This window comes from Diospyros lotus, chromosome 9 (assembly GCF_014633365.1).
Source record: "Diospyros lotus cultivar Yz01 chromosome 9, ASM1463336v1, whole genome shotgun sequence".
In the NCBI taxonomy this organism is placed as follows: domain Eukaryota; kingdom Viridiplantae; phylum Streptophyta; class Magnoliopsida; order Ericales; family Ebenaceae; genus Diospyros; species Diospyros lotus.
Genome location: NC_068346.1, coordinates 30,667,350 through 30,739,438, shown reverse-complemented (window position 1 = coordinate 30,739,438; position 72,089 = coordinate 30,667,350). Strand labels below are relative to the sequence as shown.

The 72,089-nt window shown below is 36.5% G+C and overlaps 3 protein-coding genes and 1 pseudogene across 6 annotated transcripts; 3 read left to right on the top strand and 1 right to left on the bottom strand.

The window, feature by feature from the left end:
* Positions 1–30,094: 30,094 nt before the first annotated feature.
* LOC127809356 (uncharacterized) lies at positions 30,095–31,618 on the bottom strand. Its single transcript, XM_052348117.1, has 2 exons — positions 31,526–31,618; positions 30,095–31,063 (listed from the first exon to the last, which is right to left on the bottom strand). Exons 1-2 carry the CDS (start codon positions 31,616–31,618, stop codon positions 30,095–30,097), a joined length of 1,062 nt encoding a protein of 353 aa, XP_052204077.1.
* Positions 31,619–33,861: 2,243 nt separating this feature from the next.
* Positions 33,862–36,521, top strand: LOC127809353 (putative disease resistance protein At1g50180; annotated as a pseudogene).
* Positions 36,522–39,315: 2,794 nt separating this feature from the next.
* Positions 39,316–43,544, top strand: LOC127810397 (probable disease resistance protein At1g58602). Its single transcript, XM_052349863.1, has 3 exons — positions 39,316–39,743; positions 39,829–40,551; positions 41,007–43,544. Exons 1-3 carry the CDS (start codon positions 39,425–39,427, stop codon positions 42,830–42,832), a joined length of 2,868 nt encoding a protein of 955 aa, XP_052205823.1. The 5' UTR covers positions 39,316–39,424; the 3' UTR covers positions 42,833–43,544.
* A 6,967-nt stretch (positions 43,545–50,511) lies between these two features.
* LOC127809818 (probable adenylate kinase 6, chloroplastic) lies at positions 50,512–71,538 on the top strand. Of its 4 annotated transcripts, none has more exons than XM_052348945.1 (5): positions 50,512–50,919; positions 57,254–57,394; positions 58,788–59,060; positions 69,664–69,837; positions 70,628–71,538. In XM_052348945.1, the coding sequence occupies exons 1-4, from the start codon at positions 50,596–50,598 to the stop codon at positions 69,805–69,807; spliced, it is 882 nt and encodes a 293-aa protein (XP_052204905.1). In that variant the 5' UTR covers positions 50,512–50,595; the 3' UTR covers positions 69,808–69,837; positions 70,628–71,538. The 4 variants fall into 4 exon arrangements, with proteins under 4 accessions (XP_052204905.1, XP_052204903.1, XP_052204904.1 ...); XM_052348943.1 differs by lacking the exon at positions 70,628–71,538 and adding an exon at positions 70,269–70,537; XM_052348944.1 differs by lacking the exon at positions 70,628–71,538 and adding an exon at positions 70,266–70,537.
* Positions 71,539–72,089: the final 551 nt, after the last annotated feature.

The window sequence follows — 72,089 nt, the reverse complement described above, 5'->3', positions numbered from 1 at the left end:
TAGGCTTATCCAGGAAGCTCCAATTGAATGAACTTGAGGAAATTCAGAATGAAGCATTTGAAAATGCACGATTGGCCAAGGTTCGCATGAAAGAGTTACATGATCGGCACATCATTAAAAAAAGCTTTCAGGTAGGGCAACGGGTACTCTTGTATGATTCTCGATTGCATCTATTCCCAGGAAAATTGAAGTCTCGATGGGTCGGCCCTTTTGTAATCAAGTCCATCCCAGGATATGGGGCATTTGAGATAGAAAATCCGGAGTCAGGACAGCTTCTAACAGTCAATAGTCATAGGTTGAAACCATACCAGGGTAGTGTTGAGGAGAATGAAGGAGTTGTGGATTTGGATGATCCACCATCATCTGATGAATAAAGGTAGTTTATGTCGTCTAGGAATCTGACGTTAAAAGACCACATTTCTATTTAGGTTAAATGGATGTTTATAGATTTGAAAAAAAAAATAAAAAAAATAAAATAATAAAGAAGTATATATATAAGTTGTTCATTTTCTGCATTACTTAATTAACTTTGATTCAAATAGTGTTTCTCTGTGTACAGTCTAAATAAAATTTTTTGCATACGAGTTCATGCATTGAAGACCACCAGGTATGCCTATCTTCCATCCTTTTATTGCCGATTGAGGACAATGCGTAATTTAAGTTGGGGGGTAAGGTGAACTTGATTTATTGGTGTTTGAAATTGATCCATTGTGCAAATAATTTTGTTAGACTCGATAATATTGTCTTGTGTGGTGTGTATGATTTTATTGGGCCCCTAAAACAAAATATTTATTAAAAAAAAATCAAAAAAATAAAAAATAAAATAAATAAATAAAATAAAATAATAAGAATAAGAATAAAAAAAATTAAAAAACTAAACAAGAAAAAAATAATAATAATCATAAAAAAATAAAAATAAAAAAATAAAAAAAATTTGAATTAAGAGAGACAGAATTGACGTTGGTGGTAGCCATCTTTTCTTGGGCAGTGCAATCACACTGCCCTATAAAGGATAAGGCACACTGCCAAATGTTGAAAAATGAGGCACCAAGCGTTGAAAAAAAAAAAAAAGAGACGCCAAGCCTGATGGTGCAATTATGGCATGCCTCGAGTCGAGTGTAGAATAGTGATGCCCATTGCTCTATAAGAGACTCCATATCTGTATGAGGCAAGTCACCCCTCTTGAGCTCAATCTTCTCTCCTTTGTGTTATTCTCCGATCAGGTACTCTCATCCCTTTTGTAAAGTTTATAGTTCTTTACTTTCTTCTTAGTATAATTTTTTTTTTTTTAAAAAAAAAAAGGATCTTTATCTCTCAAAAATTCACAAGTACTATCCATCTCTCTCGCAGAATGATTTGAAAAAAATTTATGCTGCTAGGTGTGAAAGACTTTGGCTGTTGATGCGTAATAACATCCTTGAAGATATTCGTTGGCTAATCGAAGCAAAAGTTCGATTAGCTGGTGAAACTTCACCTAGTTTTAAGCATTTTCCAAGCTTAGGGAAGAGTAGTTTTGCGAAGAAAAGAAGAGCGAAAAGAGTGAATGGTTGTTACAAAGGTGCTCGATGGACCTGTAACACACGATGCAAATCTGTGGGGTTTACGTCCATAAATCGAGAAGATAAAATTAGTTTCATAAAGGATGGACTGAGTAAAGAGTCTTTGGATAATATCCGATTGACTCTTGAGACGCATCCATGTGGAATAGTGCAAAGAGAACCTCTTGCTTTATGGACCCAGTTCAGAAGTGACCACCAATGCTATAGTCTTGGGAATCTGACTAAAAACGACCCTGTTTGCCAATCTATAAGAAAATTGGATGGGAAGCTTATCCCCGCTTCATAGAAAGTGTTTAAGCCGTTTCTGGACGTAAAACCAGAGGAAGATGTGAGCCACAATCACAACTACTTATACATACGCATGATTTTTGTTTGTATTTATTTCTTGTTGAATTGTTGTATAGCTACTTTTGATCGCCAAACTTCTTTTCAGGACATACAAAAGGAACAAACATGGAAGGCCAGTTAGTTCGTCGAATCAATACCATATGTGTACTTTGTGGCTCTCAACTTGGGAGCAATATTTGTTATGCACTTGCAGCGAGCGAACTTGGTAAAAAATTAGGAGAGAAAAAAATTAATTTGGTATATGGAGGGGAAAGTCGTGGATTGAATGGTTATGTTTCACAAGTTGTACATCTTGGAAATTCATCCGTGGTAGGTGTAATGCCAATCCCTTTAGCTGAACCACATATTTCTGGGATTACACGCGGTCAACTTATAGAAACGACTTCTATGTCTGAGCGCATGGCTTGTAAGATTTATCAGTCAGATGCCTTCATTGCTTTACCAGGAGGTTTTGGAACACTTGAAGAAATCTTTTGTATAATCTCCTGGGCCAAGAGTAATCTCCATACCAAACCCATTGGACTTTTAAATGTTAACCATTTTTTTGATGGGTTACTCTCTTTTCTTGATCAGGCTGTGGACCAACAGTTCATTTCTCGTTCAGCAAGAAAGATTCTCATTTCTGCATCCACCATTGATAAGCTGCTAGAGAAATTACACGCTTATGTTCCACAGTACGATCCTCATGAGCCTCGGATAGACTGGTTTAAGGCAATTAGTAACAAGCGCCAAAGGGGTCCGATTAATTTAGATTTATCACTATGAGAAATGCTCTTTATTAAGATGGCTGAGTAAGGAGTACTTTTTGTACTCTTGAGACGCATCTAGTTATTGTACAACTTGCAGGATTTTTCTTGGTTGTGTTCTTAAAAAAAAAAAAAAAACTGTGGAATGTTGTTGGGCAAAGTCTTTGATAAGATGGCTGAGTAAGGAGTACTTTTTGTACTCTTGAGACGCATTTTGCTTATCTTATGACTTGCATGAAATTTTTATTTTGGTGTGAAAATATAAATATATATCTATATAGTATGCTCATTTGTTGTTTAAGTTTTAGCAGTTCACAGCAAAATGGACTTGTGGAGTTACAGGTATTCCTAACAATCCTAATTTATTACTACAATTCAAGTTGGGGGGTGTAAGGTCTAGTTATGAATTATCTGGTTCATATTTAACTGTGAGTTTGCTATTGCTAGTTTATAGTCTTGTGTGAATTGATTATCTTTATCTGCTCTTATTTAAAAAAAAAAATATGTGTTTTAAATAATGCTATTCCTAAAGCTTTGAAGTTATGCACTGATGGCCGGTTAAGTTTGCAATATGAAATATGAATGCATTGATTTCTTATTTGAAAACGTATATGCATTAGAATAAGTAATTTACATTCATCAGGGATTTAAAATTTAAAAATTGGTTATCGGTCATAAAGTCAAAGGTAACAGTAATTAGCTGATTAGTACACTGTATGATCCCTCAACAGAAGTGGAGACTATTACCCAAGTGAGTGTTTGAGCCTAATAACCGTTAATTCTAAGTGAAATAACACTTACTCTCAATATGCTTTATTGTTTATCTTATCTTTTCAATGGTTTCAAAACATCAATTTGCTTTGAATGTCTAGTATGATAGCGGATAAGTTTAATTGGTTTCAAACTCTGAATTAGATGACTGAGTAACATCGTTTTGTAGAAGTATGATAGAGGGATCAATTTCTTTCATTTTGGGCCTATTAACTTTTTTTTCTTTCTTTACATTAACCTCATTTGCTATCCCATTTGAGCCATTTGTAGTATAATTTCTTTCGTTACCCTCGTTTAACCTATAACCATATGAATTTTATCCAACCTGGTGTGATTTTGGGAATTAGTCTGTTTATCTATTTTCATATTTAAAGAGAAAAAGAAAAAAACAGAAAAAAAAGGAAGAAAAAAAAAAGAGTGAAAAAAAGGGGGGGCAAATTCTCTTAGCTATTCAGTATAATTGTTTCAAAATAAATGGTAAAAAAAAAAAAAAAATTCCCGACACACCCTTTGCACACTCTACCTTTTTTTTGACAACCCGTATTAACCTTATAGCCCCATTACAACCCAGTCTGGTCCCTTTTGATGCTATAAATCATGTGATCTCAGAATTCGAGTTTGGAGTAGGGAATCATGTTTAAATTCAGAAGTTACTCATCTAGAGCATTATTCCAATCATGAAGCTATGTCAATTTCCTTTTTTTTTTTTTCATGAAAATACGTTTCTTGTATTTGGGATGACACCGAGTTTTGAACTTGTTCTGCATTTACTCTTATAACGGTGCATCCCCTTGTGTGTACACTTGAGGAATCCTTTTTATTGGAGAGAAAATCCATAGTAAGATTTGAAGTCAAAACTTCGAGGGAGTTAGTCTGTGTGTTGGTTATCCTAATTTCCATTCCTGAGATTGTATGACCTTTAACCAAAAATCTGATTTAGAATGCTAAATTATTTATTTAATTTTATGCATTTCGATTTCGAATTTGAAATTTTTACATTCATACAGTTATTAAAGCTTGGCATGTGTATAGTCTGATTGCTAAGGGACTAGCAATGTTTAAGTTGGGGGGTATGATTAGTGGTTAATTTTGTAAAAATTTTGTTATAATTATACCCTTCTTTGGATCTTAAAAATGGCTTAAATTAGATATTAATATATATTTTATGGTTATATGCAACTTTAAATTGAAAGATGAATGAAATGAAGTTCTAAAGTAAATAATAATAATATATAAAATTATATATAATACATATACATCATTATATGCATGCATGTAATGTATATATATAATATAATATAATATAATATATATATGTGCCATGTGTAATACATATATATAATATATAATTTATTAATAACATTAAATTATTTTTTTAGGCATGAAGAATTCAAGCCCATGAAGACTTAAAGTCCATGAAGAATTCAAGTCCAGGAAGAAATCAAATCCAGGAAGAAATCAAACCCATGAAAAATTAAAGTCCATGAAGAATTCAAGCCCATGAAGAATTAAGGCCCAATTTGAGCAACCCATGGAAAATATTATTTGGAGAAAGCCCAAGGATTATTTTTAATCCTAATGAAGATTAAAAAATCAATTTATAGAAATCTATTTTTATTTTTTATGTGAGAGTTTTATTAGGTGTGTTTTTTAGCTAAAATTCATTTAACTATTAGGTGGATATTATAGCTAAAATCTATTTAACTTTATGAGTGCTTTATTAGGTATGTATTTTAGCTAAAATCCATTTAATATTAGGTGTGTATTATAGCTAAAATCTATTTAACTTTAAGTGTGTGAGTGCCCATTAGATATAATTATGTCTAATTGAATAATTGAAATTGTGTAGTTTGTATTGCATCTTGTGGCCTATAAATAGCTCACTTGATTGCATTTGTAAGTGTGATTATTATTCTTGAATCAAAGTTTAGTTATTTCCCTAGAATTCTCTCTTTGAGAATTGCTTTTGTTCTCTCTCATTTTCTTTAGTTTTTTTCTCTTGTGATCTTATTTCTTCATTTCTTCTTTTAAATTCTTATGTCATTTATTATTATTTTATTATTCACCGCCTAAATGGCCGATTAGTTTATGCCTTTAAATTTCTGTAATTTTAATTCTTGTCATTTAATTATCCACCGCCTAAATGGCCGGTTAGTTTATGCCTTTAAATTTCTGCAATTTTAATTCTTGTTTTTTAATTATCCACCGCCTAAATGGCCGGTTAGTTTCTGCTATTTTAATTCTTATCATTTAAATTCTGTTATTTAAATTACGTCGTTTAAATTCATGTCAATTAACTTTTAAATGGAAATGAATAGCTAAATCTAATCTTAGGTTAAGGCAAGAACAGTGTCCAACGCTAATGATTCCCAAAGAAAGTTGCGCTTTAAATAAGTAACATTAATTTAAATTTCAGTATGAATGTATCTTAATTATTGAGAAATTACTAGGTTTGGATTGGAGCGTAAGCCTAACTTAGAGTTTTCATGTCACGCATGAGAGTTACTAGAACTGGAAACGCTATCATACCCAAACCCGGATGATTAATTTAGTTGTCTTGTATATTAATTGTAATTGGATTTATGGTAGTTGCTTAAATTAGAATCTCACATATCATGTATGGGGATTGCTTAAACTAGAACTATCATAATCTCTAATTGCATTTAATAACAAACCCTCATATCTGAAATTAAATTAATGTTACTAACCTTATCTGTTAAAATTTGGGAATCAACGGGTTGGCACTGAAATTGTCTTAACTCAAGTACTATCCAATTTTATATTCTCACTTAAAGTATTTATTTCAATTACTGCCTTAATTTATTTTCTAGTATCTGTTGTTTAAAAAACCATAAAAAACCTTATTGCCAATTTGTCCAAATGCGTGTATGCTTGTGTGACATTCTTTTTATTTTGCCATAAATAAATCTCTCAGTGGACGACCTGGACTCATTCAGAAAATATAAATTTAAGTTTGGACTACAACTGCACTCGTACACTGACGAGTATAAACCTCTCACCTAAATAAAAAAAAAATATATAAAATTTTTATTGTGTTTTGTTTTGTGTTTTAATTACAGGGTGGGAGTGCAGCCAGTCGACTTAGGCTCAGTCTACTTATTTTCTCCTTAAGTTGACTTAGCGATTTCTGTTAGCACTGCGCATGCTTTTCTATTTTGGTCATAACTTTTAATGTAGAAGTCATAATTAAGATCTGTTTGAAGCGTTATAAACTAGACTTTGAGGGTTTCGATTTGATATATAATACATATATTTTGGATATGATTTGAGTTGGTTAAGGCTTTTCTTAATTTAAATTAAGTAAGATTGTTAAAGTAAATTGCTATCAAATGCTTCCTTCGATATCACTTGATCGTCTAAAATGAAAAGATGTGGTTAAAGATACCTATATGTACATACATGGGTTCATGTGATAATAGTGTAAGTGAGTTGAATGAGGAAGCATGATGATAATCATTTGGTAAGTTGTTAAGAAATGTTCTTGGTTGGTATGTCCATGGGATCTCATGTATGATTCATTGCTATCATCATATAAATAATTATCCTTAATTGATGTGGTGAAACCTATTTAAATGTGAATTTTGAAAGAGCCGAGAGCTTTAATGGGCAAAATTGAGGATATGTGAATGTCACTTGTCATAGCATTTGTAACGCCCCGCTTTCCCGGGCGCGTTATAACTTGGGACAATTCTAGGATAATAATTTTTTTTTTCTTTCAAACTAATTCTAAACCACATTAAATGTGAAAGCAAGGATCGAACCAGATACCTTAACATTAATCGAAATTCAGATCATCGTTCCTCAACATAACTCAATACATAGCTTAAGTTCTCAACTAACATTAACCCTAAATAAGATTATACATCATTGTTCCTTAAAACGTTCAAAATTCAAAGTAGCAGAACTTAAATACACGGGCTACATAACATACATTTCATTCCTCATGCACTCTGCTAAGTGCCATTTCATGTCTCATTCATCCTCGTATTTGTTACAATCTCCATCTGGAATGTTTGAATATTCCAGGGGCAAAGCCCAAGTTAGATGATAAATCATCTAAGTAAGGGTACAGAAAACATATTTCGTGCATGAATGCAATGTCTTACTCATCGTAAGGGTCAACTGCACCCTTCATGCTACTCACCATTTCTGCGACCACCTCTTTCAAAGCCAGAGTGTATGAGTGCACCGCCAGTTCGTACTCCCTACGGCCACAATGCACGTGATCAATGATATCAATCTATATTTATGCATTTCATTGTCTTGTCATATATGCAGTTTACGTGATGGATACATATCAGAGCATGCCAATATGATGAAAACATCCCTGAGGATCGGGTTTTGAAACATAAATCAGCAAGCATTTTTCATAAAACTAAATTCAGTTGGGAAGTACCACTTACTTTCTCAAGCTTATCAAGCTACCTCGATATTCGAGTCATGCCTCAAAATTCATACATCACCTCGATTTGCGTGCCAACCTCAAAATTTGCACAAGTTACTTCAATTTAAGCCTCAAAACATCATAATCACCACATTTATTTAAATAAGTATTAAAACCTATTTTTTTCATAATTTCTTGAATTTTCTTTATTTTTCTCTCTCTACTTCTGCCCATTTTTCCTCAATAAATCCAAACTAAATATTTCTCAAATATTTCACTATGACAATTCATAAAATAATATTTTTGAATTTTAAAAATTTTCTAAGAAATTTTACTTACCTTAACTTAGCCTCTCAGGCTTTCTCGGTATGCGTGCCACATCCTCAAAATGTGTGCCCGAGCCATTTTTCTCCCCAAAATCTCTGGAATATTACCAAAACATAATTTCCTATTTTTCAGAATTTTTCTGGAATTGTTTCCCTTTTTTTCTATTTTTTTCTTTTCCTTTCTTTTTCTTTTCTTTTCCTTTCTTCTTCCTCCCCTGCCTCCTGCTACGCGCACTGCCATGCGCGCACATGGCCCAACTCCCCTGGCCGCTTCGGTGGCCTACTGTGCTACCTCCGACTGTCCCCAACCTCCCGCCATCGCAGCCTGCTCCGTCGCTTCCGCTGCTCGCGGTCATGGCCGCACCTAGTTGTTGCAACAGAAGCTTCGCGACTGCCATGGTTGCGCCTCCGGCCTTCTTCGTCGCTTCCGAGCGCTTCGAGGACCTCAACCAAGCCCATCGATCACCGCCTTGGTAGCCACCGACCTTCCTCGCGCACTGCCCAGCTCCGTCGAGCTTGCTGCCGCGGCTGCCATGGTTGCCCAGCTTGCTCCCGCCTTGCTACTTGCGACTTCCTCCTCGGACCAGCCACTGATCGGCCTCCACCTCTCCCTCACAATCTCTCCACCTCTCTCTCTCTCTCATTGCTTCGATGCCTTTCAATCGGCCAAAGCCATTGCCAATTTATAGCCTCCTCTGCCTTGTCCACTACTCCATTCAATTACATATATATATATATATATATATGAATGGATAAATTATATATCACACGCAATCTCAATTTGACCATATTCTTACTGCCATTTTATTCAATCTTGCGCAAATCTCGGATGTAGAAGCATGGTTGAATCTTGCAGAAAATCCTTGGCCATGAAGCTTCACAGAATGGCCATCACACGTACACACATATATTTATATATAATTATATATATTACATTATGATGATAAGAAAATTACACATTTCAACTTCAATTTCATCTCTATTTCACTAGGGAAATTCCTTTATTGCAATTTGCAATTCAATATTGAAAACGCAAAATTAATAATCCAAGATTACTCGATAATGATGATTCCACCCTAGCATCCTCACGGGGCTATCGTTTCATCCCGAAACCACTGAAGGGTTACTTATTACGCAAAATCGGAGCCCCTTTAGGGTTCTGTTGATTTTTCGGGAGTCCCTACGACAATTCGATTTTGCAGCCTAAATGACAGTTGTATTTTAGCTATACCAAAAATCGTTTCCGATCTAATTTCTTTTGATACCATAAATCTTATCTCGGAATGCTCATCGAGACCATATCATTTTTCTTAGACAATTTCACTCCAAGACATTCCCTGCAGTCGATTTGGTACTTATAATTGCTATCAAACTAATTTTTCGGTATTCCAAACTCATCGAAATTACGTGGTAACCTTATACGAACATGGGGTATTATAGCATTGTTGTGGTTGGCATGGCATTGTATGCTATTTTATCTTGTATTATGATGATGGGTCATGGGTTGCATTCATTGGGGGGTCATACTTTGTATGTGATGGGAGGGTGAGCATTGGCATGACACAGTTGGCCTGTGAGTGCAAACTTGTGTATGTTAGGCGAGCATATGCATTAGAGAATTTGTGTGTGTGAATTCCTACGTGGGAGTAGCATGGCTTGATGTTTGGCTTATGGGGGCCTTGCTATCACGTTAATGTTGCAAGAGCCATTGCATTCCTTATATGTTGCATTGCATGGTGGTAATAGTGGTGGAAGTTGACTTGTGATTGTGATGCGTAAGACTATGGATGGAGACTCACAGTAGCTAGATCTTGTGATGCGTAAGACTATGGGTGGAGGCCCACAACAGCTTGTGACCTTGATGAGATTGTGGGTGTTGCGGTACATGATGACGCCAATGATGGATATGACATCAATGGATGTGGTACGGGAGTCTTGGGTTCATGTTGTTGATTTGGTAGCCGTCCTGGGTTGCTGACAGGTTTGTATTTAGGGTCTTGGGCGCCAGTGTTTTATGTGGGCCCCAATGATCATATGTATGCATCTATGTTATGGATGAATATTTATGTAACCAGATGGCATGGATTGTGTGTCATTTATGCATATAAGACTGGCATGTGTTTCATATGTGGCATGATATGAGTGATGTTCAGGGATAGTATGGTCAAATCCAGTTTTCGTTGTTTTTATACACTTGCCGAGCCTCATGGCTCACTTTGAAAAATGTGTTTTGATGAAACGTAATAAATTATATTTTCTTGGGGGTTGATGTTGTCCAGCGTAGAAGGCATGAATTCAAGTGAGGTTTAGTCTTGGGTAGTGATTTTTCCTTGGCTCCATGTTATGCATGCCTTTGTATATTGAGCTTGTTGTTGTTTCCCTTTGCTACATACTTGCTGAGCCTTGTTGTAACACCCCGTCTCGCCAGGCGTGTCACTATAAGGGTATTCCCTTAACAACATACGTAATACAGATCAGATGACAACTTTGCTACTATACAACTGTTCATTTACAACCTGAAATACATTCTAAAGCCTCCAAATGTTACAACGACTATCAAACTAAGCACCATTGGCCCACAACCGGCCACATCCTAGCCCTCGCAGTAGTCCCTGGCTGGAACATTAAACGTTCCAGGGGCATAGCCCAGGTTAGATGATAAAACATCGAAGTGACGGTATGAAACAGTTTATGCAATGCATGAGAGACACACGAGTATGGCATACTCAGACAAGTGACAACATGTAAGACACGTCTAACTTGAGAAGTTTCCCTGACATATTTAATCCCTCGAATCCCCCACTGTGACACCCGTTCACCTGGTCTAACGTTAATCCCTCGAGTGCACCGTCGTGACACCCGTTCACCTGGTTTAACATTGTTCCCTCGAGTGCCCCAGTGTGACACCCGTTCACCTAGATTATCATTGTCCCACCCTTAAGTAGACCTCATCCCGACCCACACGGACACAGCACCGACACGAAATATCAATACCCCGATGATATGAAAATCACAAGCCATGCACCGACTCTTTTATAAGTAAAAACAGTTGATGCAATATACCACATGTTCAATATGCAAATGATGTCACAGATACATAAGTAAAATGTTTTTGCAAAACAATCCAAGTTCCGGAGGATAAACCGCTCATTAGAACTGGTCCCAATTGCGTGTAACCTAAGTTCGGGAGGGTAACACCGCCCACCAGAACTCACTACACACCTTCCAACATATTTTCAAGATAAGGTAAAGATAGAATCAGACCACTCACCTCGAACGTATTCAGAACACCTCGAATCTTGTGCCCAACCTCAATTTTCGTGCAACTCCTCAAGTTTTTTAACCAAACCACCTCCTTACACGTCCTCACGCACTGCCCAGGTGCTCTGCGCGTATGATGCTTCGCATATGCTTAAAAAGCCCTCTATCCACTAAACCCGCAACACTCTTGTCTAACACGAACTTCTCATAATTTCGAATGAGAGAATCCTTAGCCATGAACCCCTATTTATAGTTTTTGGAAACTTAGCCACCAAGAAACATATATTTTGCAATCATTTCAAATCTTCCAAAATCTTTTACAATTATTTCAAATCTTCTAAAGATCTTCTGCAATTATTGTAAATCTTCTAAGATTTTCTATAATCATTTCAAATCTTCTAATATCTTTTGCAATCATTTCAAAATCTTCTAATATCTTTTGCAATCATTGTAAATCTTCAAAGATATTATATAATCATTACCAAATCTTCTAAGAGATTCTGATATCATTCTAAATCTTCTAATATCTTTTGCAATCATTATAAATCTTCAAAGATATTATATAATCATTATCAAATCTTCTAAGATATTCTGCAATCATTCTAAATCTTCTAAGATTTTATATAATCATTGTTATTCAAATCAAATCTTATTCAAATCATATCCAACAAAATCTTATCCAATCAAATCTTATCTTATCCAAATCTTATCTTATCCAATCAAATCTTATCCTTAAAGTCATCATGAGCCTTCATCTTATCTCTAACGTCATCATAAGGCTTCATCTTATCTCTAATATCATCATGAAAAGTCATTTATGAGGCTTTTCCTGAATTTTCCAAATGCCCCTAGTAAAAAGGTTTCAATAATTACACTTTGACCCGAACTTTTTAGGTAATTGCACTTTAACCCTTTTCAACATGGTTCTCGGACTAATTTTTAATTGCATTTTAATCCCTAAAAAATGGACTAATTACACTAATGCCCTTAATTTTTAGGTAAATTACACTTTTACCCAACCTCAAAAATTACGATTTTGCCCCTAGCTCAAAAACTGAACTTCTCTTTAAAGACCTTTATAACTCTTTGAAATATCCTAAAACATTCTCTTTAAAATTTTGAAAAAATATCGTTTCGACCTCCCTCTATCAATTTCAAAAAACTGCACTTAGGCCCGAATCTTCGTTTTGGCTACAAACCCTTTTGTTTCTTCCAAAAACTACTGAAGGGTTACTCTACATATCAAATATGAACTTCCTCGGGGTTCCATTGACTTCCCGATTGCCCCTACATTAATTCGGTATTTCAGCCTAAATCACAACTACCTTTTTAGCTGTACCGGGAATCGTTCCCGATCCAATTTCTTTCGGTGCCATAAATCATACCTCGTATTACTTGTCGATACTATACCATTTTCCTTGGCTATCTAGGGTCCAGGGTACTCCCTCTGACTAATTCGGTCGTCCAAAGTTGCATTAGTGTACCCTATATAGTCTCATTTTTTCGCAAATTCCATTTATGCCCTTCATCAAATATTATTTATACCCTTAATAATTTCCCGGGTATTATACTTGTGGCTTACTTTGCTTCTTTTGTCAGTCCAAGAAAAGGAAAAGGAAAAGGTAGTTTTGGGGGTGAGTTTTAGTTAGATATGTACAGAGATATCATGGCCTCAAAGATCCATGGGTGTAGTTTGAGGGCATGACTAGAGGGTTTCATTTTGTATTTAAAGTCTTGATGCCCTTTTATTTTAAAAATGCATGGGTAGTAAGCCCTAGAAGATGATGTAATGAATGTGTATAATACTTATTATGGCTTCTATTGTTAGTGAGCAAATATGGAAATGAAAAGATTTTTTTTTATAATTCTTGAGTGATTTTGTATTTGTATCCATCTTGAATGGATCTTCTCTCTGACTTCCTATGCTAATGGAAAAATCCAGGAATGGGCCTTGACATCAACCGGCTTACTAATTCATCTTTATCTAAGTATGAAGAGGTACCTATTGGAGTAGGTATTGGTTTGCATTCATGCTTCTTAAATCTTTTTAGAAGGTCTCTTATATATTTTTGTTGACTTATGAAAATACCTTCATCGTTTTGCCTAATTTGTAAACCAATAAAATATTTTAGTTCTTCCATCATGCTCATTTCAAATTCACTTTGCATAAAATTGGAAAAAATCATCACATGGACTTTTCTTTGAGGTTTCAAAGATAATATTATCAGCATATATTTGTATAAATAAAATATCTTCACCAATATTTTTAACAAAGAGCGTTGTATCGACATTTCCTCTTTTGAATCCGTTTTCTAATAAGAATGAACTTAGCCTATCATACAAAGCTCTAGGAGCTTGTTTTAAATCATATAAAGATTTTGAATATTTAAATACATGGTTTTCAAATTGGGGTTTTTCAAAATCAAAAGGTTATTCTACATATATCTCCTTATTTATATATCCATTAAAAAATGCACTTCTTACTTCCGTTTGGAATAATTTGAAATCTTTGTAGCATGCAAAGGCAATAAGCATTCTAATAGCTTCTAATCTAGCTACAGGCACATATGTTTTATCATAATTTATACATTTTTCTTGACTATATCCTTTGGCAACTAGTCTAACCTTGTTTCTAATAATAATTCCATCTTCGTCCATCTTGTTCTTAAATACCCATTTGGTTCCTACTATGGGATGGTCACTAGGCTTTGGAACTAATTGTCGTACTTCACTTCTTTCAAATTGATTCAATTCCTCTTGCATGGCATAGATCCAATATTCATCCTTTAAAGCTTCCTCAATGTTTTTAGGTTCAATTTGAGATAAAAAGGCTACAAGGTGACATTCATTTCTAATGGATAATTTAGTTCTAACACCTTTAGAGGGATCACGTATTATTTTATTTTCTACTACATATTTCTCTTCGTAGGGAATGATGGTTCCCTTTCTTCATGCCTCACATTTTCTTCATGTGAAATATCACTATTTGATGATGCTTCTTTATTATTTTCTAGGGATAATTTTTCAAAATTTTTGTCTATTTCAAGGTCAATTTCTTCATTTTGCTTTGGAGGATTGATATTTCAATCATCAACCACAACATGAATAGATTCTTCTACCCTAATGATCTTTTATTAAAGACCCTATATACTTTACTTTGGGATGAATAACCTGGAAAGATGCCTTTATCATTTTTTGCATTAAACTTGCCTAAGGCATCTTTTCCATTGTTTAAAATGAGACATTTACTCCCAAATGTGTGAAAATATGAGATATTAGGTCTTTTTCCCTTGAATAATTCATAGGGGGTTTTCTTTAATATTGCTCTTATGGAAACCCTATTTAAGATATAACATGATGTATTTACAGCTTCCGCCCAAAAATATTTTGATTGATTTTTGTTTACTAACATGGTTCTAGCCATCTTTTAAAGGGATCTATTGTTCCTTTCTACTACCCCATTTTGTTGAGGAGTTCCAGCACAAGAAAAATTATGTTTATATCCATTTTCCTCACAAAAGAATTTAAAGAGATCATTTTCAAATTCTCCTCCATGAGCACTTCTAATTTTTGAAATATTGATTCCTTTCTCATTTTGAATTCTTTTGCAAAATTTTTCAAAGGATTTGAATGTTTCATCTTTGGTTCTTAGAAACATAACCCATGTGAATCTAAAGTAGTCATCTACTATTACAAAGATGTATTGTATTCCTCCTAGAATTAAAGTTCTCATAGGCCCAAATAGATCAAAATGTAGTAATGCTAGTGGCCTTGAGGTTAACACTTCATTCTTTATGTTCATATCCATTTACCTTTCATACAAGTTTCACAAATGTGGTCTCTTTCATACCTTACTTTTGGTAGTCCTTTCACAAGGTCTTTTCTAGAGAGTTTGTCAATAATACTCATACTAGCATGCCCTAATCTATTGTGCCAGAGCCATGAGTTTTGAGATATAGATGTTATCAAACAACTCTCTATGTTAGATGATGAAATATCTAGATATACTACATAAACATTGCCTACCCTATTTCCTATCAATTTTGATTCATTTGATTTTAAGCAAATCATTTCACAAGAGTTTGAACCAAAACTTACTTTATGACCTCTATCACATAATTGGCTTGTACTTAACAAATTGTGTTGGAGACCCTGTATAAAGAACACATTTTCCAAGATTAAATTTGGGAAAGAAATAGAACCAATGCCAAGAATCTTCCCTTTTGAGTTGTCTCCATAGCTACATTACCTCCATTTTTTAATATGAGATGGTTCAAGAGCCTCTTGTCCTCAGTCATGTGTTTAGAGCAACCATTATCCAAGAATCACTTGCTTCTCATAAGATTTGATGTTAAAATAACCTGTCAAAGAACAAATTATGTTATTTCCTTTGGTACCCATACTTTCTTGGGTCCATTTTGGTTAGCTTTTGTTAGTGTTGTGTGATCTAATGCTAGATTTGAATGGCATCTAGTGGGCTTGTAATTAATGCATTTATTGTATCTTTGTATATATATTAATAAAAGACAAGTTTATCATCATTCATAAACTCTCCAATTTTCTATATGAATGAGTCCCTAAATCTCCTATTTGAGAATCATATTCCCAAGATATTGAGACTATGTGACAGGACTTCTTAAATGATTCTTGATCCTTAGATTAATCGGATGGGGACTATGATTAGTCGAGTATATATGGATTAACACAGTGTTTACTACCTTGTTTAGTATAAGATATTGATGGGAGGGTGGTGTGTCATATGCCATATGATATAGGGATGTCTCTAGCAAACCTGTGGGTGGTTGTTGGGAAACAACGCACTGAATGTGATGCTGATGACTGACCACACGGCATAGTGGATAATGATCATGTAGTCTAGTTGCGATAGTGCATTTGATCCTTAGACTTGCTAAAGTAGGAGAGTCAACTCCCTGCTGGTAGCAGTCGACTGCCACAACAGTCGACTCCCGATGGTGATCAGTTGACTCCCAACCACTGTTTCAGCCTTCTAATTACTTTACATGTGGCAGCAAATTGGAAGGGGCTGGTGGTGAGGCGACATAACATATTTGAAGTAGTGAGATTGCAATTAGAGTTAGACAACTGCTAGCTTATTTATGTTACTTTGGCTTCTGTCTTTTCTGCCTCCGTTAAAATTACAGATGCGTGATTATCACATGAGAAATTTGAGAGACGGGTGTTGGTGATATGGGGAACCTCTAGTCTAGCATGGGAAGAGGTAACTGGAACGGTGCCAGATCGCATACTAGGTGTGGACAGCCTAGGACCACCAAATCGTGAGATGGATCAGTCTCAATAAAGAAACAGTTTTTGTACCCCAACCTAACATCGAACTTTAGGTATTCATTTATTGCATTTCATGTGATGAAATAATGTATTGCTAAATATCCAAAATGTGTATGGTGCGTGTTTATGACTTCCATTGTGTGTATTTGATGCATATAAAAATTTTATTTTACCTACACCATTATACATGTAATCTGTCAGCTTTAACATCCTCCTTCGGAATCCAAATTTGTTTGAATCTTGAGGATTGTTTCTAATAAAGTATTTCTTAATTAAATGTCCATATGCTTTCCAAAAAAATGAGAAACTATATTTACTTTTGAAAAGGGTCTTTTTGATATAAATCTTTGGTTTCATACCCTTATAAAAGTAGTTTTTACAATTTTCTTTTAGAATGGATCAAAATCGATTCCTTGTTTTTCTCCAAAGTTTCTTTGATTTCCTAGAACCATTTCAAGTTTCTTTTTTGCCTTCAATTAATTTTTCTAAATACGCTTTCAAATCAATATTTTGTTTTTGAAGATTTTCCTTCTCATTAGTCAAAGCTTTCTTTTCATCAAGCCTTGAGATTTTTTTTTTTCCTTTTTCAAAGAGATAATTTCTCCTTCTAGAGACTTTATTTTTTTTTTTAGAAAATTGTTTTTCAAGCTTTCTTTTTAAAACTCCTCCATTAGTTCATTGAAAGAACCATGTAACTAATCTAAAGTTTAAAGTAGAACGAGTTGAGTAGCAAGATGTTACCTCATCTTCTTCCTTGGCTATGAGACACAAGTTAGCCAATTCTTCTTCTTGAGATTCATCACTAGAGGATGAATCCTCATCATTCCATGCTGCAAGTGTTAGAACGGGAGGTGCTATGGCACACACCAAGAGGGGGGTGAATTGGTTATTTTAAAAACTTAATTGAACTTGAAAAGCTTTTTAACACAAATTGAGGTTTTAGGATTTAAAACGTGAAGTATATAAAAATGAAAAATGTAAGTTTACAAAGATAAATATGTGAACCAAGTGAGGAAAAATAGAATACTTGGAAAGATAAATAAATCAAAGAGCACAAGCACAAGAAACACAAGGATTTATAGTGGTTCGGCTTAACCCAAGTCTAATCTACTACCTTATCTCCTCACTAAGAATTTTGCAAACAATCCACTAAAACCCCCTACTTAAGCCAAGTAGGTCCACTAGTTCAAGACTAGAAATTACAACCTCTTGCTTATACAAGCAAGCCCTCTAGCACCTAGCTAGGAATTACAAAAGCTCCCACTCAAAATGGGCCCTCTAGCTACACAAGCTAGGAAGCATAAGAAATATAGAATGTGTGAGAATCTAAGAGATGAATCTCTTAGTTAAAATGTCTCTCAAGATTAAACAAGGCTTAAATGAATGTATTAACAATAATAGAACGAAGCCTTGGAGAGAAAAGTATAACAATGAAAGCACAGAACACTATAAATACAAACGAATATAAAATGTAAGCTCAAATCATTTCATTTCCTTCCATTCGCACTCTTGATCATACATGACTTGTATTTATAAGCTTCGTAAGAAATTGAAGAGAAATGTAACCGTTTGTGACCGTTGGGATTGAAAAACTAGCCGTTGGAAGCTTTCTGTAAAAGATATAGTCGATAGAAGAAAATGCATAGTTGATTATTTTTACAAGTAAAACCAAACATAGTCGACAGACAGAAAGTGATAGTCGACTATTTCTAACACAAAAATCCCATAGTTGACAGATACATATGCACAGTCGACTATTGTAAAAATGTGAAGAGAATTTTGAATTTTATGAACAAAAATAGTCGACAGATGAAAAGTCATAGTCGACTATCCTTATATGATAGTCGACAGATTCAAAAATAGTCGACAGATGCCTTAAATAGTCGACAGATCAAATCAGCATAGTCGACTATCCTTATGCATAGTCGACTATCCTTAAAACATAGTCAACTATATTTAGGCATAGTCAACAGCATTAAATCACATAGTCGACTATCCATTTTGAAAAAATGAAAACTAAACAAATCCTCATTTCAATTCTTTTGAAGCAAGTTGAGATTATTAAAAACATATTTATTTTGAATCTAAATACACTCAACCACACTTCAACATTTCTCCTATATAAATTTTCATAACTTTGCTCAAGGAGATTTAAAAATTGTTTTTCTCATTCATATAGATTGATTAAAAAAAACTTTGTCCATATATATTTACTTACTCATAAAGATTTAGATATTGATTTTCATATAGTCATTATCAAAACCATTATTTTATTTTTCAAGAGTAAAATATCAGCAAGTGCTTTCTTATTTTTCTTCCTAGCATTCTTCTTTAACGAGGGACATTTGGACCTTATATGTTCTACCTTTTTACATTCAAAACATCTAACCTCATAGTAGTTGTTGAAACAGTTAGCTTAAAAACTCTAAAACCTAAAGCAAAGTAAAAATGCAATACAGATGATTTAGGGTTGTAACATCCCGCTCGAGCGATAGGAAGAACCGGAACAACTTACCCTGATGGGCCTACACGAACTTCCCAGGGGGGTCACCCATCCCTGGATTACCCCAGGTCAAGCACGCTTAACTTTGGAGTTCTTCGCCAACATTCAGCCCAAAAGGTATCCAGCTAGTGTTGTTTCCTTTCTTACACTATCCTCGATATATTCTAACTTCTCTGGGCTCTCGGGGTATTACATTCTCCCCCCCTTAAGCACATGACGTCCTCGTCATGCGACCTTACAACTGGTCCCAGACCTTCTCCCCTTGGGGGCTGCCATCCTAGAAGCCTGCCAGAAGCCGCTCCTTGTACAGGCCCTCGAGCCCCGGCGCCACTCCCCGCCCTCATCGGACCGCTTTCGCCAAGGGTCGGCTCTGATACCACCTGTAACATCCCGCTCGAGCGATAGGAAGAACCGGAACAACTTACCCTGATGGGCCTACACGAACTTCCCAGGGGGGTCACCCATCCCTGGATTACCCCAGGTCAAGCACGCTTAACTTTGGAGTTCTTTGCCAACATTCAGCCCAAAAGGTATCCAGCTGGTGTTGTTTCCTTTCTTACACTATCCTCGATATATTCTAACTTCTCTGGGCTCTCGGGGTATTACAAGGGTGGTTCAACTTTAAAGCTTAATCCACTACCTTGGTTTCTCACCAAAGATTTTAGCAAACACAATATTACCTATACAATTTTTGAGCAGGCTCAGCTACTTAATCTTTACAAGATGGCTTTTTAACACTTAACTCAGCCACAACCAATTCCTTTTACAAGTTTAGGCTTAACCTTTACAAGTTTCACAAATAATGTGAAAAGGATTTCTCAAGAGAAAAATAAAAGATAATACAAGATTACAATTTTTCTCTTGAATGAAAGAAAGATACAAAATGCAAAAATTTGATACATTATCTTTTAAAATATCACAAAGAGTAGACTTTGAAAGCACAAGAATGGAAGATCAGAAAGCTCTTAGTGTATTTGCAAGTTGTGTTTAACCTTTTGGAAACTAGTAACCTTCTTCAGTATGCTTCATCTCCTATATATAGATTTTATGTATTGAATGCTAGTGACAAGTTAATAAACAAATAAAATGTTTGTTTGTCTCACAATTATCATTTTTTATCCCTACAATCCTCAAACAAATGGTTAGTCAATCATAAAATATGCATATGTTGTCTGAAGATCATTTAATGCACTGAAAAGTAAAGATAGACTCATAAAATGCAATGTAACGATCATATTTTTCAAAATTTGACAAAGATTACTCGAGTATGAACTAGTCATTACTTGACTAAGTTTGATCTCTACTCAACTATATGTATTATGTAATCGATTACTCTTTATGCTTGAGTATGAAGATAACATTACTCGATTATTTTTAAGCCACAAAAAAATGCATTATCTACTAGATTATAAAGCAATGTTCGATTAATTATGATCCTAACTCATGTACAAAGATTATTACTTGATTAAATCTTAAGTCCAGATACTTAGCCTATTTTCAACCTATGTTTACTCGATTACAAAAGATATCTACTTGAGTACAAAAAGAACATTACTTGATTACAAAAATACTTCACTCGAGTAAAAATATGCCTAGGAATATTAATTGAAAATCACTCGATTACAAAGAAGACTCACTTGAGTACAAACCGATTATTACTCAATTACAAAAACACATTAATCAATTAATTTGAAGATGACAGAAAATTGAATTACACACTCGAGTACAAGGTTTAAATTAGTTGAGTACTTCCTATCTTTACTCGATTATTCTTCCATTGTAATCAATTATTTTTGAAATACACTGAGCATTACTCGATTACACATGGCTTACTCGATTGATTTATACTTGAAAAAATTTCTAGTCATACTCAATTTTTTGCTCATTACTCAATTATTTGAACAAATTACTCAATTAAAATTTTTCCAAACTTAAGAATTAACCAAATTGTTTTAGTCAACATCATTGAACCAAATTTACTAATATTCTTTCTCATTAAATCAAAACACAAATTTCTCAATAATAGTTTCTCCTTTTTTATCTTTGTCCTCTTTGAAAATTTTCCTTTGATTGAATTTTCCCTTTCTCAAAAATCTATTGAATTTTCTTGCTAACAAAACAATATCTTCATCATCACTATCATATAATTATTTTTCTTCTTTTTCAACCTTGAAAGCAATGTTCTTTTGTTTCTTTAGTTCTTCTATTTTATCTCTTTTCAATAAAATCTCATGAGTTATCAAAGATCCAAGTAAATTATCTAAGGATAGTTGATCCAAGTCTTTGTCTTCGGTAATAGTTATTACCTTTGGAACCCAAGCCCTTGGAAAGCTTCTAAGGATCTTTCTTACATTCTCTCTATTTGTGTAGACCTTTCCTAATGACTCCAAACTGGTGACTATGTCACAAAGGCGGGTGAACATATCCTTGATTGTTTCTTCTTCCTTCATGGCAAATAACTCATAATCATGGGTTAGAATATGAATCTTAGATTCATTTACTTGTTTTGTACCTTCATGGGTGACTTCGAGTTTATCCCATATTTCCTTTTATGTCTTACAAGTTGAGACTCCAACCAAGTGTTCATTGCTCTCGCATTTACCTCCATGATCCTCTTTTCCTCTTCTGTCCATTCTCTCATATTCTTCATTTTGGAAGCTCTACTCCTTCCATTACCGTTTCCAAAATGCTAATATCCTGCATAAAAAAACAAGATATTCTTTTCTTCGAATAACCATATTTAGTACCATCAAACAAAGGAGGATGGTTGGTGCTTTGACCCTCCATGTGGGAAGAATAAAAAATGTGTGCCATTTAAAAAAAAAAAATCTCCTTAGGTTGTTAGACTGAAAATGCAAGGAGATTGGCTCTGATACCAATTGTTTTGATGAGCACACTTGAATCACCACACACCCAAGAGGGAGGTGAATTGGATGTAAAAAATTTGAAACTCTTTGAAATTTTGAAGTATAAATGAAGATATAGAGCAATATAATAGTGATGTGTTTGAGAAAATATATGATGCAAGAGAAAACAAAAACACAAGTAAAAGAGGCTCACGATATATAGTGTGTTGTTGTACCTATTGTTTCCAAAATACAACAATTAAAATTTGTGAGGTGGGGTCCACTCGAGCTCGGTGTCGGGTGAAGATAGGTTGCCATAAGAGATGTTGCTTCAAGGGAGGTTGCCGTTAGGATGCTCGCCGCAAGGATTTGCCGCTAGTTCTCGTCACTAGCTTTCGCCACTAGCTCTCGTCACTAGCTTCGCCACAAGGCTTTGCCACAAGTTTCGCTACGAGGCTTCGCTACAAGCTTCGCCGCTAGCTTCACCACAAGCTTTGCCGCTAGCTTCGCCACGAGGTTCGCCATAAGCTTCACCACGAGCTTTGCCACAAGCTTCGCCATAAGGTCTTGCCGCTAGCTTTGCCACTAGCTTCGCCACAAGGTCTTGCCACTAGCTTTGCCACAAGGTCTTGCCGCTAGATTTGCCACTAGCTTCGCCACTAGCTTCGCCGCTAGGTTTGCCACAAGGATTCGGCCCTGTTAATGCTGAGAAAATAGGTTAGAAGGCTCGCGGGAATCTTCCCCGCGAAGGCCCTCCGATGCCAAAGTCAGTCCCGAATCCCGATGAATATTCACGAAAAAATAGTTAAAGTATATTCAAAGTGATAAGGTTTACCGAAGTTGGAGGTCCCCATTAATGTCCTGTAGCTAGGTATTTATAGGGCACGATTCTCAAGGATGGTTGTCGACACGTGGCGGTTGCTGAATGGGTCAGAGCCAAGCCAAAAAGGTGGGGGAGGCTGCTACGATGCGCCCACAGGGCAGCGGGGCCTTGCGGCAGTGTGCCTTGCGGCCAGCACTGCCGCAAGGCAGCTGCCCTCCTCGTGGCGCGCAGCCGCGAGGCTGTTGTGCCTCATGGCGCGCAGCCGCGAGGCACCTCGCGGCAAACAGCCGCGAGGCTGCTGTGCCTCGCGGTGCGCAGCCGCGAGGCACCTCGGGTAAACAGCCGGCCTCGCGGCAAACAACTACGAGGCGGGGCCTCGCGGCAAACAGCCGCGAGGCAGCCGCGCCTCGCGGTTGTTGATCCTTGCGGCTGCGAGGCAGCCGCAAGGCTGCCAGCTGGCGGCAACAATTGCCGCCAGCTTTCTTTAATTTTCCTTTTCTTTTTTAATTAATTTTTTTTATTCCTCCTTTTTTACACGGCACAACAGTACCTTTTGTACATTAGTTTTAATGATGAAAAACATCTATTGGTTTAATCCTTAAGTCATGTGTCAAGTGTGTGGTTTTCAACATATATCAATTTCAATATCAAGTATTACTTTGTGAAAATGAAAACCCTGTTTTTGACTAAGTCTGGAAGGTTAGCACCTTATAAGGAGATATATATGAAAATATTTTCTTTTTAGAAAACTATCTCCCTGTAATTTGATATCTAACATTCATTAGTGCTAAAACGATTTTTAATGAATTTTTCATTAAATAGAAAGTATATATTTTGGAGGTGGTAAAATCGCAAAATCCTAAGTTTGTACTAAAACCCAAAATCTACTTTCTTATTGTTTTGGATTTTAATTTTCTAGATATTTTTATTGAATCCAAATAGGGGGACTTCGTTATTTATATTTATGTATTAAAGTAAATGGAGGTAAGTTGTGACGTATACATGCTGTGGATTGTGCTTTCATGCAAATATTTTTGAATATCTGTCATGTTCCTATGCATGTTTCGAAACCCCTTTGAAAAGGTTTTCAATGTTTTTAGTGTATGCTATTTCGAAACATCTATGTATTAACATTTGTTTCAGGTTTTGAACTATGTTTTGAAACCCATATATCATGTTTCGAAACCTCATTTCCAGAGATGTGTGTTTCAAAACTTATGATGGTATGTTTTGAAACATCATTTCCAGAGAGGTATGTTTGGAAACCTATGATAGTATGTTTTGAAACGTATGTCTCTGTCGGTAGAGATCCGAGATGCTTTTTGCTTTGCATTTTTAATATTTATCTAAAAGCTTCTCAAAACATTTTTTAATGCATTCTCCATGGCTTGCAAAATTCAAATTCAAATTTGAAGTGGAGATCATTATTATGTGTTAGTGGGGAATAGATTATGTCTCCCACTCATTATTGTCTCTTGGTGCATATCCAGCTGGAAAGGCTGTATGTTTTGAAATATGAGGAGCATGTTTCGAAACCTATGTGTAAAATTGTGATATTTCGAAACTTATTATGTATGTTTCAAAACCTACTTTTATGTCTTATCTCTAACGGCTATAAAACAACCATATTTATATCATTTGGTATAAATAGTAGGTATTTGAAGACAAGAATAGATTGATAGAGAGACAATAAGTAAGACCAAGAGAGCACACAATAGACACACACACATAAGCACAAGTGATCTAAATCCTTTTTGACAAAGCTTTCAAAGAAGATCCATTCATCCGTTCCTAGATGTGCATTGTGGTGTGAAAAGGAGAAGCAAGCTAAAATCCAAAGTATCATCTTTCCAGCTCCCCTCACCTCAAGTTAAGAGGTTTGTATAGCCATTTGGTAAGGCATTCTATTGCTATACATTTGTTGGGCTGTAAAGATAAACTTTATTTATCTTGATTGTTGTAAGGTTTGAGTTTAGCCTAAAACTCATTGTGGTGTAAAGGTTTGAGTTGAACCTAAAACTCATTGTGTCAAAGGTTCAAGTTTAGCCTTAAAACTCACTTGGTGCTAGGTTTGAGTTAAGCCCCTAAAAACTCACTTTGTAAGGTTTTGGGGTGAATCGTGGTAAAACCCTTGTTATGGTGATCACTAGTAAAAGTGATTGGGATTGCAAAATCCTTCAAGTGGGTAAGCTTGAAGGTAGTGGAGTAGGCGGGTGCCGAACCACTATATATGTTGTGTGCAAAGTGTTCTTTAGCTTTCATGTATCATTATTGCCTATTGCACATGCTTGCATAAGTTTTGTTATCAAAGTCTAAATTAGTTTTCTTAAGAACAAGTTTATACATATACATAGAAAACATATCTTTCATATACAAACATCTTTGGTATACTCTTAAATATATAAATCATCTTTTCCAAAGATCATTATTTTGAAATACAAGGTAAAGGATTTCGAATCTTGTAAAATAGTGAGCTATATTTCGAAACATATATAGTAGGTTTCGAAACCTACTTAACAGAAAGGTTTATTTCGAAACATATAGCCTATATTTCGAAACCTAGTATTCTACCAACAATCAAAGTTTTAAATTATCAAAAATTTATACAAATCCCAATTCACCCCCCCCTCTTGGGATATATTTGCCATCATTAGGAACCAACATAGTGGTTGGACATCAGCTTACATCTGCTCCTCTAACTGATTTGTTGGAGATTTTTATCCACTATAACCTCCTACCAAAAATCGATAGGCCTTCTAGCTTCAATTGGTAGGAATTACAAATTCTCCTACCAAAAAATCGGTAGGCCCTCTAGCTTCAATGCTTGGCAATACATCAGTAAATTATAATCAAGAGTGAATCTAAGAGATAGCTTTCTTAGTTACAATGAAGCTCAATGAAACAAATTCAAAGACTAAACAAATATTACAAACTTACATCTTAAACAAATATTACAAACTTACACCTTGCCTTTGAATAAAAATAAAAGCTTAAGACACTTGAATGTTAGAATAAGAAGCTTGAGCACTTGCAATTGTTCAGTAGCCTCTCCTCTTGCTGCTTCATGCTCTATTTATATATTTTTGATTGGTCAAAATATTTAAAATCAAATTAATTAACCGTTAACTGCATAAAATGTATGAAAACTAGTCATTTTAAAGATGTTAGAAGAGAAACTATTGACAGATATAAGAATATATAAGACAATTGTTTCTTTCAAAACATTTTAAATTTCAAATTGAATTTAAAAAACATTTGACTTTTTAGAAAAGAGGTAAACTTGTTTAGAAAATAAGTCAACATTTTATAACATAGAGTCAACATTTGAGGATGAAAGTCGACTTTATTTGAACTAAAATCACTTAGACTGAGAGCATGAAATTTAGCTGTTGAGAGATTTTATAACTGTCAACAGTTTTGGTCAAAGAACAAAAGTAGTCGACTGTTTCTTTGAAAAAATTGACAAATTTTGAAGCTTAAGAAATTCTATATTTCAAAGGCATAAGAAAGTCGACAAATAAGAAGAAGAAGTCGACAGTTTTGCCTTGTTCTTTAAAGATGAGTGTATGATTTTGAAGAATAAAATTGATATAAATCAACACACATTTTATTTGAGATCAGTAAAGCATTTCTTAAGAGATAAAGAGATATTTTCTAAGGTGAAATATTTATCCATAAGAATTTTGTATGGCTTATCAAGATATTTGAAGAACATAGCATCTTAAAGCAATGGATACATCATCTGAAAAGATCAAGGATATACAAATTATTTCATTTTCAAATTCTAAAAGTCAATAAGTTTTTCATCATCAAAATTACATTAAAAAATATAACAAGAGACATACACGAGAATACACTTTGAGCAATATAAAGATAAACACCATCTATTCAAAACCATAACCACAGTTTTTGTGAATTTTTTTTTTTAAAAAAAAGCCAAATTTCGCTAAGTTCTTGAGGTTCTAACTCTTACCATTAAATTCGAGCAAATCGAATCAACTTAGGTCTAGCCCAATATTGGGCTTTCTAGATGGCATAAAGATAAACCAAGAACAAATTTTGGTGAAAATTGTCAAATGGATGAAAAGATATTTAAGCCCAAAATAAGTTGAAACATAGGTTAGGTTGGTTAGGTAGCCTTCTGGACCCACATAAAACTTGATTAGGACCAAGTTGATTCAAGTAGATATAAGTGAGAACATAATAGGTGGCTTCATACTGCCGTATTGATGGTCAAATCTAAAATAATTGAATCTGGGATATTGCAGAAAATAAATGGGGCAAAAATCAAAAACCGCCCTCGAGATTTTAAGAAACTACCAAGACACCCTTACACTATTGAAAACCCATATTTTCCACCCTATGAATTAACATATGTTGTATAAAGCACCTTGCTATTAACTATCCGTTTGTTTTGAAATTTGGTGACAATGAAATGTACCAAAGTACCCCTATATAAGAACCCAGTGAATGACTAAAACAAATAAATAATTAAAACAAACAAAAGCAATGAAATAAAAAAATAAAAGAAAATTAATTACATCAAAATGTTACTGTTGCATGACCAACGGTTAGTTTTTAGCTTATAAAAACTAAAAACTACACCCAAATGCCATAAATCACTATCTTCTTTTCTTCCCCATTTACTGCAACACTATTCCCACTTCAGCAAATAACCTCATGGCTTCTTCTACCTCAAATGCCACCTTAAATTCCATAAGTAATGTAAATGGTGGAATGATAATGTTCAAGAATAGAAGATGCAATTGTGGGGAAAAAACTGTTGTGAAGATTTCTGAGTTAACTAAAAATCCTAGGAAGATGTATTTTCATTGTGAATCTAACAAGTGTAGGTACTACTCTCTTTGGACACCTGAAGAAGATGAAATCAACAATGTAAGTGCTCAGGGACTAAGTGATAACATAGTTGTGCAGCTTAGTACAAAGATTGATGCATCATTGAGGAAGCTGGACAAGTTGGAATCAATTATGCAGGGAGGATTTAGGATGATTTTCATCCTAGTGGTGCTATTTTTTGGAGTATTTATGTTGGTTTTTGTTATAGTGATGATGCTAAAGACCGAAAATAATCTAGCATGCAATGTACCTAGATAGAGGTGAATCATATGTATATGTATGAATGAAATCAAAAGAATGATATGCATATGTAATGTTTTGACAATAAAAATAGTTAATATAATATAACTAACACAAAAGTACATAAAAAATAGAACTTATAGTAGCACACTTTAAAAAGGGACTCCTTATCATTGCTTTTGCATAAAATAAGTCATAGAAGTCACAATAAGTCATTACAATTGGTTAAACTGTCCATTTCACCTAAGTGCTATCACCTATTTCTTGTGGCTAATATGAAACTTCACATCATTGGGAAATTATGATTGTATACATTGTACCATTACATATACATTCAGAATTTCCTTCCAAAAAATTACAAAGCAGTAAAGCATCATTGTTGTTTGCAATAAACAATACAAAATATATCACCAAAAAAAGCCACATGTGATGTACAAAAGAAAGAGTTTAGGAATCCCACCAAAAAAACTTGTATGACAGAGGACATTCACTTTTTTCTCTTCTTCGCAGCAACATTGGGACACTTTCTCCTATTATGTCCCAATCCATTGCAAATACCACATTGTAAGGTGAAAGACCTTTTCAACTTCTGTGGCTCAGTTGCTGCTCTTATTCTAGCTTTCTTCGGTCTGCCAAGTTTCCTTTTCTTCTTTGGTGGCTGAAAAGCTTATGCGTCTATAGTAGGCCATGATGACTCTAATAATTTTCTTCTTTGCTTTAGGTTTTGATGATGATCAACTCGAATGGCCTAATGATAAATTGCTTGGCAAAATAAATTTACTAGTGTTTTGGTTTCAATCTAAAAATCATTTTACAAAAATCAAAATACTTTCTAAATCAAAATCATCATTAAATATGTTTTCCCAAAATTCATGTTTTCTTGATATTATGTTAAACATATTTTCAATCTTAAGAAATCAAAAAGAGAGAAAGGAAGTCTTGTAAATTAAAGTTTCCTTTTTATCATAAATAAGAAAATGTCGACAGTTCTAAAAGAACATATCGATAGTTTTTATTATTTGAAAAAAATGTCGACAGTATATCATAAACTGTCGACCACTTTTTAAATTTTTAGCCCAAGCTGTCGACAGTCTTCATTAAAATGTCGGCATGTTATTTGCATGCTCTCGGTTTCTAAATATCGACAATCACTACATCAACACTGTCAACAATTTTGCCTAAATATCGACAGTCTTTGTTTAACTGTCGACAGTTGTTTAAATTTGAATTTATCTGTCGACAGCTTGAAAAGAAAATGTCGACAGTCTCTATGGTAGACAACTTTTAACGGCCAAATTTCCTTCTTCCATGATGGTGTCTCCACTTGCAACAGGATGATTTCAAGTTTTGTCTTTCAAACCTCTATAAATACAAGTCTAGAAAGAGAATTCAACACCGAAGAAATCTATCTACAAGCTCCCAAGTGCTCATCAATCGTTGTGCTTCAATCGTGCCATAAGTCACTTACTTTCAAGGCTTGTATTTCATTTGTTTCAAAGCATAATTTTTGGCCTTGTATTTATTTTTGATTACATTGTAACTAAGTGGGCAAACTAATCTCTTGTATCATTTCTTGTGTTCCTAGCTTGTATAGCTAGAGGACCTACTTATCAAAGTAGGGGTTTTATGACCTAGGTTTGCTAAAGGGCTTACTTATTTAAGCAAGAGGTTTGTATCTTCCTAGCTTAATGATAGAGGGCATATCTGGTGTGATGAGAGAGTTATAGTATTTTTCTTGAAAATCCTTAGTGAGGAGTTAAGGTAGTGGATTAGGCGTAGTTAAGCTGAACCACTATAAATCCTTGTGTTCTCATGTGCTTGTGATCTTTCCATTTTATCTTCTCAAGCATTCCTGTATTTCTCACTTGTTTCACATATTTAAATCCCTCATTGAAAAAGATTTTCTATTTTTCATTCTTGTGTTTTTCATTATCAAAGCGAGATTGTCTTTACACGGTTGATACCTCATTACGCCATTTCAATGTCTTGAGGTTTAACTATGCTGTGGTCTTCATAGATGACATCTTTATTTATCAAAAGAATTTTAAAATACCAATTCACCCCCCCTCTTGGTGTGTTCCATAGCACTCTATTCTAACAGACTATCTTGGTATAGGATGGATGGTCACACTATAAGTGTTGATGTACATGTGTTTCTTCAACTGCACATCTATAAATTTTCCAAATTCCTCTCTAATGTTCATTATTATAGCCATAACATGGTTGCAAGGAACACCGGAGCACTGCCACATCCCACAGTCACAACTTTTAGCGTACAAGTTGACAACTACAACCACTGTCTCCTTTAATACCTCATAGTCATTAGCCCTACCAAATATCACTCTCATAAGTCTACCTTTAGTAGCATTGTCATCCAACCTCTTCTGCACCGGTGGTGGAATATCACTTTCCCACATCTCATCTTTGTGTTTTCTACTACTAATCCTCTCCATGATCATTCTTCTTAGGTCCTCTAACATCTGAAGAATTGGTTTTCCTCTAATACACTCAATCCATAAGTTAAAGGACTCAGTGCTATTGTTAGTGACATGGTCCACTTTGCATTCCATGTTAAAAGCATATCGTGACCAATGCTTAGCAGGAATGTTGTTTAGACATTCCCATGCCTTGGAATCTAACTGTTTAATTTGCTCCGTTTCTTGCTTAAAATCGACAATATTGGTTGCCCTTGCAACTGACCAAAATAAAGACCTCAACAACAAACTAGGGAACTTGCTTCTCATATTTGCATATACATGTCGACCACAATATTTGACATGTGAGTTTGGCCATATCTTAGCAAGGGCATTCAATATCCCCTTTTGTCTATCAGTCATACATATGACTATCCTTGATTCTATCTCACCCACACTATCCATTAACAGCTCCAAAAACCACCCCCAACTTTCTGAATTCTCTCCTTCACATACATCAACTGCAAGTGGGAAGAACCCATTGTTGGCATCAACAGATACAACAGCAAGTAGCACCCCTCCATATGGCCCATTCAAAAAACAACCATCAATGTCTATGAAAGGTCTACACCCTATTAAATAGCCTTGTTGTTGTGCCTACAAAGATATGAAAATTCTTTGGAAGTGATGTAACTTCTCAACATGTGGCTTGTAACCCTTGGACATTGCTATTGAACCAGGATTCTTAGTCTTTAAAATGTGGCAGTAGTGATGCAACTTTTTATATCCCCTGATGTGATCACCACCACTTAGTACTGTTGCTTTTTGCTTGGCCCTTTATAGCTTTAGCCTTGACACTACAACACCATAATTTTGCTTCAGTAGATCCCTCAAGACATCTATTAGCATATTAGGATTGTTCTTCAATACTGACAAGTACCTTTGAGCAATCCATGTACTACTTGCTTCAAGACATTTGTTTGCCTTAACACATGAGTGTTTGCTTCTATACTTTTTAACTTGAAATGTGCATCCATCTCTAAGTTGGGATGCATGAATCCTCTAATTGCATCCCTGTGCAGCACACACACATGTCATCCTTACTTTCTCATTTTTTACCCTTTTGATATTAAATCCTTCCTGTATGACATAATCTTTTAGGACCTTTCTGAACTCATAGACATCACTAAATGCATCTCTTTCCTTTAACATGACTTTCCCATTAGTACTTAACTACTATTTTCTTCCTTTTATATGTCTATCAACTCTTGTGGCAATTGAATCTTCCACATCAATTTCAAATTCAACCTCAGAGTCATCATTGCAGTCAGACAAAACCTCACCCTTACTATTAATTTAATCTTCCTCATTTTGAACTTCATCAGCCTCTCTTTCGGAATCATCCCCATTCTGTTTACCACCCTCATTATCACTCCACTCGAATTCTTCATTGGGATCATGGTCCCAATCCTCACGCTGATGGACATTTTGAGATTCTTTTTCTTGAAAAACTTCAGTGTCACCATCTTCTTTATCACTACATTTCTCAGCTAATTCTTCACTTTCACCACTTTCGTTATCAGTATCATTGTTCCCATCAGTATATTCTTCCACGTCATGGTCATAATCACTTAATTCAGTAAATGGTAGCGAAGGGACGGGTTTTTCAACTTGAATAGGTGTCCATTCTATGTTAGCCTCCACAGTTTTAAAACCACGTTCTCTATGCTCATTAAAAATCCTCAAAAATTGCATATCTGTCATAACCTCCACTTTGTCATCTTCCCAAGGTAATTTGACAAATACTTTGCACATATCATCCCCATCTAATCCATCACCAAGAGCCAGGTTCTTCACATTTCTAATTAACATAATCAAACTAATACATTCGAAATTTACCAAGGGCATTTCATATAATTCCCCTAAGAAAGTCACTTTCAGTCGTAATAACCCCATTGGCCTGCATAAGAATACAAAAAAATTCAGAATAGTATATACCTAACATCCAAACTAGGTGCCATTATCTCATAAAAGAATGATAAAACCTTGTATTTCCCAAACAAAATTTTCTAAAAATCTCATTTTCCGTCCCTTGATAAAATGTGAATTTATTACCAGTAAATACAACACAACCATGGCCATATTTGAAGAGCAAGATCATGACCCATACCAAAAGACAAATATGACAAATCAATAAAAACATAATATTATTGATAAATCAATTTTTTTTATCTCATAGTAAGAACATATATAAACACAACACAACATAAAAATACAGTAAGAAGCAACAAATCACAGGAACAAAAAAGAAAAGAAACTTTCTAAACATGAGCCATCGGAAAAGCAACATAAATACACATCACAACATAAAAACACAGTAAGAAGCAAAATAAAAGAATGAAACATAAACTTTCATAAAAAAGCAACAAATCACAGGAACAAAAAAGAAGAGATGTTGACCACCGAAGAAGCAGCGTTTGCGAGTGGCGACGAAGGTGAAGGCGATGGAGGCGACGACAACGAGCAGTAGGCAGTGTTTGCGAGCAAAACGGATATGGGGAGTGAGAGATTTGTAGACGGGTATGAGAAATCCGATCCTAGCAAAATGCAAAGGCGAAGGCAGATGAAGAAGTCTCCTTGCTCCCAATGTTGCTAGTGCTTTCATGCATCGTTGCCAATTGCACATCCACAGAAGCCTATCTTAAATGTATTTGCTCCAAGACGATAGGCCCTAACTTTTACACGCAAGCTTTGAAAGTCAATCCTCGCAGCGTAACTGCAGATATCTGCGGCCTGGCTGAGATCGCCATCCGTTTGTCGGAAGCCAACGCCGAGAAAATGTTGAAGCTGGCTCGATCCCTAGTTAAATCGGCAACGAGTCCTGAGCTAAAGGAGAGATATGCTTCTTACGCAACAATATACGATATGATAGGAGCGTTGGAAGACGTAAGAGAAGTGATGAGGTCGGCGCCAAGTACACCCCAGGTTCAAACGTGCCAGAGGTGAAAAAGACAGTTTTTCCCTCACACTGACATCACGCCATTACACTTCAAGTTAATAATCTTTTGATAGGGTGGAAAATATAATTTTTCAAAAGTGTAAGGGTGTCTTAGTAGTTTCTTAAAATCTCGAGGGTGGTTTTTGATTTTTGCCCAAATAAATGCCAAGACATGGAAAACAATTTGGGAGACAACTTCAGACTTAAATTCTGAACAAATGAATTTGAAATGGACCAAACCATTTGACAAACCTCAAAGATGACATGTAAGAGGATAAAATAGTACTTTCAAAATGTATTTCCAACCTTTAACAAAAAAAGATATGAAAGGCTACTAAAAAGTAACTGTTAAAGAAAAAGAAATCTTTATAATGTTATCAATAAAGCTCTTAGTTAAATGACAATTAATAGTTTATACAACAAATAAATCAAAACAAGACAATCAAGTTTGTTGTACACAAGTAATTCTGATTTTTGTTCTATTGCAGATTCTCAAATTGATGCAAAGATGGAAGAGTTAGGAATGAAAATGGCAAGACAATGTGGGGGCTTACCACTTGCCATTGTTGTGATTGGGGGTCTTCTAGCAACAAAATATACCTTGAGGGAGTGGCAAAATGGGTAGGAAAATGTTGATTCACATCTAATGAATGAAGGTAAATTGTATGGAAGAGGACAATATGGAAGAATATTAGGGGTGTTAAGTTTAAGTTATCACGAATTGCCTTATTAACTAAAAACATGTTTTCTTTATTTGGGACACTATCCAGAAGATTTTGACATAGGAGTGGAGAAATTATGTCAATTATGGATACTTGAAGGTAGTGTACCAGAATCAAAGGAGCATCAACAAACCAGAAAAGAAGAAATAGGTATGCATGTGGCAATACGTTGCTTGAGTGAACTCACACAAAGGTATATGGATTAAGTGACACTAGGAGAGGATTACCCAACACCCATGTTGTGTGTGAAGCATCAAGAAATGGTGCCATCTTGATTGGAGGGCAAAGTTGGCAACCTCAGCTGCCATTTTGGACGACTAATGGAAGGCCACTTGGAAACCATCAACGATGCATCCCTCTGCCCGACGCCTTTATCTGTCATTTGGCCCTTCTGTTAATCGTGATCTATGATCAAGCTATGGCCGTCGATGCTCCCTTTATCTGGTTTAATCTCAACCACCCAATTCTCATATAAATACAATAGTGCCTCGGGATGGTAAGTAGACGAAAGAAATCACAGAAAAGAAAATGGGGGAGAAGGAATATCGATCGGTGTAGGGTTTTGTTTAGGTGAGCATTGTCTTTCATTCTTGTAGCTTTCTATTCTCGTTGTAATCTCTGGTTCTTAGGTTTTCTTCTAATCTGTATTTAATGATTGTAAGGCTATTTTGTTAGAAGAACCATTGATGTACAGTTTGTATGTTCAGATCTTTGTAACCCTACTCGAAATAGTGCAGTGAGCTCTTTCTTCCTGAGCTCAATGTGGACGTAGCCCATTCGGGTGAACCACGATAAATTTGTTGTGTCCTCTTTCTATTTTTGTTCTTCTTTACATTCTATTTTTCTTGCGTTTTTGATTGCGTAAGTGTGGTTAATATTTTTTCTGTTCTATCGAAGCTTTTGGATTCTAAGGTAGTCATTTTTGTAATCTGTTTTGTTTAAGTCTTTTGCTCGGCTCAACAACCCATAAAACATACAAGGTTCAGTTATTGTTGACTCCATGATGTTGTTTTATTGTTGACTCCATGATGTTGTTCGAAATTTATGTTTGTTGAAGGCAAAAGAAGAGAATTTTGTTAAGATCATTGATTATAGACCTTCAAATTGGCAAGTACAACCCTCTTTTTCCTCTATGGATGCATCTTTAACAAGCAATAGCAGTAGTAATACAATACATTGACTCATTATCTATTGGGATTATGATACAAATATTAATTATCTTGGAGAAGAAGAGAGGATTCAGGGGACTAGGATAATTAAATTCTTACTCTGCAGTGTGTAAAGGCAATTGCAATTAATCCATCCTTGCAGGAATTTAAAATTTTTTGGAGCTCTAGATTTTGAGTATATGCAACCTTCTGTTCTTGGTCAAGAAGAGTTACCAAAAAAAAAAAAAAGGAAATCTAATCCTTTTGAGCTACTTGGGATTAAGTAGTACTAAGTTCAAAAAGTTGCCATCATCAATGGGGAACCTAAGATATTTGCAAACACTTTACTTGCAAACTGATGTGGAGATTATAGTGCCAAATGTGTTATGGATGATGGAAGGATTGATGCATCTTTATCTTCCATACTGCGGCCTTTTACATACAAAAGGTAAGTTGCTAATAGATAGTTTAAGAAAATTGGAAACATTAGAAAACTTTACCTCAGATAAGGTTGACGCCAAAGGGCTCTTAAAGTTATCCAATCTCAGGGCATTATCTAGGGTATACTTGAATGGAAAGCTTGACAATAACCTAGCAATGATCAACGACTACTTATTTCACCACAAGCATCGGTTGCAATTCACATCATTTGAAGTTCAAATTGATTACTCTTGTAAGGATAAAAGAATAAGCCTCCTAAAAAAATTTGTCACATATAATCGACTTGCTGAATTGATGAAACGAGGAACCATTGTTGCTAAGCTATCATACTATCTGTTGTCTCCATCCCTTGTGAATTTATCCTTGACCAACTCTCTACTTGAGGACGATCCTATGCCAACTTTGGAGATGCTGCCTAACTTAAGGTTGCTCACTTTGTTTAATGCTTTTGTGGGAAAAGAAGTTTTTTGCTCAATTAGTCGTTTTCCTCGTCTCCAAGATCTTTCCCTCTAGGATATACACAATTTAGAGGAATGGAGAGTGGAGGAGCGACCCATACCTAATCTCTCTACCTTATTGATTTCTTCGTGTAAGGAGTTGAAGAAGATTCCTGATGGATTAAAATTCATCTCCAACTTGAAGTGTCTAGTAATTGCAGACATGCCTAGAGCATTCCAATATAGGGTTCGAGTTGTAACACCCTGCCTCGTCAAGTGTGTCACTATAAGGGTATTTCTGGGAATCTTTTTTTTTTTCCAAGTTCATCACACGTGGTGATTTTAAGAACAATCTTCACATGCAGATAACGAATACCGAGAACCCCAGTCTTGCCCGTTTAACTAACAAGATCAATAATCTTGACAACTAAACGAGACATATTATAGCGCAGCAGGTACATTAACATCAAATACCGTGACCTACCACAAGTTCATACAAGGTGTTTCTACACCGAAACACTTATTACAAAACTACCAAATGATGACAACATTATCATACTACCGTTCATACACAACCAAAATACATACTAAAGCTTTCAAAATGATACAATGACTAGCAAGCTAAACACTGCCGGTCTCAACTGGCCACGTCCTTGCCCTCGCAACAGTCCCTGGCTGGAACGTTTGAATGTTCCAGGGGTATAACCCATATTAGATGATAAAACATCTAAGTGATGGCATGAAACAGTATACTAAATGCATGAAAGACACACGAGCATGACATATACAGACACGACAACATGCAACACGTCTAACTTGAGAAATCTCCCTAACATACTCAATCTCCAGTGGAAAATCCATTCCACACACCGTTGGGGTTGACCTTACCACGACATACTTAATCCTCGAGTGCCCTACCGTGTCACTCGTTCACCTGAATTAACCTTGTCCCATTCTCAAGAAGACCCCGTCCCAACCCCCAAGGACATAACAAGGACATGAAAACCAATGCCCCGATGATATGAAAATCACACACCATGCACCGACTCTTTTGAAAGTAAAAACAGTTGATGCAATATACCACATGTTCAATATGCAAATGAAGCCACATGTACATAAGTAAAACGCCTTTGCAAAACAACCCAAGTTCTTGAGGGTATAACCGCTCACTAGAACTGGTTCAATCACGTGTGCCCTAAGTTCGGGAGGGTAAAACCGCTCACCTAAACCCATTACACACACTCCAACACATTTTCAAGACAAAGTAAGATTAGAATCAAACCACTCACCTGAACGTATATGGATTGCCTCGATCCTCGTGCACGACCTCGTTTTGCGTGCTAAATCGCAAATACTCATACTTATATTCAACCTCAAGCCACGACACTCCCTAAACATCATATTTAATTTAAAGAGCATCAAAATCCATTTTCCTCAATTTCTCCATAATTTCCTCTATTTTTCTCCCAATTTCCACCTCGATAATTCCAGAATAATTATTTTCTCAAACGTTTTTCCCAATTTTTCCACATAATAAATCCTAAAATCATTCAATTAAAATTCTGAAAGGAAAATTACCAAAATGCCCCTTCGCACGTGCCTGGCGCGTGGGTGCAAGTGATGTGTGGCACGTGCAGCTCACGCGCCACCGTCTTCTCCAATATTCCGGCTACCGGCGACGACTCTAATGGCTATGAAAAAGGTACTCTCTTAAAGCCCTTGAGGATTCGATCCCAATGGCATAAATTTCAAGCCGAAAAACACCCGAAAAGGGCAGTTGTAGGTCCGGCGAGGCGGACCGCTTTGATTTTTCTGGCAAGCTTCGAACAGCCTTTAAACATGCTCAATTCGACCCCAAATGCTCTAGAATCCTTCTCCTAAATGCAAGGATCAATAGCCCCTTATCAACTCTTTTTGATTCAACCTCTAACCCCTCCGATTTGAAGCTCCATTTTGCAAAAACCCTCAGCCACTTTGCTTCTATTTATAGGCAAAATTCGAACGATTTTTAGCCAATCAAAGGCCAAGGCTTGGTCCCCAAGCCTCCTAGGGCCAGATATGACCTTCCCTAGCCCTCCCTCAGCTGTCCCATCATCGGAAATGGCCTCCATGTGAGGTTGGAGTGCAGCGGCTGAATTCCTTGTGCGTTCACACTTGAAGTTTTGCTAAATTACACTTCAGCCCCCTTATTTCTTCCATTGTCATTTCGGCCCTTTTCCTTGACCCCCCAAACTATCCAAATATACCACTAAGTTCCACATGTTTAGTACTCTTCGTTTCTCCCTTGAAATTCCCAAAAAATTATCGTTTTGATCTCCCTCGAGTAAATTTAGAAAATTACACTCAGGCCCGATTGATCATTTTGACCTTAAATCTCTTCGTTTCGACCTAAAATCGCTCAAGGGTTGTTTCATACATAAAATCTAAGTCCTCAAGACACTCCATTGACTTTTTGAATATTCCTTACGTCGATTCGATTTTCTCAGTCCGGTCGATAGTTGTACCGAAAACTGTTCCTGATCCAACTTCTTTCATCACCTAAAATCATAATGCGTATTACTTGTCGATACCATTTCATTTTCCTTGGCTATCTAATGTCCGAGGTACTCCCTCTGATCGATTCGGTCGCTTAAGACTGCGATAGTGTACCCTAAAGCCTCATTTTTTTCCAATAGTTCCATTTATACATTTCATTAATTTCCATTTATAGCCTGGGTATTACACGAGTGGTACATGACAAGCTTTGTAAGCTTAGGGATTATTTTTCCATGGTGTATGTTTCGATGGTCAAGTTAGTATTTGATAATTAAAGAATGGGCATAATAACGAGTATTTGATAATTAGAGAATGAGCATAATAACGAGTAAGAAAAGAGTTACTGGTATACCTGCTATCTAAGAAGTTCTGTAAATTGCGCAAGGGATGATTTGAGTGGGGTTTCTTGCCAGATCCATGCCATGTGTTCTTTACTTACGGGTTGAACCCTGGCGTGGTTAAGTTAATCTTCGGTTGGTAGGCTGTTTAAGGAAAGATAGTTTTGTCCTTTAAAATACTTTAATGTTTTCATATTTTAACTATAATAATTATGTTAAGGCTGTTCCACGAGTACAGTTGACTTGTTGACTTCGTGATAGAATACAAATAATGCTGTTGAGGACATAAAAGAATTCAGAAAAGGCAAAGGCAGCGCCTCAATCATTCGAGTTTGAGAGAAGCACAACCAGATCTTCCAAGGTAGCATCAAACGCACTCGATCTCATCGCCCATCAATAATGGCGGAAGCTGTTGTGTCCTTGGCCGTGGCAAGAATCAGTAATCTGTTGATTGAAGAAACGAAGTTTTTACGCGGAGTGAGAGGTCAAGTGGAGGATCTTCAAACAGAGCTCAAACGAATGCAGAGTTTCCTCAGAGATGCTGATAACATTCAGTACACGGACAATAGGGTTCGTAATTGGATTGGGGAAATTAGAGAGCTCGCTTACAAAGTAGAGAACGTCCTCGATGCTTTTGTCCTCAAAGTTGCGTCTAGGAGTAGCCGATCCGGAGGCTTGCGTAACATGGTGCGAAGATTTGTTTGCATCTTCAGCAAAGGTAATTCAAAATCATTCAACTTCATATATTTGAGTCTTTCGTTTTTGTTCTATTAGATTCATAAGATGCGTTAGCGTTTATATAGGTGTAAACTTTCACAAGGTCGGACTGGAGATTGGTGAGATCAAAGTCAAGATCGCTAATCTCACTACCAGTCTAGATACTTACGGTGTTAATCATTTAAGGGAAATTGAAGGCTCAAATTCTGTGCACAACACACAATTCTTACTTAGACGGACATATTCCCACTATATTGAAGAGGATTTTGCTGGATTTCAAGAAGATATAAGAAAATTGGTGGCAGAATTGATGCGTGATGATAACCAATGTCGAGTTGTTTCAATTTGTGGCATGGGCGGGCTAGGAAAGACCACTCTTGCTCGTGAGGTTTATCATCACCAGACCATTAGGCATCATTTTGACAGGTTTGGATGGACTACCATTTCACAACAATGGAGAAAAGAGGATGTCTTGCAAAGACTCTTAACCGACCTGATGCCTGAGCAGAAGGGAGAAATTAAGAGCATGAGAGATGAAGAGTTGGTTAGGCAACTGTTTAAAATCCAGAAGAATAGAAAATGCTTGGTGGTTCTTGATGACGTATGGTCTACTGAGGTCTGGGACATCATAAAGTGTGCATTCCCAAGTGGAAAGGGAGGAAGTAAAATACTGCTTACTAGCCGTTCTAGGAACGTAGCTGAATATACAGATTCGTTTGGCATCATTCACGAACCAGAATTATTTGATGATAAAGATAGCTGGGAGTTATTGCACAAGAAAGCATTTCCAAGATCATCCGAGGATCCAGGTTAGTTTTCTTCTTGGCTTGGTAATCTCTGTTTCATTGAACTCATTCTTTCCTCTCGTTATAGTTGGAAAACAAAAAAAAAAAAAAACAACAACAACAACAAAAACAAAAAAACCAATTTTTTATGCATCTATGTAAATGCCATTCATTTTCATTTGATACTCTCTAATATTTTGCTTATAGAACTATGTACATATGTATTGAACTTATTATTTAATAATAAACACTATACCTTGAGCGTTGAGAAAAATGTTCAAGATAGATGGAAGGTCATCAATTTGGTATCATTAAGGGGCTACTAAAAAGTAACTGTTAAGAAAAAAGAAATCTTTATAATATTATCAATAAAGCTCTTAGTTAAATGACAATCCGTAGTTTATTCGACAAATTAATTAAAACAAGACAATCAAGTTCTTGTGCACAATTAAGTAATTTTGATTTTTGTTCTATTGCAGATTCTCAAATTGATGCAAAGATGGAAGAGTTAGGAATGAAAATGGCAAGACAATGTGGGGGCTTACCACTTGCCATTGTTGTGCTTGGGGGTCTTCTAGCAACAAAATATACCTTGAGCGAGTGGCAAAAGGTGTATGAAAATGTTAATTCACATCTAATGAATGAAGGTAAATTGTATGGAGGAGGACAATATGGAAGAATATTAGGGGTGTTGAGTATAAGTTATCATGAATTGCCTTATCAGCTGAAAGCATGTTTTCTTTATTTGGGACACTATCCAGAGGATTATGACATAGAAGTAGAGAACTTATGTCAATTATGGATAGCTGAAGGTATTGTACCAGAATCAAAGGAGCATAAAAAAACCAGAGAAGAAGAAACAAGTATGGATGTGGCAATACATTGCTTGAGTGAACTCGCACAAAGGTATATGGTTCGAGTGACACTAGAAGAGGATTTCCTAACACCCATAAAACATAGAAGGTTCATGAAATGTCGACTCCATGATCTTGTTCGAGATTTATGTTTGTTGAAGGCAAAAGAAGAGAATTTTTTTAAGATTAATGATTATAGACATTCAAATCAGCAAGTGCAACCCTCTTTTTCCTCTATGGATGCATCATTGACTAGCAGTAGTGGTAGTAATACAATACACAGACTCATTATCTATTTGGATTATGGTACAAATATTAATCGTCTTGGACAAGAAGAGAGGATTCAGGGAATAAGGATGATTAAATTCTTAGTCTGCGGTGTGGGGCTGCAATTGCATTTAATATATCTTTGCAAGCATTTCAAATTTTTGAGAGTTCTAGAACTTGAGGATATGCAACGTGATGATATTGGCCAAGAAAAGTTACCAAAAGAAATAGGAAATCTTATCCTTTTAAGGTACTTGGGATTAGCAAATACTGCTTTCAGAAAGTTGCCATCATCATTAGGGAACCTAAGATATTTGCAAACACTTGACTTGCGAAATGATGCGGGGATTATAGTGCCAAATGTGTTATGGAAGATGGAAGGATTGGTGCATCTTTATCTTCCCCACTGTGTGCTTTTACATACAAAAGGTAAGTTGCGAATAGATAGTTTAAGCAAATTGGAAACATTAGAAAACTTTGACTCAGATAAGGTTGACACCAAAGGGCTCTTAAAGTTATCCAATCTCAGGGAACTATTTGGGGCATACTTGAATGAAAAACTTGATGATAACCTAGCAATGATCAATGACTACTTATTTAACCACAAGCATTGGCTGCAAATCGCATCGTTTTATGTTAAAATTGATGATTCTTGGAAGGATGAAAGAATAAGCCTCCTAAGAAAATTTGTCACATATGATCAACTTGCTGGATTGACGATACAGGGAACCATTGTTGGTAAGCTATCAAACTATCCATTGTCTCCATCCCTTGTGAATATATGCTTGTTCCACTCTTTACTTGAGGATGATCCTATGCCAACTTTGGAGATGCTGCCTAACTTAAGGTTGCTCTCTTTGCTTAATGCTTTTGTGGGAAAAGAAGTTTTTTGCTCAATTGGTGGTTTTCCTCGTCTCCATAAACTTTTCCTCAGTAATATGCTCAATTTAGAGGAATGGAGAGTGGATGAGGGAGCCATGCCTAATCTCTCTGAGTTAATGATTTATTCATGCAAGAAGTTGAAGAAGATTCCTAATGGATTAAAATTCATCTCCAACTTGAAGCATCTAGTAATTTATGGCATGCCTAGAGCATTCCAAGATAGGGTTCAAGTGGTACATGACAACGAAGGAGAAGATTTTCACATAGTTCAACACATCCCTACAATTGAGTTTAATGATTGAGATGTCAACTTGTAAATTGAATTTGAAGATTCATCTCCAATTGTTGTTCTATCAATGTCACCTCACCGTCTTCCTGAACTTTGAAGAATACCTCACTGACGTCTGCAATAAAGCTCGGCTCAACTTTGAAAAATGTTGTTTCTCCATTTTCATTTCTGTGCAACCTAGACAGAAACCTATCGATGTTGTGAATTCTACCATTACTCGAGGGGTGAGTAAATAAAATCGTAAATCGAGTTAGGTTCAGCGGGTGACATTATCTTCATCTCTTTCTCCACTGTTGGTATGATCAATTCTCGGAGATCTCACTGGCCATTGCACAATGGGGTTGGGCCTCGTCGTTTGTGTCCTAGGAGTCTTGATCCTCTCCCGTGCAGCCTGCTCTTCCGTCCAATGTAACTCCCTTCTCACATCAATCAACAATCCGATCAAAACTAGGGTTTGATGTGTTCTCAGTGTGGCTTCTTTGTAGTGATTACAGATAGGTCTCTGCTCAAGATCACTGAGGAGGTATTTTTCGAGCCACCAATGGATGTAATTCTCATAATCTCAGTGTATTGTTTGTGCGTATATCCTAGATACACTCATGTAATATCGTAAACAATGATGTTTTGTCGTTGAATTGCTAGTGGTTGTTGAGTTGGTTTTAGGGCTGGCATTTTGTATGTGTGCGGTGCTGATTGTTCCAATAAAATTCTGATCGATTCTCCCCTACTCTGATGAGAGAACAGGTAATGGTTGTTGTGTGTTGATTTCATTATGCGAAACAATCAATAATCAAATTAAGCTAAAGCTGGATTTTTTGTTCTCTTTTATTTTTTAAATTGAGGTACAAAACAGTTTAGAGTAATCGAAGGCACTTAATTAGAGATGGTGTATAGTACAAAATGCAATTAATATTCTATAGCACAAGGCTTCTAGTGGTATCATTTTGTTGCACCGTATTTTTTACTAACAAGAATGTTTAGTGAAAACCAACAAAAATCGGGTACTATCCAAGAAACAATGATGTTATTTGTTGTGTTCAATATAAATGGCTTTTCTTATATCAGGCCATGAAGGAGTATGACTTGAATTTGATGACCCAAGAGAAATGAATTGACCTATTGTCGATGTCTCCAATTAGTTGAATTTGATGGGTTTTAGTTTAGTGCCAGTTCATCAAAAAGTTGTCCAACTTGGATAGATCAAGCAGTTGAAGCTCATGGCCTTAACTCTAAGAATCATATAAGGAGAACATAATCAATTTATTTTTTGGAAAGTGTCGTGGCTTAGTTGAGCTTCTCTATAGCTTATGCCTTATTTCCCTTTGTTTTCTGCAGCTATTGAATTTGAAGTGAAAATTTAAGCTAAAACTATATTTCAAACTTATTTGAATGGTTACAAGACCCTCTCTTCTCTCTTTTCTATTGTTCACTTGTGTCATACTAGGGGCACCATTACTGGTCTGATGGTGAAAGCTCCCCTTGGTTTTCTGAAATCATTGCATTTGAAGTGATAATCAAGCTAATACCATATAGGTTTAAACGGATCTGAATGGCTACAAGAACCTCTCTTTCTTCTTTTTTATTGTTCCATTGTGTCATACCCATACACCATTACTTGGTCTTATGGTGAAAGCTCAAGCTGCCAAATACTCAAACAAGATTCAGAGTAGAGGCCAAAGAGCAGAGGTAGTTTCTGTCAATTATGACAAAAGTGAGGTCCGTACAATAATCTATCCCTCTTTAACACATTCTGTTACTGGAGCTTGGCAGTTTTTAATAGCTTTCTTGTGTCGTATTACTATAAATTATTCCCCCCTTTTTGTCATTGAATGAGGTCTCGTGCCTTGTAGCTTGCATGTTCCTGGATTTTTCTGTTGTGTGTGTTCTTTTTTTGGCTTTTCCCACAAATTTTAACCGTCTACTTCCTGCAATAGTGAAAAAAAATTTGTTCATATTTTTAACAAGTAATATTTGAGGTGCATCCTTAATGATGCTATAAGCCCTCACACACACACATATTTTATTTGGATTAAGGGGGAGGAGGGGGATGAACTAGTTCTAAGAACGTCTAGTCATGAAGACTTGGATCATTTTCTCCACAGTATTTGTTAGCACTTTTGCACAAGTAATTCTAGTTGTTGCCCTAATTTTGCTAGAATGCTAAAATATTCACATGTAAGGCATTATTATCATTGTCACATCAAAATAATATAACTTTCTCAATTGAATGAGGCAAATTTATCCTGTTCTAACTTCATATTTTTTCATTTATTACATTATGTTTTTTCTTACAAGAATGTACAGATATTTTATCTCTTTATTCCGATAAGTATTTACTGATCTATATCTTTGCCAACAATCATACAGATTCTAATCTCGTGTCTAGTACCTTTTTTAATAAATTTCAGTTGAGATTGACAGATCCATTACACACGCATGGAATTAGCAAGAATTTAGATAAATGATAAAGTGGCAGATTTATATTCTCCAAATAATAGATATAGCTCTGATTTGTCTTCAACTTATGTTAATTGATAGGCCCAATCTGTGTGTTTATATTTCATCTAAATATAGGTCTTTCGCCTCCTCTTGAAGCTGTCACCTGTTTTACATTCCATAAGTGGCACGTATTCCAATACTTTCCAAATGCCTGCGTAAAGACAAATATGAAATCCCAAATGTTTACACCCCACATCCTATCGTTAGGTGGAAACAACTTCAGTTTTTAAAGCATCCAAGAACTCGTGCTTCCAGTTGTTGACAAATCAACTCTATGTGTCCAGTCATCATCTCCGGCCAAGTTTCATGCTCTGTTCCATTTTAGCTGAAAAGCAGAGTGTTTGCAGCCCTCTAGATTTTTAAAACTTGAAGTTGATAAAAGCTCAAGGTTGCCATTTTATTGTGGTAGCTTGGCAGGATTGATAATTTAACCTTGCTCTGTACACTTGGATTTCTTACTGAAAAGGTTAGCATCTTAAGGGTTATACTGTATAGGAAAGAATAGACAAATGGTTTGCCCACTACTTGTTTACAGTAAAAAAATAAAATTTTGTTTTGACCAGTATGATTGTGAAATAATAAGCGATGGTATTCTATGCTAAGTAACCATTTGAGCAGAAACCCCCCACCCCCAGTTAGGCTATAGGTGTCAAAAGGGCCGGGCCGGCCCGGCCTGAGTCGGCCCACGGGCTTTTTAAACAGGCCGGGCCGGCCCTTTTACTAAAAGGCCGGGCTGGGCCCGGGCCCTTTTATCATTGATAGGGCCCGGCCCGGCCCACGGCCCCCCTACAAAGGGGCCGGGCCAGCCCGTGGGCTAGAGGGTCGGGCCGGGCCCTTAGCCCACAGGGCCTAACGGGCCGGGCCCGGGGGGCCCGGCCCTTTTTTTTTCTTTTTTTTTAAATAATTTTTTTAAAAATAATACATATAATATATACATATATAAAAATTAATTTGTTTCTTTTTAAAATATTTTCTATCTTAATTCTTAAGTTTTAAATATTATTTTATTATTTTATATACCTTATAATTTTTCTTGTGAATTGATATGAAAAATAATGTACATATAAAAAGGAAAATGTTTATTTATAATTTAAATATATAAAAAATCTAACTTAAAAATTTTAAATAAATTAATTGATGGTTATTATTTATATATATTGTGAAATTAAATTTTTTAATATCCAATATCAATAATTACTAAATAATAACAAAATTAAAAAAAAAATGAGTAGGGGCCTTACTGGCCCATAAGGGCCTCATGGGCCTGGCCCATAAGGGCCCAACGGGCCACGAGCCGGGCCCTTAGACGGGCCGGGCCGTGGGCCCAATTTCTTTGGCCCACCCGGCCCGGCCCGTATGAACAGTAACAGGCCGGGCCAAAGCCCGGGCCGCCCGGCCCTTTTGACACCTCTAAGTTAGGCTATTCTTCGGATCTTGGAAGGCTGGTTTCTTTTTTCAATTGCGTTGCTACACTCAAGTTTATCAGTTTTCCCCCATTTATTATTATTATTATTATTAGTTTTATTTCTTTTTCTTACAAGTTATTAGAAAATAACCAAAAGTCAAACCAGATCTTTACTACACATTCGAAAGCTATGGATCTTTTGCCGAGTGTTTATATGAACCTGCATAAGCTAGTAATAGAAAGCTGAGCTCCGTATTCTATGATTTGACTCTACTCATTTGCTTTTCATTTAGCTTAGCATATCAACTCAGTGAAGCAGTGTTCAATATTGCCATGTTTGCTTTGCTGTTCATCCCAAATGTTTGCTTTGTTGTCATTACATACAACTAGTTGTGTTCCCCATAAGGACAGTGAGGTGCTTGTGGGTTTTTAAATGGACATCAGATACAAGGAGGAGGTCTAGACATATTGGTTGTTCTGGCCATGACAATTTTTCTGAAGTTACTGCAGTTCCAATTTGTCATCATGATCCACAATAGCAGCAGGTCTTATCTGATGTTGGGAAGGTTGTCCTGCTGTTTGGATAATTGTTATTTTTCTTTAAAATTGGATTCACTCTACTCTACGGAATTTGGCTTCCCATGTGCCCCAGTTCCAGCTTTTTGACAGAATAGTATGGTTTTTGCTTTGATTTTTTTCTTCATCCATCCACACATAGTTGAAGAATGAAAAATAATTTTTTAGAGTATGAGGGTTATGCGACTTCATTTTCATCAAGAACTCGATAAACCTTTTCTTTAATTAAGATAATTATAAAAAAAAAAATTCACATGATAAAAATGCCGTCAAATGAAGATCCACAGTAAGTAGACTCATTTTTGTGTTCTAACAGTGATTGACTAATAAAAAGGAGTGTCGGATGCCTCATGTGCATATATGAGACGATAAACGATTTCAACATCAAATCAAATCAATGCTCTTTGACTCTCTTTTTAACACTAGTTTCATTTAAGCCATCTCCTTCAAAAAAAAAAAAAAATCACAACTCTCCACCTAAGAAATAAAATAATTAAATCGATATTTAAGATTCAACTTATAGTTAGAAACATGAGTTGTCTGAATATTTAATGGAAGGTTTTATCTCAATGATTATAATGAGTTATTATGAATGCCCGATACAAATTTATTTAAATGAAAAGGAAGAAACATACTACCTAGACCCAATCTAGTAAAAGTAAAAATACAAACTCAACAGTCAAGGATAGAATTTACACAAAACATTTGTATAAAGATCATTTAGTGTTGGGATTTTTTGTAATTTGTATAAAGATCATTTACAGAATTAATGGAGGATCAAAAAAGGTCCATGTGTAGTAATTCAAGACTCCTAGATGTTGTAAGTACATTCTTTTATTTGAAAGTTCTAACTTGTTTACCTTAATTATTGACATGGATCACACATCTATCCTTCTCAAACTTTATCTTTGGTTAACCTTTTACAATATCAAGTTTGATTACCTTTGATAGGTGGTTCATACTAACATGCCTAAGTTTTTTATGCCATAACTAACTTCCTACATTTGTCGTGAATAGACATTTTACATTATTTAATATAAGGTCATTAAAATTTATTATAAAAATACTTGAATGTATATGCCCAATAAATGATATAGATGTGTTATTTTTAACCATAGTTTGATGATTCATATATTACAAAAATCGACTAATACTAAGTTATGCTTCAATCCATAAACAATTTAACTATTCTAAATAATAATAGATTGAGCATTACTAACCTTACTAGTATCAAATTTTTTTCCTTTAGCATTGTCTCCAAAGGTAACAAAGCCTCCATTTTCTTATTTGAGTTCAAGGAAATTTGTTAGATCTCCAATCACAAGTTTTGATCATCTACTACCCAATAACCATTTTGAGCAGCTCCATAACCACTTTGTTTGATCCTCATCCCTCAAGGGCCATGAAAGTCATGTTGGTGGCTTCCTCTTGAGGTCATGGAAGCCAAAAGTCTAAACACCATATTCCAGACTTGTGAATGCAATAGTGATTTAATTTTGTCTTTGTTTTAGATGTCTAAGGCGATTTCTCTCAATCACCTAAATAACTTTTGTAATTTTTTTTTTTTTTTGGTAAGAGTTCAAGCATTTAAACTTAAAATCCTGTTAGATTATGTGAACAAGTTCAGATGTCTCCCACAATTTGAACTTTGGAATGTCTTGTTTCAAATATCTAAGATTGTGTTTGATAGCATAAAAAATATATAAAAAATGTCACATTCAAATAATTAAATTTCATCTTTGTTGTTTGACACGCTACATTTTTCACGATATAATTATTAAAATATGTTTTTGTCTCTTTTTTATAAAAAAATTCATCTAGCGAGAGATGATTTTTGTTTTTCATGTAAATTGAAAAATGCTTTGCTTTCTAACTAAATGCTATCAAATATACTCTAAATGTCATCTGTACAAAATTTTTAAGGCATTTTGTTACTTTACTAACAAAGTGAATGTTTTTGTTATCAACAAAATAATTTTACAAAAATTTGTACCCTTGAAACTTAATATCAGGTATACAAATTTTATTGCTAACAAATTTTTAACGTTGTTAAGACCATTTATTTTTTGTTTAAAAGAGAAAAATCAAAAGACCAACTATATATATATTTATTTATTATCCCATGAATATAATTATTTATTGTTCATGATAGTATTTTTTGCTCTCAGATAGGTTTATTTATTATTTATAAACAAGTTTTAACATGTGGGTTTTTTATTTACAAACAAACTTATTAATAAATTAAATTAAATTTATTTAAATTAAACACGTTGAGTATATATATTATAATATATTAAGAAATAAAAATTAAATAACTTTAATTTGTAAATGAACTAAGGTCGAATGGAATACCTTAAAATGTAAATAAGTCAAATCTAAATATTATCAAAACTAACTCAATATAGTCGCCATGACATGATGCAAATGGTAAAATTTTCAAGTTTTTTTTTTTGGGAGTGGTGAGGGATCAATTTTTTGTGGAGACAAAAATATTTTATTTATATGACATTTGTTAAAATGAGCAAAATAAAGAAATATCAAGATAAGTTCGGAATGATTTTCGGACTAAGATATAGAATAATCAAGATAAAGTTAGAAAGTATTTCAATATTTTTATCAAACTGTTTGTTAAATTCTTTGGAATGCATTAAATGACACAGACGTCATTTTTTTCTTATATGTAGGATCAAAGATATGCTTATTTTAAGAGGATGAGAGATATGTATATCTTAAAAAATCAAAATAAGAGATTATTAATGATTTTTTCAAGAATAGTCAGATAAATTTAACAAATATGTTGAAAATGATAGAAGTCCGGGATGCATCCCATATCTTGACTTTTTCACCTTATATCTTGATTAACAAATGCCTCCTTAGTAAAATTGATTGCGTATCTATTTGAGAATGTATAAATTTATGATTTCATCTCATTTACTCAAAAGTCAAATCAGGGGAAAAAGTTAGTCTCTCCTTCAAGATTAGGTGGGCCGAGCTCGAACATCTAAGTTATATAAAAAAAAATTAACTAACTATAGGTTGACTGTTTTACACCTGTAATTAAATTATTAGTTGAATAATACAATCTACAAATAAATTGAGCTCAAGACCGAAAACTCGAATTTAATAAAATTTTAAATGTACAACTCGAAGTTTGTGCTTTTGTGAATTATTCCGCTCCCATGGTTTAATTTAAACCCCGTGTGCGGACTCATACGCGACTCAGAAGTCTTCTTTCTTTCTTCCAGGCTCCTCAAATCAGCACAAGGAGAGAGAGAGAGAGAGAGAGATCATCAGCCATGGCGGTTCCGAAGCGCCTTCTGGAGCCGAGACGCTGGCTGACCTTCTCTTCAGTTCTCCGGAGCTCCTGCTCCTCCTCTTCTTCCTATTCTTCCAATTCCGGAACCGACATCGCACCGCCGACCTCTTCTTTGCACCGCCATAGCTATAACGACTCGTCTTTTCCTCTCCACAGGAAAGTGCAGTGGGTGTTCCTGGGGTGTCCCGGAGTCGGCAAGGGCACCTACGCCGGCCGCCTCTCCAGCCTCCTCGGCGTCCCCCACATCTCCACCGGCGATCTCGTCCGCCACGAGCTCTCCTCTCACGGTCCGCTTGCCTCCCAGGTTCGTTGTGGTTTTCTCTGCTGATGTTGGCGTCCGGTTCTCTTAATTTGGAATTTGGGGTATTATCGGTTAGAATAGATTCGAATTATGTTGGGATTTGAGATGAAATGTTCGCTTTCTTTTTAAATTTGGGGAGGCGGTTTAGTATTTGACGATTTGAAGAAGGAAATTTTTGCGAACCGGATTTGTGATTCGCTGCTCGTAGCTGAAGACAAATGTAGTGTGAAAGTTATAATGCTTCGAGGGCGAGCTTTGGTAGTAATGGTCGGGTTGCTCTGTTGAGACGGTAAGATTATGAGTTCAAGTTGTGGAAACCTCCTTGTAAAATGAGGACTTTGCAAAAGGCAAGGCCGCCCACAAAAATAGCCCTGCCCCAACCTTTGGAAAGCAAGGAGTCTCGTCTATTCAGATGCCCAAGCATGTAATGCTTTGTTGGTTTGGGCTAATGAGAGAGTTTGAAAGGATATAAAAAAGCAGAACTTCTGTTTCCCTGGGCGCCCTTTGCTTTATATGATGTGTACGGATTGTAAGTTAAAAATTAATTAATTAAAAAAGGAAGCCTAAAAGCAACCCATTCCAGCGAAGTCCTTGCCAGATTTTTTTTATGAAAAATTTATTCTCAATCTAACATCATTATGGAAACATTTCCATCTATAAAATTGTTCTTACCAGGTATGCAGCCAGGTTGGGAGCAGTGCCACATTGTTTTTGATATTACACCAACCATTATGCCCAATTCAAACAGTCTCCCTGCACAAACAAGCCAGAATTGAAGTTAGCCTATAACATCATGAACTTGCCTTATTCATCTTCATCGTCATTTTGATATTGGTCCCTTAAGGCATTCTGTGCAATTAGTTTTTGTACTAGGACAATTGCAGTATCTCCTGTGAATCCTGAGACTTGTTTTACCAAGTTTCATTCCCATTGCTGCAATTTCTCAGGGCAAGCTGTTAATCACTCTTTGAACTCACGAATCTTTCAGTATATGTACCTATTTGATTGTCAAAGTTCATGAATGCTTTGCATGTTGCAATTCCTAGAAATATGTTTTCATGGATGCTAGATGTATTGCATTTCTTGATATTACATTCTTATCACTTTACATGTATTTATATGGCAAACAGGTATGCTTGGCCCTGGAATATTTTAGTTGTCTCCAATAATGCTTTGGAAACCTGAAATGAATCTGAAACAGAAAGAGCAGCAGGCGTTTGTAATGTGTCTTACTAGTACTTGTTGCAGCTTCTTTTAATTTGGATGAGAATTGAAAAAGGCAGGGCCTATGTGTTTGATTTAAACTCCTCTGACAAATACTACTATCTTTCTCAAATTGATTTATATTCCCCTGCCAAATACTGCTCTTTTTCAAATTGTTGTATATTTTGATGGTCCTTTAATTTCATCATACAGGTTTCAGGGGAAAACTGTTTAGACAACTGTACAGAGCTAGATAGAGATGACTTGATGAAATTCTTTAGGATAGCTAAAGCAGAGAAGAAAAGCAGACACCGGAACAACATTGCACTTTTTCACTATATCTCCATTTGCATAACATTTCTGGATCACATAAAGAGCTTTGGTCTCCATTAAGCTCTTATTTTCTTTTAAACCTTTTCCATATAGTTATCTACACTTGTGTGTACCCCTACTTATAATTCTGGATGACCTACTTCCCTTGTTCCTCCACATCATTACTCTTTGGGTTGAAGAAGAATACTTCCTTGGTCTTTCCCTTTGGTGGTGCCCTGATGCATAACTGCATATGAGTTCATTTCCCTTAAGGGTTTGGAAAGCTGAAATGGTTCAAAAACTAGACACGTATTAGTTCATTACTTCTTGGGATTGACAATGGAAGAGGTCACTCTCCATTGGGAAGCTTCATCTTTGAGTTCCACTAAAATTGTGTGGAATAGTTTTGAGTTTCGGTCCAGCACTCTCCACATTAACTACATATATGGAAAGAAAAACATTATTTTTGCAATAATTTTTTATAAGAGTATTGTTCTATCTTTTGGGGTTTGTCATTCAAAAATTTATTATTAAAAAATGAATACTCCATTGGACATTAAAACCAATATGGAGTAAATTTGTATCATTAATTGCTGTAGTTGTTAGAGGGGAGTGGGATGCTGAGGCAGCTTTTTGGATGTTTTACTACCTTCTTCGTGTCAAACAAAAAGTAAAAAACCATATATGCTCATGGGTAATCTAGTCAAGGAGATAGTATTCCAAAGATAATTATAGAAATATATGTATAACTTTTTTATGTTTGGATGAGTATAAGGTCACAACTTCTAGTTGTGGAAACATTCTTTTTTGCAAATCAACGATAAGTTATATACAACAATGAACCTTCTTTGGCCCGAACAAAGGAAAGAGTTTCATACACGGGAATGCCATTTTTCTAGATGAGTCAAATTCTTCTTTTGGGGTGTATAATAACTACTAGAGATAACAACAACATCAACTACAATAACAACCACCACCACCATAAGCCTTAATCCCACCTACATTCAATTTTTTGTTTTGAATCAACATGGGTTAATGGTTTTGAGTTCTTCTAGTATGATAGAAGGCAAGTGGACTTTTAATTATTATTTGTGTCATGCTTTAAATGTTATTCCCTCGTATTAGTTTCATACAAAATATATAATTGATTCTCATTTATCTCAACCACATGCCTTAATCTCATCTGTATTTCAAATTTTTTGTTTTTGTTTTGAATCAAGATGGGTTAAAGGTTTTGAGTTTGTGTATGTTGGAGGGCAACTAGACTTTTAATTATTATTTATGTATCATGCTTTATGTGTTATTCTGTTGAAATAGTTTCATACAAAATATATAATTGATTGATTCTCATTTAGCCTTTTATAAGATTGCTACAAGATAGGCATAAACTTTAAATCTTTTATTGTTATTGTTTAATTACCAAACATGTGGTAGTTACCCATTCATTGCTTGTGAAGTTACCCTATTACTGTTTAAAGTGAAGACCCCTTGTTGGTAAAATCTTACAATGTTTTCATCATGCCTGAGTTGCCTTCATGGTTAAAATCACAAACTATACTTGTTGCTCAAATACAACAATAAATTTCTTTGAGTGCGAGAGTGTCTTGATGAGTTTGTGAGTGACCAGTTTGTAGATGACCTACAAGGAAGAAATCAGTTAGGGGTGCAAGTGACCGTTTGTGTGGGCCCCCGGATGCTTGAGTCAATCTTTGGATGAGAGTGTAGAATGCAAAGAAAGCAGAGTTGTAGTATGTGTAGAGTTGTGAGCGTACCCTTTTCTAGAGGAGGATTATCCTATTTACAGGGGAGAGGAGTCTGACAAGTGGAGGGAGAGCCGCAATCTTCGATGGGCACATTGAACGTCTCCTAGATTTGTAGGTGAGCATATTGGAGGTAAGTTTGACCCGTTTTTCACGGTCTCTTGTGAGTAGTATATGGAGATTAGGTATCTTGGGGTCTATAGTCTTTTGGAAAGGTCTCTCACATGGTCTAGAGAGAGGCTTCCGGTTCTGGATCGCCCATGAGAGTCTCCTCGATATCTTCTTATGGATGATTGACTTATGAAGTACTCTAGAAGGTTCTCTTAGTGACGTTTCGAGAGAGGCTTCCAAAGGGTCACTCGGCGAGGCAGTTAGTCTTTGGCCATGTCTGTCACTTGCTTGGTTAGTCAACTATCCTCTTGGTGTTACTCAGGTAACCTCAGTCAGTCACTCAAGTAATCTCTCTCGATTACTCGAGTAATTTCTCAGTCAATCATTTGGTCAGTGATGGTCACTCAACTAACCTCTCTCGGTCACTCGACTAACTTCTCTCCACAGTCTCTCGGTAGCTCGACTAACAGTCACTCTTACTCAACTAACCTCTCTAGTTAGTTGACTAATCTCTCACTCACTCGGTAGTCTCTCGACAAGCAAGCAATCACTTGGTTACTCGACTAACCTCTCTGGTTAGTCGACTAACCACTCACTTATTCGATGGTCTCTCAGCAAGCAATCTTTTGATTACTCGACTAACCTCTCTACTTAGTCAACTAACCCTTCATTCATTTGGTGGTCTCTCGGCAGGTAGTCTCTCGATTACTCGACTAACCTCTCAGGCTTAGGCTTTTTATTGGACATAACAATACTCATGTAATTCTCTCTTTCTTCTTTTTGACCATATTAATCGAGAAGTACACCACCATTGAAAGCCTCCCGAACTTGGATTGACAACGCCACAATTCCAATGACTCAAAGGTGCCATGTTATTTTTCCTAGATTGTTACAAGGATCTTGTTGAGTTATATGGTTATAGTCTAGGGTTAATCCTATATTAGAGCCCATGGCCCATGGCCCATTGTATTTGTATATATATATAGGTTTATAGTCTATGAATTTAATTATGTGGTATATACATATTAAAAGTTAGGGTTTTCTTCCTAAGTTTCATATGGTATCAGAGCCAAAATACAAACCTTAGCTTTTAATACAAACCCTAGCTGCTGCCGCCCACATCACCAACGACCACCGTCGGTCGCGTTGCCACCAACTGCCGTAGCTTGTTGTGCCACCGCTGTCGCCGCCCACTGCGTTTTCGCCGCTTGTGCTACTAGTCAGCAGCGAGTCTTCACCGTCCGGTCACCGATCATGCACACCACCACCGCCGTTGCGTTCACCGGCCTCTGATCTGTTGACCCTCGGAGGACCGTTGTCGTTGCCGCCATCACGTGCCGTCTCTCTGGCACTGTTCACATAGACATTTTTGCTCCGATCTCTCTCTCCAATGCTCCGATCGCAACACTGTCTTCACCATTGGACTCGCCTCCCTCAGTCCATCCCAGCTCAAGTGGTTTTGTCGCCATCCACCGCCACCAGTCACGGGCTTCTGCCATCTGTCGTCGCTCTAGCGTGCCTCCACAGTGCTGGATCATCCAGCCTTTATTTTTTGGCTTATTTAACCCTTTTGTTTCTGTGGAAATTGTTAGAAGGCCGAGTTGATGGAAGGCCGAGTTGCCGAGTTGATGGAAGGCCGAGTAACCAAGCTGATGAGGCCGAGTTGTCGAGCTGAGGGAAGGCCGAGCTGTCGAGCTATTAAGCTCGTTATCATTTGATTTATTCTCTGTGATTTACCTTGATTTATATTGCTTATATCTTATCTTTCCTTTTTATTAGATTTGTTTGTATTTAAGGTTGTTGTAAGCTAGTTTTAAAAAGTAGGAATCTAATCTCTAAAATTTAGGAGAATTCTTAGGATTCACTGTATATATATTTGTGGCATTCTCAAGGGAATAATAGACGGAGTATTATTCTTTCAAAAGAAGATTTCTTCATGGTATCAGAGCAAGAATTATTTCCTCTTCTTATCAAACCCTAAGCAGCCAGTTGCTACAGCGACTAGCCACCTCTTAATCTCCTTTCTTTCTTCTACCCGATAGTACCAGAATTCTTCTACAATGGCCAGCAGCAGCAGTAAGTCTACCCAGATTATTCCCGCACCAAGCAACAATGCTATAACCATGGATAATAATAGCATGATCGCTATTACGGGACACAAGCTCAACGGTCAGAATTATCTCCAATGGTCACAATCAGTGTTGATGTTCATATGAGGCAAGGGCAAAGACGACTACTTGACTGGAGTCATAGCCAAACCAAAAGAAGAGGAACCAAGATACAGAGGTTTGAAGACAGAAAATAACATGGTGATGACTTGGCTCATCAATTCTATGGCGAATGAAATAGGTGAGAATTTCCTTCTTTATGATACCGCATAAGAAATTTGGGAGGCTGCTAAGGAGGCTTGGCTCGTTTGCAGGCCTAGAAGTATTCATCTTCACTGTAACATTTGTAATCTTAAGAAGACTGATAGATTCACTTGTGAAGTGAGTGGATGAAATGGAGGAAGTTTGTAGCGAGAGGAGGAGAAAAAGACCGAAGAGATCTTGGTGGGAAACCTTTAAATATGATAGAGAATGTAATGGCCTTACAAAGGATATGGCCATGGATAGAGATGGCTGGAGGTTTATTATTCATGCAACTGAACCCACCTAGTGGGACAAGGCTTATGATTATTGTTTATGTTGTTGTGAGTTGTGTAGTCAGTTTACTCTGGTCACATGCTATGCTTATTGTGCTATTCAAAAATTTCAAGTACCTCACTTTTCATGTGTGGGATCTTAAAAAAATGAATATGACCTATCCATAACAGGGGAAAGTGGTTAAATTTTCCTTAAAAGAACACTATAACATCGGAATAAAATTTTGGACTTCCTACTGTTATCTGAGATAAATTTGTTTATATATGCAGTATCTTTGAGCTTTTGTCTTTTGCTCCTATTTTGCAGCTTGAAGAGATTGTTAACCAAGGGAAATTGGTTTCAGATGAAATTATAATAAATTTATTGTCCAAGCGCCTTGAAGCTGGAGAAGCTAAGGGTGAATCAGGATTTATTCTTGATGGTTTTCCTCGAACTATAAGACAGGCGGTGAGCATGCTGTACTCTTTTCATCTTTTTCCTCCCTCCTGTCCTTTTTTAATTATCATTTGGAGTCCCAAAAGTAAAGATGGCTTACTGGCACCCTTCAAGTTTACAATTGCTGTTAAATAAGTTTTTGTTTCTTCTTTTCTTCTCCTTGCAATGAAGTCCTCTAAATGCACCAAGAATGCCATCGAAACATAACTATACTGGTGCTGGATAATTACACCATGAAGTTCAGAAATCCAAAAGATTCTAGAAAATAATCAAGAAGGATGAAAATAGGAAAATAGAGAAGGAAATGGATTTAAATGAGAGTAACGTGTTGTTTGTTTTCCAGTGGACTAGTTGCCTTTTAAAAGCTTCAGGGGGCTCTTCTCATGGAAAATTGATATAGTTTCTAGATGTCTTAAGTCCCTACTGGTGGCTATTATGTTGTTTTAAGATATCTTAAAGGAGCTGATCATATCTTGGGAACCATGTTTTGTTTGTTCATCAAATAAAAAGTTGCAGAATGCATGCTACTTGCCTGTAATTTGTAATTTAAGTTAATACTGCCGTCTGCTGACTGGAAATGAACTGTCTGAGGATATCCATAGGAAGTATTCCTTTGACATTACCCTTGGGTATGGGCCCATTTATCCTTGCTAAAATGGTAGGTCACAGAATGACCAAGCTAAACCTTTACTAGTACACAATTGACCTGTGATAAAAGAAGTGGAAAGGATAAAGAGAACAGGAAAAAGATGTTGATATAATTAACTGATAAATATCCTATGCGCCATGAAGTTATCAATTATCTTAGGACTATGTGTAGTTTTTTCTTTTTTTGGGCAAAAAAATGCTTGCGTAATGAGCAATGACACAGCTTATCATTCTTGTAAATGCTTTGTAGCTGGAACACTGATCTTGTGAGCATGCTATTTGGTTGCATATTTTGCTGCGAATCCTTGCCAAAACTTAGAAATTCTCCAGTAAAAGTGGTTGTGGACCTGAATACTGAATTATATTTGCAAAGCATTATTAATGGTGGGTACTGTTCATGCTTATGAGCTTACTCTCTGAAATATACGGCGGAGATTTTTCAAATTGTTGACTCTGCAGTTCTCTCTTCCAGTACTTTTAACCACTTCCAATATATGTAGAAATGCTGTTAATATTTTTATGACATGTATGATAAATTTGTATGTTCATTGAATCCATATCATTAATTCATCTGTTTCCTTTCTTTTAGCACTATATACAAATTAATAAATGTCACCAATGCAATTTTGTTTTTCCCATTTCTCCATGGCATTTAGATTTCAAAGGTTCATCTTTACCTGTGCTGAACACATGGAAGATTTTAATTTGCTCTCATGTGCATTCCACTAATTAACCTTTTGGGGCTTTTGTTATTTAGGAAATTTTAGAGGGTGTCACAGACATTGACTTGGTAATTAATTTAAAGCTTCGGGAGGAAGCATTGCTTGCAAAGTGCCTTGGGAGAAGGATTTGCAGTGAGTGTGGGGGGAACTATAATGTTGCCTCCATTGACATCAAGAGTGAGGATGGAAACCCTGGAATGTACATGGCACCACTTCTTCCTCCACCTCATTGTGCATCAAAACTTATCACACGGTCTGATGACACTGAAGCAGTTGTAAAGGAACGACTCCGTGTTTACAATGAAATGGTAATATTCCAACTTCTCAAAATGCCTTTTGACCACCTTGTTGATCTTTTTTCCATGTTTATCATTTTGTTGAATGAATTATTTTTGTTCTTTAAGTTTTTGTAAGTATGAATATTTACTAACACTAACTATAAGATGACATTATTACTCTATAAAAAATTTACCTTAGAAGTTCACTGTTACAACAGGGTGAATTGGACTATGATCACTACATGACCGCCTTCTCTGCCTTTCTATATGCCTAAGATGCAATATGTGCCCCCTTCCTTCCAACAGGCTATATCATTCACATGCATATTCTTGTTAAAAGCTACTTACAAGTTATAGTATAATAATGTAGTAATCTGAGTGCTTTATTATTAAATGGTGGTATTCCATTTGCCAAATACATAACTATTGTATACTTTTTTATATGACAACAATTCTTATAATTACCCCCTGCCCTACAATTGAAATACCTAAATAACAAGAAATTTCTTAACAACGATATATTTTGTGTATGCAAGTCCTCAATTTGAAAATATGTGGAACATGTCTATGACAGGGTATGAAAATTGGGGTAAATTACACCAGGGTTTAACAAATTGACACATATCCCCATAACATTTCAAAAATGGCATGAACCTCTCGTGAGGTTATTGGTTATGCATCACTTTCCAATAAACCTCCGTTAATTTTTCAAAAATGTCCAAAATACCCTTCATACTCTCTCTCCTCTCTCTTCTATTGATAGAGAAAAAAAGAAAAAAAAAATCGTTCGTGATCGTTGGTGCCAACCACCACCTTCAACGATGGAGGAATGAGATTGGGTCTAGACTGGTTCCTCCATCCAAGCTAGCAAATGAGCCCAGATCCAGGCTTCTTAGGCTTTAAAGGCACGGAAAGAGAAAATGAGAGAGAGAGAGAGAGAGAGAGATGAATGTCATGTACTAGTTAACTTAGGGTTTAGAATGGAATTTGGGAGAAATCGGGAAAGATAGAACAACAAGATAGGGAGAACTAGAGTAGAAGGAGAGGGATCATAGATAGAATTGAGAGGGGACATAGGTGATAGAGAGAGAGAATAGAGAATTGAGAGGAACGAGTAGAGAAATCAAAGAGGAAATTGAAGAGAGGGAAAGTCTAAAATTCAAATATCATTCCACAACATACATTCTCTAACTACACTAGCTTATTTATAGGCTTAATAGATAGAGGTACTAACAGTTACAACATAAGAGTACAACCAAAAGAGAAATACATATAATACCTTTTACTAATCTATCCTTGGGGATCCTTGGAGTCGTGAGAATGAACCCATCAGCAATCAAGTTTCTCTCAATCTAATCGGTAATGGGTTTTTGTTGATGGGGTTTCTCTCAACCTCATTGTCTTAGAGAGGAGAGAGAGAGAAAGGCAATGAAGAGATAGAGAGAGACATACCTTTATGCCATTGTGGAAAATTGTTGCTGCCACCATTATGGAGTGATCTCTTTGTCTCTCTCTCTCTCTCCTTGGATGGCAAATCAAATCATAATATTTGGGGCTCAATTTGTAGAGAATTTCTCTACAAATTGATGGAATTGAAGCCTTCGATTTGCAAAGATGTTCTCTACGAATCATAGCACAATCAATTTGTTTTTTAGATATAGTGAGAAAGAGAGGGGTGGCAGAGAATATGAGGTTGAAGTCATAGCTGGAGAGGAAGGACTGTTGTTGAAGAAGATAGACAGAGACAGTCACTAGATAAGACCCAATTTACAAGGGTGAAAGAGAGCAGGAAGAAAAAGGAGAGAGAGAGAAGATTCACACAATAACTTAATGGCAAGGGAGGTCTTTGTCATTTTTAAAGTGTCAAGGGTCTATGTCATTTTAGCAAACCTCAAGGGTGCTTAATGTAATTTAGCCTATACATTATGTCAAATCTAAAGTCATCAAAATAATGTTTTGATTAGTTTCATATGTTTGCGATGGTGTGTAAAAATAAGAGTTTGATGTACAATATATTACATAAGTCGGATTTGATTTACGTTTATACATTTATGCTTATATTGTAGATATGTTTAATTTGAAACCATGTCTTATTGAACAAATTGTGGTGGTTCATGAAAAATATGTTTCGGCTATTAGCTAGAAGACAATTGGAGTGTTGTGAGAATATAAGCTAGTGTTGACTATAATGTTTCAGATTGTTGGAGATGATTGGAGGGGTGTCAAGTCTCTAAGATGAGACTCGAACAAGGCAGAAATTATTTGGTGATCGAGGGAGAAAAAAGAGTTTCGGAGGGAGAATTTGAGAGAGAGAATTGAGAGGGAAGAGAAATAGGAGGGAAAGAATTATGTTATTTCTCAACATGAATTCCCATCCTCATACATCTTAGCCTTATATATATAGGCTCTTCTCATCGGCTAAGAGTATAATTGTAGGGGTATAATCACTAATACAACAACTAACTAGTATAAATGGCTAATGCCTTAACAACAAAATTTCAAGATTGCCCTTGGATTGTTGCATTCCTCACCCCTTGAAATCATTCTTGTCGTCAAGAATTTAGAGTAAGCCGGTAGCTCTCAAGAATTGCTTAAGCAGTTCTGGTAGGTATTCCCAAGTTGTATGGTCAGGGTGCATGTGTGACCATTCTACCAACACTTGGGTCAAGGGGATCACTACTCTCTTATTTATAATGGCCCAAGGCTCCAGAGCTTCTTCCAAATCTTCATCCACAGTTGGCAGGTCTTGACTAGTACGAGCATTAGATTCAATAGACTTCTTCAGTAATGAGATATGGAACACGGGGTAGATGTTGACCCCTGTTGGCAACTGTCACTTATATGCCACCTCTCCCCCACCTTGGATTCTATGGGATAGGGCCTGAAGTACTTGGGGCTGAGTTTGGAGACTAGTGTAGTTGAAAAGGGTTGTTGTAGGAATCTCTTCACCTTAAGGTAGACCTTATCGCCCACATTGAAGGATCTGTCACTCCTCTATTTATTTGCCTTTTGCTTCATCCTATTTTGGGTTGTGGCCAATTCCCTCCTAAGTATAGATAGCACCTCTTGCCTCTGTTGCAATTATTGTTCCACAACAGCCATGGTGGTTGTGGGATTGGATAAGGCCTGGGGGGCTATAACTAAATGTTGCTTCGAAGGGGCTTCTTTTGATGGCACCATGATAGTTAGAGTTATACCACCATTGTGCTAGGGACAACCACCGATTCCAACTTTTGGGTTTAGTGAAGCACATGCACTTTAGGTAAGCTTCCAGGCACTAATTAACCATCTCAGTTTGGCCATTCGTTTGAGGATGATAGGCAATAGAAATATGCAACCCCACTCTCAAATTCTCGAAATAATTCTTGCCAAAAAGTACTAGTAAAGATCTTATTCCTATCGGACACAATTGATTTAGGCACTCCAGGAATTTTAACCACAGAATCTAGGAACATTCTTGCCACCACTTGAGCTAAAAAGGGGTGTGTGAGACTGATAAAGTGTGCAAATTTGGTCAATCTATCCACCACTACCAATATTACATCCTTACCTTTGGATTTAGGTAGACCTTCTATAAAATCCATGGAAACTCCCTCCCAAGCTTGTTCAAGTATAGTTAATGGTTGCAATAGACTCGAATAGGCCACCTGCTTATGTTTACAATGCTGGTAGGTTGTACAAGATAGAAAAACCTCCACCACATCCTTCTTTTGCCCATGCCAAAAAAACAATTGTCTCACCTTATGATATATAGCCTTTATTCCTGAATTTCTTGAATGACCACCCAATGGGGAGCAATGTAGTGTCGTTTGGATCCTTTCCTTTAATGCTTTTTCATCTCCCATCACCAACCTTCCATTGAATCTAACCAAGCAATTGGAGAGTGTGTACCCTAGGCTCCCTATAGGATGCAGAGTAAGTTGGGCTATGAGGTCCTTCAACCACTATTTGTTCATAGCTCCTAGCTAGCTCCTTAACCCATTCCGATACCGCAACAATTATGGATTGGCAGCTGCCCTTCTTTCCCCTCCTTGATAGGGCATTAGCAACCATATTTTCATTTCCCTTTTGGTAGAGAATAGTGTAGTCCAGCCCCATTAACTTCGAAACCCCCTTCCATTGCAAGTGAGTATGTAGCCTTTGCTGAGATAGGAATTGTAAACTCTCATGATTTGTTTTGATTATAAAAGGATTCCCCTCTAGGTAGTGTCTCCACTTCTCCACCGCCCCCAACACAGCAAGCAACTCCTTATCATAATCACTTAGCCAGAGGTGCTTTGGAGCCAAATCTTGGCTAATATAAGCTAGGGGCCTACCTTCCTACACAAGCATTGCCCCTATCCCACTATCACAAGCGTCAATCTCCACCACAAAAAGCTTAGAAAAGTTCGGTAGTGCTAGTATTGGGGCTTGTGTCTTACCCCTCTTTAGTGCTAAGAAGGCTGCCTCGGCCTAAAGGTTCCAATTAAAGTTGTCCTTCTTGAGTAGCTCTGTTAAGGGTCTACTGATTATCCCATAGTGCTGTACAAACTTCTTATAATAGCCTATGAGCCCTTAGAAACCCCCTAGTTCTTTCACCGTATTCGATCTAGGCCATTCCACCACTGTTATGACCTTACGGGGGTCGACTTTAACTCCTCTAGAGATCACGTGGCCCAAATATTCCACCACCTCGGCAAAAGTATACTCTAATAGCTTGACATACAATTGGTTAGATTTAAGAACCTCAAAGGTGGTTCTGAGGTGAATTAGATGTTGTTTACAGTTGGGGTTGTAGATGAGGATGTCATCAAAGAAAACTAATATGAATTTTCTCAAGGGTTGAAATTTCGGTTCATCAATGCTTGGAAAGTAGTTGGGACATTGGTGAGCCCAAAGGACATGTCGACAAATTCATATAGCCCCTGTTGTGTACGGAAAGTTGTCTTTGGTAAATTAGAGGACTTCATCCAGATTTGGTGATATCCAGGCCTTAGGTCCAATTTGGAGAATATTTTGACTCCGAACAACTCATCTAACAGATCATCAATAAGGGGTATAGGGAATTTGTTTTTGATAGTGTTGTAGTTGAGTTGATGGTAGTTAACACAAAATCTCCACGTCCCATCCTTTCTTTTTTTACAAGGAGAACCAGGGAGGCAAATGAGCTTTGGCTAGGTTGAATGATAGAGGTGGATAACATGTTTGAGACTTGTTTTTCTATTTTTGCCTTTTGAATTGGGGAGTATTTGTAAGCTCTAAATGTTCACGAGAGTAGAGTTAGGATTGAGGTATATAGAATGGTCTAGTGGTCTCTGGGGTGATAGTGAATTGGGTTCAACAAATAGGTCCTTAAATTCTGTTAAAAGTAAGTGCAAGCTATCTGAAGTGTGTACCTCTGTGGAAAGCTGTAGAGTAGTAGAGCTACCAGCTGTGTGATGCTTCTTCCCTTCCATTTCCCCTTCTATTCCTCCCCATTCCATGGCTTGTATTGAATACAACTATGCAATTTACCCCCCTTTACTTTGTATCAGCTTCTGTAATTTCTGTCCAATGATCATTTTGCACTCCCCTTGCTCCAAACTGCCCACCAATGTCAACTTCCTACCTCCCATCTCCATAGTGACTTCCAACTTGTTGAAGTCAAATGTTAAAGGATTGATTGTACGCATCCAATCAACTCCTCGAGCAATGTCACAAACCCCTAGCTCCAAAATTCTCTAATTAGCCTGGAATTCGTGCCCTTGCATCACCCATTTAAAGCCCACACATTTGTAGTGGTTGTACATTTTGTTTCCATAAGCCACCGTCACTAATAAGGGGGTGGTGGCTGTCATTCTACACTTCAGTTTGGTGGCAGTAACTTTCATTCAAGAAGTAGTGAGTACTGCTACTATCGATCAACACCATGAGCTTCTTCTTACCCACTTGTCCCCTCACCTTGATTATCTTCCTAGTTGGACCCCCTCTGAGTGCTTGGAAAGAGATCTCTCCACCCTCATCCCCTTGTTCTTCCTCAGGCGTGGTCTCTGTAGCTTCCCCTTTTTCCTCTTCCTCTTCTTCCTCTATGCCATCTACTTTGTCCTCATTTGCCCCTTCCATGTTTAAGAGCTGCCTCTTACACTGGGACCATGGCTAATATTGATCCCTACATCTGTAACATAATCCCATCAACCTCCTCTGCTCCATAGTGGTATTTTTGTTAGCCAAATGGTTAAGAGTTTCCTTTAGATATGCCTGGAGTTGGTCTGGCCACTTAAGGCTCAGGAATTACCTCCTATGGGATGGCTAACAATAGGTACTAGCCTTGGCAAGGTCTTGTTTCTTTTGAAGATGGCTTCCAGGATTATCTCTTGCAACCTGGCCTTTTCTACCACCTGTCTCACTGTAGCCAACATCATCATCTGCACTATGGATCTTAGCTTATTCTTTAGGCCACTAATGAAACTATAGACAAAGTATTGCTCTATAAGAGAGGGTTGGGCATTCCACATTAGAGCACCTAATTCTTCAAATTTTTCTTGATAGTTAGTAACCGATCCTTCCTACTTAAGTTTGTTAAATTCCTCTATCATGTCAGCCATATTCCTCTCCCCAAAACGCTTGCACAACTCCTCAGCAAAATCAATCCATCTTGTTTCCATTCCTTTAGATCTGGACCATCCTTGAAACCACGCATCAGTCGTATCATTCAAATAGGTTGTGGCAAGGGTAATTCTTTGGTGTTCAACTACATTATAAAACTGGAATAAGCGCTCACATCGGCAGATCCGCTACCGAGGCTCGGATCCGTTGAACAAAGGTATCTCTAACCTCAGCATTGGTGTGTGAGTACTATTATGAGAGGCTAATTCTCTTGCCTGCACTCTTGGTTCCTCATCAGACAAGTTTTCCTCCTCTGCCACACCCGGGGGTCTAAGGAGGATGCCTTGGCCCACACTTGGATTAGCCTACTTATTTGAGAGGGAATTTCGGTGGTAACCAGAATTGAGGGAGTGAAGATAGCATGTTAAACATGCTGTTGATTCTCTGACCGTATTGCTCCATCATTTCTCTATGCCATTCCAGTTCTCTTTGCATGCTTTCCCGAGAGGTTGTAAGATCCTCATGCATTTTGTCTCTGATCGCCACTACATCTTCCCTGCTTTGAGTGACAGCTTGTGAGTCTGTCATTTTGAACTCCAGTGCTTCCATCCTTGATTTCAATTGCTTCAGTCTCGTCCCTTCCGCCATCTCAATCTATGACCAATTCGCTTCTTCTGATCAGTGGAGATCCTCAATTCCATTCACAGATCACAATTCACCATGATCTGATCTATTTCGTTCGTTCACTACCACGCCAATTCTATGCTAGGGATCGTCTGCTTTGATACCAAATGTCAAGTCTCTAAGATGAGACTCAAACAAGGCGAAAATTATCTGGTGACCAAGGGAGAAAAAAGAGTTTTGGAGGGAGAATTTGAGAGAGAATTGAGAGGGAAGAGAAACGAGAGGGAAAGAATTTTGTTATTTCTCAACATGAATTCCCATCCTCATACATCTTAGCCTTATATAGGCTCTTCCCGTCAGCTAATAGAATAACGATAGTGGTACAATCACCAATGCAACAACTAACTAGTACAAAAACAACAAAATTTCAAGATTACCCTTGGATTGTGACAAGGGGCTTGGAAGAGACCAAGACCATGTTGTAATAGGTTGAGGACTAATGGTGATGAGGATTTGTATGGTGATAAAAGTTACTACTTAGAATTTGGTGGTGACTGAGTGGCAATGAAATTAACAATTCAATAGTTTATCCAGGGAAAAATTGAATTTTTGTGGAGTTTTGATGGTTAGGTGCAGCTGAATAGTGTTTAATAGGAGGTGCACCTAATTGGGAGAATGTATGACATTTTGGGTACTTAAATTGGGCAAGATGGAGGATGGGTGTCTTTCATTACAGAATCATAATCTTTGGAGTAAGAAAGAAAAAAAAAAAAGAAAAAGAATTTTCCTTTGACAACTATTAATAGAAAGCTCTAGCAGAAGAGGACACTAAAATGGTCACCTTGTTATTAGATGTATTAAGGGTCCATGTGGTCGTTTAAGAATAATGTATTAAGGGCCCTTTGGGATTGACTTACAAAAATAAGTTGACGAGAGGTGGTTGGATTACATAAAACTATTTGGTAAGTCTATTAAGTTGATTTGACTTTCAGTTGTCAATAAATTATTATAATAAATATAATGTAATATAATCTATTCATATAACATTATAGTATATGAGTAAATTCCAGTCGACATCCTTGAGGTTTGCCAAAAAGGCACTAAGTACCCTTGTTTGGGAAATGACAAGGACCTCTCCTGATTTTATTAAACATGCATGCTACACTTTCTCCTTTGTTGCTACTTTACTGTTGTTAAAATTTATAAGATCACCAAAATACCCTCAAATCCCCCCCCCCCCCAACCCCCCTCCCTCTCGGTACATGAATCCTCTCTTCTCTCTGTTACTGAATTTTTTGCCAACGTGTCTCCCTTTCTCTTAGTCCATCTCTTTTCTCTCTTTTCAAGGTTTGACGATGGTTCAACCATTGCCAAACCATGGGGTTTTAGAGAAACCTCATTGCAATCGATGAGGTTCCAAAAACATAGCAAAGAAATCCAATCAATTGCCATGGGGTAGAAGATGAAGATGGAGAAGCAAATGAAGAAGCATGAATTGACCATACAATCCTAAACTTTGACCATTTGGCTCAAACACTAGCTATACTTGTTTTTTGCCCAATTAGTCCTTGAAATTCTGCCGGACACCCTTTTGTTAGTAACACCATTATCCTTGAAATTATGATAAAATTAAAGATATTTTTTATTTAATTAAAAAATAAAAACTTAGCATTAAACCCATTTGTGGATTCTGGTTGTTGGGATCGAATTGGTCGGAACCCTTGTCAATTGAAGCTAGTGATGTTGGTGATAGGTAGCAGTGTTATCAACACCTGAATGAAGAATAGAGAAGCATTGGAGATAGAGGTTGAGACGACCATGGTGGTGGTGGTGGTGGTCACGATGGTTGGAAATCACATCAAAATGGTAGCATCAGTGGTGCACAACAAGGCAACAAAGAGAGTGAATAGGGAAGATATCGATTGCTCATGGTGATGCTTGGTGGTTGCCATAAGAGAACAAAGCGAAGGAGTGGACAGTGAAGGGGGACAGTGGTAGTTGCAAGTGACTGTTGGTGGCTTGAGAGAATGGTGGCTCTCTCTCTCTCTCTCTCTCTCTGTAGCACACAGCAAGGGTTCTAGCCATCAAAATCCATTTGGTGGGTTTTAGCGATGGTTGTAATCCACTGGCTCAGCCTCAGTAGTTGGAACTCACCGTTGGTTTTGGCACCATGTTTTTATTTTATTTTTATTTTTTGATTTTTGGTTATAGAAAATATCTTTAATTTTATCTTAATTTCTATTCAATTAATTGTCAATTTCAAGAAAGTTTAGGATCTAATTTGGCGAAAAACAAAGTATAGGGAATATCCGGACCAAATGGTCAAACTTTAGAGGGTGTACGGTCAATTTATCCAGAGAAGAATATGGAGAATACGAACCCCAACATCTCTCTCTCTCTCTCTCTCTCTCATGTGTCGCATGCGCATTCCTGCAATGAAATCCAGCAGTGTTGGGGTTCGTGTCCAGTAACTGGTGGTGGTCGGCCACCACCAGTTTATTTGTTTGTTTATTTAATTTTTGTTTCTCTCTCATCTCTTTCTATCTTTCCTCTCTCGTCAGAAATGATAGCTGAACCTACCACTCAGTTTAGCCATGGCTGAACCTAGTGGTGGGCAACCACTCACGTGTGTGTGTGTGTGTCTAACAGATTGGGGTAAAATAGTCTTTTTATCATATTTTAATGATAGGGGAGTCTGTCATTTCTGATAAGCCGGGGGATTTTGTGTTTTCTTATGAAGTTTAGAGGTGCCAGGTGGAATTTACCACTATTATATTATCATATGATGTTGTTACAAAAATTATAATATTTATAGTTAATAAGATCAAGAAATTAGAAGGCTTCAACTCACCCCAATTCACTTCAATCTCATTGAAATCAAGATGTTGAGTTTGGGGCCTTGAACTCAGCTCTACTCAGTTGAGTTGAAAAAATTGGTATTGTACCAAACACCTAAATTACTGAGTTTGGCTTCAAACACACCCCTGGCTTCAAACTCAGCAAACAGGGCAAGTTATATTTATTCTGTACTTACTGGTCTTTATGGACCTTTCAGTTATTGTGTCCTGGCCTGGCTGTTTGTGAGTTTGTGATCATAACTACATCAAGTCGTAATCTTACCAGGTGGGGTTGGATTCTAGCTAGCCAATCATATCTATCATAAATTTCCTAATTTGATGGTTATAGATTCACCTATGCGATTATTGCCTCGATGTAATAATATCGTACTGATATTGTAATACTTTGATCTCCTTATCTGGGAGCATATGCATGGTTATTAGGGAGCCTCCGCAATGTGCTCTCTTCCCTCAAATCACAATACGTTTCTTTAACCTGAAAGTTAAGGCAATCAGAGCCATATTTTTTTTGTTAATTTTTAACGATTGCAAGCAGTGACGGTGGTTTGTGAACTAACACATGTTAGCAATATATTTTCTACCTTTAGAGTCGACCTGTAGAGGAATTCTACCGCAGCCGTGGCAAGTTGTTGGAATTTGATCTTCCAGGGGGAATCCCCGAATCCTGGCCTAAACTGCTACAAGCTCTGAATCTGGATAATCACAACGAGACCAAGTCTGCTGCGGCATAGGTCCTTGTTTGTTGTATCAAATCCCCCAAGGTAATCATTCTTTGCATGTGTTGCGTGTACATACATTTAATTTAGGAAGGAAACTGTACTTTCATGCATGGAATATGTCATATTTTGTATTGGGAAGATGGTGATTTTATGCTAACATTATGGCTCATACTTATCCATGAAAGGAGGAGGAAGGAATAGTAAAAGAAGTTGAGGCTCATAGCCGTTAAATTCCTGCATTCTTTTTAGCTATTTAATTCTAATTGATTGGTTTTCGATAATGGTTTTGTTGCGTCGAGGACTCGTATCTAGCGGGATTAAAACTTGTGATCATTGTTGCTTTCTGTTGCACCAAGACCCTTTTGGGATGCAATATTTTCTTCTGTAGCCAAATTTGCATTCTTGATGATCTGATTTTGTTTTGTTTTTCTGCACATTGACATAAATGTTTTATTGTAATTGCTTTGAAGTAGGGTCTGTTGATTTAAAGCTCGACCTTCTGTTGGTGGAAAAAGAAAAACAATAGAATCTGCCTGGACTGAAAGGTTGACCCGCTTGTAGTATGAAAAATGTATATTATGACTGGTTAAACAAAAAATTTAGAGTCACTCACTTCACTTGTAGGACCATAAGAGTTATATGTATCTAAATGGCCACCAAAACAAAACAAAAAAATAACTTTACTGAAGATGTAAGTCTATAACTTATTATTATTATTATAGGGTCAATTTCACTTTGATCCCATGTGATTTGTCCATTCTTACAAATATTTCATTTTGTAGTGTATTGAAACTCTATAATTTAGTTCCTTTTCTTCATTTCACGTGAGAAGGGAGCCTCATGATGCTCACTAGAAAGGAGGACAATGGTGTAGAGGCAAATGATGAACAACACACTACCATTTGGTGACAGAAAGGAAGGAGGGAGAGGAAAAAGTACGTAGTGGATGGTAAAATGGTGGTGAGGGTTCCAATAGTTGCCATATTAGATGATCATGTAGTGGTGGTTGATAGGGAAGGCAAGGATGGGGGAGATGTTCCTAATGGAGGAAAAACGAGGAAATATAATGCATTTGGATGTAATTGTAAAATTGATCTGAAGTTTACTTTGTTAAATGTTAGGGAGGGTAAGTATGGAATTTGTAATTTTCTAGACAATTGAATTGTCTAAAATTAAATTTCAAGAAAAATATCAATTGAATTGCTGAAAACCTTATCTTGAACGAAGATGAAGATGAACCCTTGAAGCTCATCCTCGACGGAGATGGCGATGAACAAGGGGAAGATCTGACGTCAATTTCAGGAGAAAGTTGAGGTTAAAGGAGCATCGGGATTGACGAGAGAGTGAGTGAATTGCCTAAAAAATGAATTCTCTCCTCTTTTTTGAGAATTTCTTTTCTAACAAAAGTAAGAAAAAGTTATCACGTGATTAAAAGTTAGAATTTGTATTATCTAAAAAATATTGTCCATCAAACACTTTAAAAATTAGAACTCGGATGAAAAATAGTCACTTTTCATGATATGATTAATTAAACAGGTGATTAGAGTTTATATATTGAAAAAAAAATAAGGAAATGGGAGTATGGCTTCAGCATTGGTTGCCGCTTATTGTGCGACGTTAATCGTATGATAGAGATATGATGGAGATGAAAGAGGAAAAAAGAGAGATGAGATAAAATTCTTAGTTAAAATAATAATTTTAGGATAATGCTTTTGGCCCGAGAAGTTGAGTCGACTTTTTAGGCTGTCTTGTAAAGCCATTCTTACCATTTCCTCGATAATAGCACTACAGTGCATTGGGAGAAAGGTAACACTGGCTCAGTCACTCGCCCCAAAAAGTTAACCTTACTTTTTGTGTCTTCGATTTTAATTTTAAATATGGTATTTATAATTTTTCAAATTAAAAAAATAATATGTATATGTACACTGACTATGCTACAAAATAATATGTATATGTACAATGATTGTGGTTATGGAGGCCGATATGGAAGAAGTCCGAATAGTTTGATGGCTGATTGTTGACGTCGATGGGGTCGGCTTAAGCAACCGACAACTAGAGTGAGGCAGCCGGCAAAGGATGTCATTGGCTGACAAGAGTAAAGGGTCGTCGGTCGCTTTCTGTGAGGTGGCTCAAAGCAAAAGGAAGTCCAAATCGGTGGTTGGTCCAGCTTCCAAGTTGATCGTCGTTGTCGTGAGCAAGAGGAGTTCAGATCAATCGTCGCCTCCAGTTTTCAGATCTGTCGTCGTCGTCGTAGCTGTCATTGTCCTCTTTTATTGTCGTCGTCGTCCTTTTTC

Excerpts from the sequence above, each read along its gene's own strand:
- LOC127810397 (XM_052349863.1), top strand. The coding sequence starts at position 39,425 with ATGGCGGAAGCTGTTGTGTCCTTGGCCGTGGCAAGAATCAGTAATCTG. Across the intron at positions 39,744-39,828 it reads TGTTTGCATCTTCAGCAAAG|GTGTAAACTTTCACAAGGTC; the intron begins GTAATTCAAAAT and ends GCGTTTATATAG. Across the intron at positions 40,552-41,006 it reads AAGATCATCCGAGGATCCAG|ATTCTCAAATTGATGCAAAG; the intron begins GTTAGTTTTCTT and ends GTTCTATTGCAG.
- LOC127809356 (XM_052348117.1), bottom strand. The coding sequence starts at position 31,618 with ATGTTAAAGGAAAGAGATGCATTTAGTGATGTCTATGAGTTCAGAAAG. Across the intron at positions 31,064-31,525 it reads AAGGATTTAATATCAAAAGG|GCACAACAACAAGGCTATTT; the intron begins GTAAAAAATGAG and ends ATATCTTTGTAG.
- LOC127809818 (XM_052348945.1), top strand. The coding sequence starts at position 50,596 with ATGGCGGTTCCGAAGCGCCTTCTGGAGCCGAGACGCTGGCTGACCTTC. Across the intron at positions 50,920-57,253 it reads ACGGTCCGCTTGCCTCCCAG|CTTGAAGAGATTGTTAACCA; the intron begins GTTCGTTGTGGT and ends CCTATTTTGCAG. Across the intron at positions 57,395-58,787 it reads CTCGAACTATAAGACAGGCG|GAAATTTTAGAGGGTGTCAC; the intron begins GTGAGCATGCTG and ends TTTGTTATTTAG.